Genomic DNA, 60948 nt, shown 5'->3' with positions numbered 1-60948 from the left:
TTGCTCTGGTTGAACTTTGGGCTGCTTTCCTTAGGAAATAAATTTATAAGTGGCTTGACACAGAGGTGTAAGTATGGAAAAATGGACAATAAATGCTAACACAGTACTAAATCTGTACATCCTAGAAAATAAAATCCTACTAATAAAAGGAAAAACCTGACCAATGTGTCAATCCATCTTTTTCTCAAATGCTCCAGAGTCTTTAAATGCAAATTAACTGCTCAAAGTTATATTAAAATGATATTATTCAGGTTGCAATGTCAAATACTCAAGCATTCAGAAATTGCTTGTCCATCCAATGTCAATTAAAATCTCATGTGCATATGATACAGTCACTAATTTCATGGTCCAATATGTTTTGTTTCAGTGGGACCTTTGCCACTTTTAGTGGAGGGTATGGCTGTTACTGACTTAGGGAAGAATTTCTCCTTAACATATGGCTAAATACCTATTCAAACCATTTAGACAGAATTATTAACTTCCTCATGTTCTGTTCTATTCTATTTCTGACTTTAAAATCTGGGGCTTCATATGCTTAAACTTCAGGAGGCTTAATTATCCCACACTCCTTTCAGACAAGGTTTGGCACTACCAGAAAAGCTTAGAGACACTGAGGTAAAATATATATCAAATTTTAAATGACTATTTTGAGATCACCTGAGTAGATTTATTGCAATATTCAACTTTGTATACAACAGTATATGTTCAAAATACAGGTCTTTTTGTCTTTATTGCCAGCTGTGAGTCCTCAGCAGTTATGAATATATTTTGGTTGCTCACATAATGAAGAATACTCTAGCAATGATTGCCTAGGTAAAGCTTGGTATAAATGGCTTGCCTCCTCTAACAGAGATAGGGCTAAATGTTAAAAACGTGAGTACGGTCATACTGGTGAGAACAAAGGTCCTCCTGATGCTATTGCTTGTCTCCAGAAATGACCAGTGGAAGATGGATAGTGTTCGAAGTTTCGGAATCAGCAGTCTTGACCTCAACCATGAGAAAGAGCACTGAGTGCTCTTTGCCTTTACTTACTGTACAAAACATGAGGCAGGCCTCTTGCAACCTCTTTCTAATTTTGCCTCAGAGCATGCAGTTTTGTATTATTCAGTAAATAAACTGTTAGAGGGGCAAGCTCTTAGTTTCCATTCTCAGCAGCTGAGAGGAAGAACACATTAATAGCCCAGCTTTACCTCCTCCAAAGGGGTAAAGGGCTTGTTCTCCCTTGTTCTGCAGAGACTGGCATGTATAGGTAGGAGCTCTGAGGAGACTAAAATTCTCACAGAGGGTGAAGATTTCTAAGATGGTAATGCTAAATGTGAGGCTATTTTTGCTAAGTGTAGGCAAATGCAGACTGTTTTCTGGATCTTATTGTCTGACCATTTCTGTTTCTTTGAGTGTCCAAAAATCACACACCTAGTATACAAAACTCTCTTTTATACTAGATTCAAATTAATTAAATGGAAGAAAAAAAATAAATTATAGTGTTTTTGAAAGAGCTTTCAGACACTTCTTTCTCTATTTTCATTTCTGAAAATTGCTAACCATACTAGCTGAAAATTAGAGGAAGCTTGTGATGGACACCTCTGTTAAACTGTAGATGAGAACCACTGAACAGAGACTGAAAATGGGAAATTTGGGGGAAGTTTCTTAACAGGCAGTGTCACCAGCACCATGATAGGAATCTAATCCAGAACTAATTCAGGCAAAGTGTGCCTCTCCTTTGAGTTTGCTTGTTTTTTCATATTCTTTTAGGTTGAAAAATTCTGTGACTCCACCATTGCTGTATATCCTAAAAATAATACATTTCCCTGATCATCCATGTAATTATAGCAGTTTACTTAAATGGAAAAGTATCACCCATGCTTTGCCCTTGAGAAAACTGAGCCACATATGGGCTAGAATGAATCAGTGACTTAGTCAAGATGAGAATTTAGATCAGGTTCCCCAGCTGGCACCCTTTTCCTTGCACGACTACCTCCTCCAGCAGTGTTGGTGTGTCAGGATTTTGTGTTCAGATCTATGTTCCAAAATATCTTTTGGGAACATACGTGACCAGCAGTATGGCTTGTGGATTCATTTCTAGTTACAATTTGTGAATTGGTTTTGACAAATAAAGCACTAAATTTATGTTGGTCCTCCTGACCTGAGACACCATGTTTTATTGTGCTGCATTATTGTATATTAACAAGATGTTGAAGAGGACAGTGAGTGTTTTCAATAAGCCTTAATGCAGGAGGTCCTGAAGCTGGTGATATGTGCTCTGAGGTATAAGGAGTATTGGTTTTGAAAATTTAGAGTCTTTTCTTGACAGTTCCTACTGGGTTAGCTGAAAAGTAACTAAATTATTTCTTAGAGTTTAACTCCCAGTATTGTAGTTAGGCCTACAAGGGTATTTCACAGGGTATGAAGAAACTGAAGGCTTGATTTGGTCTAAAAAGAGAGGAAATGCAGAGAAGACTGAAGAGAAACTTTACCAAAAGTAATGTACTTAAGCATGTGTTCATAATCAGTGTGTGATTAGAGCTACAGCTGTCACTGGAAATACTCACCAGCTAAAACCTGAACGTACACTTAAGCATTTGATAGTGTAGAGCCTTCTGCAAATGGCCAGAAATTATGGTAAAACAAAAAAAATGAGATCAGACAAGTGAATTTAAGATGTGAATGGCAGGTGTTCCAGAATGCAAAACAATGTAAGAAAGGACTAATGGGCAACAATTTTAGAAGAACGCTTTTTATTTAGTAGAAAATGGATTTGTTTCTAAAGGCCTTATTTTGCTTCTGCTAAGAAAATTTTGAGACTATTTCCATTTTACTTGGTGAGATACTCCTAACAGGTTTTCTTCTTCTCCCCCCCCAACACTTTTTTTTTTTTTTAATTTAAATCTCTTAAGCTTATTTCAGTGAGAAAACTCCCCTCATAATTATCTTAATTACATTTCAGTATAAATAGTGAGAACAATTAATATCAGTGGCAACATTTCCGGTTAAAATATCCCAGATTTAGTATCAGTTTTCTCTGAAATTCTAGCTATTCCCAAAGAAAACATCCTTATTTCTAAACCTCCTCCATCTTCATTTTCACTCCTTTAACAGAAAATTTCTAGCAATGGTTTCAGTACAGTTGAAAAATCAACTTCCTGAGCCCCAGGAATACTAAGATGGAAGAAGAGTCATTTGTTTTGGGTTTCAGAACTTAACAACTGATTCTTAGCATCATTTAAAAATGACAGATACAATTTTAATGCGAGAAGCTTGGGTACACTGGGCTTATTATATATGTTACTACAGAGCCCAAAAGAGGGTACCTCAGCTATCCTGACATATGCAGCTCCTTGGAGCTACACTCCAGGATCTGTAGTTAAACAGAAGACAATCATCTAGGTGAGCTGGAAGAAAATACCCTATAGGTGTTAGCATCACAACTTTGAAATTTTCTGGTCAATTGTATCCATTTTCCTGGAGCTTTAGTTCTTGCTTTCGTTGCCTCTTGCTCCTCTGTGGCACTGTTGGTGCTGTCTGGGTTTCAACCCCCAGAAGAGCTGTACTGCGAGCTGTGAGGGTGGGACAGTTAAAAGCAGTCTCTGCAGCTGCGGTGTCCCAGGGTTGGTATGGGTCTAAGGAGGTATATCTTTTCTTGTTCTGTCTATAGGAAGCAGAAAAATGAACCATGGACTGTTCTGGCACTGAGTTCAGCTGGTGTCATACAGCTTCTGTACATACATCGAAACTTGCTGACCTTTCACCAAAACAGAGTGGCTACTACCAAACTGCTTGCAAGGAATAGTCCTTGTCTGTGCTAAACCCTGAACCATGCTGGTGTGGTGCTTGGGTGCGTGCTAGCTAGCACAGGCCAAAAATCTGCCAAGGAGTACTGCTAATGGTTAGTGGTACAAACAAATTTCTGACAGTTCTCTGCCCCATACTTTGGCCCTGTTGAGTTTATTAACATAGATACTGACTCTGTGGATTGGCCTAGGTTGTGAAACCTGGGTATTAAACTTTGCCTTTACAAGTCTTAGGGAGGTAACATTCCTTGATCCTGCCACGCAACCTGTGTAAAGATGGGGCAATGAGACTCAGCACCCTTCTTTGCACAAGCCCTGTGATGATCTCAGCTCTTGGTCAGGTATGCTTAACTTTATGCTTAACTTTACACCATCCTGAAAAGACCAATGTCTAAAGAGAGTGAACATACACAGCTCTGCACGCTTTACCTGCTCAGGTGAAAAATCAAGTCCCTACAGTAACTAATTTTTGTTGCCTGAATTTTAAACACTCTTACCACTATGCCTGGCTGTGAATGAATTCCTAAAACTGAAGGTCCCTCTGAAGATCTCCTTTAAAGGCCTGTATCTCGTACCAGGCTGATAATAATGAAGCTCCATGGATCTTAGAATAGAACTTTGTTCATCTTCCTTATTGAGTGTGGGCTGCTGGCTGGAGAGGAGTGCTTTTTGGTGCTGGGTAACCATTCAGCATAATGGCCTTTATGAATTTCACTGGTATGTACTGTAATAACATTAATCATGATGAACTCATTTGGCACTAATAGGAATGTCATATGTACTTGTATAAGAATATTCACTGTAGTTCATCATTAATTAACTGTGCTATTATTTTAAAGTGTTACCAGACATGGTATGTAAAAATGGTTTACTTTGCAATCTCCTAGTGTTGAAATCATGTAGGCTCTTTTGCTATGGTTTATGTCAGAGAAAATCACAACAGAAAGAGCAGAGAATCCAAGACTAAGATAATACATTTCAGCTGTATAACCTTTGGAAATGTAAGAATGTAGAACTTGCCATATAGGCAAAGTGCTATGAATATAGTGGCCTATCTAGCCTAGTATCCTGTTTTTCAACATGCCCTGTGCCAGATACTTCAGATATAAAGGGGAAAGAACACAAACAGTGAATTATATTCTGAAAAACAGAATTTTGGTAAATCCTACTATTAGTCTTTTGCTGTAAGTATGAAATTAACATAGTAGTCTTCTCTAAGGGTCACTTTCATTATTATTTGAACATCCAAATAAATAGTATCAGCTGTTTCTTCTTTATCCATTAATATGCTGTCATGCTTAAAGAATTCTAGAGAAACCGCTTCTGATTTAGGTAGAGGGGAAAAAAAGAAATAGACCTGGAAGAAACTCCTGGCTCCTCATGCTTCATCTGATAGTCCAGTCGACCTTTCATAAATGGATTAAACTTCATCCTGAAATTAGCTATGTTTCTTGCTACTGGAAGACTATTGCAGAAACCCAGTCCAGCTACAAATCTTCTTCTACTTGCCAAATGTAATGCATTTGCTGCTAATTAAACCTGAAAATCAGTGCTACCACAAGAAATAAATTGTACTTATTCCTCTCTGGGTTTACCCTTCTGATGTGTTTACGGAGCAGGCCACTCTAAAACTTGATTTGATAGACTAAGCAAACTAAGCCTTTTAATTTCCTCTCATAAGACAGGTTCTTCTTTTCTTCTTAAAATCCTAATGACTGCCCTTTCCTTTCTTCTCCAGTCATAAGTCATCTGTCAAGAACTTAAATTATGTTTCTCAGTCAATTTATAGACAGTACCGTATATGTTGTCCTGATGATGCTTTTGACAATGGTGTTTGTATTTCCCTTCCCTTGCATGGAATACCTCTCCTTTTACATCTTATACCTTAATATTGCCATTTAACAATTCACCCAGATCTTTTCCATCTTAGACATTTCCAGCCAATGTGCCTACAGCTTCAAGCAAGTGATTCAGATGTACAGGACAAACAGGGCTAGTCATACTGATTGCTTTGAGTTATTTATAGAAGTCTAGATTGTGTTCAAGGGACTATCAGGCTTTTATACAGTGAACAATGAGAGGCTGCAGCCTCCCAAATTGATTTAGAATTCCAGTTAACCTGGGTGCCCAAAAGCAGCACCCTTGCCCGTGTGTGACTTAAACTTACTACTGATTGCTTTCATCCTTTTTCTACTACTCCTCAGAATTACCCAGTAGGAAAATTTGCACTTATAAAATCCTCAGCTTTGTCACTTGCAACTCTAAGACAGATTTCAGTTAATGACTACTGCAAATAGAATAGGTCCCAAGACTTATCCTTAAGAGATGCTCAGTGAAAGAATAAAACTGACAGATCATTTATTCCCCCCCCTCAAAATTAATAATCTTTTCAGCTAAACAAGTACTCACCTAAAAATTGCCATAATCTCTATACCTCTATAATCTCTGTTGTAAATAGTAACCCCCAGTGTGGCTCTTTTTTTTTTTTTTTGTCTTGAATAACCTGTTTCAGATGCATCCATATGCATTTCATTCTGTCCTTCAGCTTCTGTTCCAGGTCTTCACACATTCTTTTCTTTGTAATTCATCCGTGTCAGTTTCCAGAGAAGTGCAAAATTGTCTGAGAAATCTAACATACTCCATTCACTTAGCAGTTTGATTGTTCTACTTTTATTATAGCTTTAACCAGCTTTAAATTTGGTGCTGAAATCTCTTTCATTTGATCTCTGTAATTTCCAGGAACGCTTTGGCAAAACCGCCTTGCATTAAACACCAAAGCCTTGAAGAGTTATGTGACATTCTGAAATGAAAATTCTTCCATACCGAACGGATGATTTATTCTAATAAAAGAACTGTTTCTCATAGCACAGTTGTGGATTCTTTGATTAGGAAGAGAATTTTAAGGACATAGCCTGATCACAGTTACAAAAAATCCCTCAAAAGAAAAGGATGTCCAGTGATGGAGGGGCTAAAGGTGTTTATAGTATCAAATGTCCTGTTTTTTTATGCTCTTGCGTTGAAATATATTATATTTCTAATTTCCTTTTTCACAGATCTAATTGCAAAGCCAGAAGAACAGGGTTTAACTTGCCCTTTATTTGAATTAGTAAATTAAAATGATGTATATACATGTGGAAAATTCCTTTGGAACAGTCATTTTCTTGCTTTGATAGGTTTCCTGATGTAAAAGGAGAAATAGAGCTCATTTTTCTCATTCCACACACATTGCTGATTCTAAAGAATCAACAAACTTAATCTAAATGTAAAGCTAAAATTGCTTTGTTAGATTTATGCACTCAGTAAAAAGATTGTTTATCCCTATGAACCAGGTGGCCTTGATATAAACAAAATTCAACAAATGAATATACTGATAAGTGAAGTGAAGCAAGACACTTCAACAGTCAGTGGGTAATAAGTCAAGAGAAAGGCACTCTGAAGTGTTCTCCAAAGTATGCTCCAGGTCAAGGGGAGACTAAGTTCAAAACAAGGGTTATAGTAGATTGTGGTCGCTCCTCAGCTCCTTGCTGTGTGCATCGCTAAAGCTTTGACATAATCATATCTGGCAACTTCAGCCAGAGCTTTATGGTAGAGAAAAAACAAAAAATATGGGGCAGCTCTGAACTATTGATGATGGACTGTCACATTGCCCAGGTGAGTTGTTGGGTTCTCTGGAGACAGGATAATGCTTCACCTAGAAAAGTGCAGTCACTCCAGTTCTCCACTGGTGTTGGCTCAGTTAGTCCAAAGATGAACAGGCTTCTGAAATGAAACAAGATTATAAACTGGAATTGCCACTTCAAAGACCATGCAATGTATTCAAATTAAAGAAATAATGGTGGAGGACCAGAATGGGATTTTTAAAATACTTTCAGAGTGGTGCATTCTCATAGTAGTAAAAACACTAGGGCCTTTCCTATGCTGCCTCTTACAGTCTCTTTCTGTTAAATGAGTCAGTCCTGTAAAAAACTCCAGGAAATGTGTTAGTCTACAAGCAGCTCTTGACTTTTAACCAGGAAAATGGTGTATCTGAGCAACATTTGAAAAATAACTGCCTAACTGTAATGATGGAAGCATCTAAGTTAATTTAATATAGTTGATGTTTTCCAAGGGGGTCTAAATGAATCATTCACTGAAGTGACAGTTTGGAGGTCCTATAATTCTTTTCAAGAGGACTAAAAGATACAAATGTAGGGGCGTTAGGGGAAAGAGGGTATATGTGTAGGTATATGTGTAGGAAAGACATGATTATCTATTGCAGTTTCTGTCAATGAGAACAGTCGTCCGAAACTGGTTTGATACCTATGCAGCTTGCCTTGCTTGACCTGTGCTTTGGCTAGTGTTTTCAGAAGTATCTCCTTGTCCAATTTTTGTTTCCCATTGGAGAGGTGTTAACCACTGCTTATCCTCCCTTTCTCTGCTACTGTGCAGTGTTAATTAGTTGACCCTCAACTGGTTTACTATGAATGGTGTAATTCTATTATAGCTCAATCTTAAGGAGAAAAAACACATCGTTAAGCAATTCATCATGGCTTATAAAAGAGATGGGAGGATTCAGGTGTGCCTCATGAAATTTAGTAAGAATTTTGTGGGTTTTAGTGGTTTTGTTTGTTTTTTTTGTGTTGCTGCTTCTATTTTGCATATTCTTCAATCTATCTTTTCTCTGGATACCAGTTGATAAAAGGGAGGCTTAGGGCAGGGGAAATGGATTTTTGAAGTTTTACATATATTGCAGCCAGGAGGAATATTTTGTTTGTCCTGAATAAACTAGGCCATAAGACCCCCACGGGGTAGTCCCATCACAGAGTACAGGAATCTCCAACTGAACTGGAGAATCTGTCTGAGGAAGATATCCAGCCTAGATGTGTCATTGTCAGGGCATGTTTTTCTCTATTAAGGACAGTCAGAGTCATCCCATTGCACATTTGCACCTCCTTTATAGTCTGCATATATCTAGTTACAACCAGCTGTGTTGTTCACAAGCACAAAAACTCTCTGTGTAGGTGACAGTACTAGAAATCTATCTACTGAAATATTATGAGTAACATAGCTCATTGTAGACGAGTAAAAGACACAAAAGCTCAACAATGAGCTGTTGATAGAGATGGAATTTCCAGACTCCTAAATGTTCTTATAGCTTTTTTCCATGCCTTATTTTTTTAAAAATCATCGTCTACCTCTTTATCAAAGTTCTTGGGATGGTCTCACCAGGACTTTATGAGATTTTCTTCTATGCACCCCTGCTTAATCTTAAAAGACCACATTATTTTTCCATTCTTTTATTCCAATTGTCAGGAAAAAATACATATCCTGTGCCTTAGATGCTTTAATCATATTAAAATAATACAATCTACAAAATGAAGACCTTCGACTTGGATTCTTTCCACCTAACTTTAGGCATGAGACCAACTTGCCTAGGGGTTCCTACTCAGCTCCCTATACAGGCAATGAGCGTGTCTGCCTGCATCTGTTGGTTATAGATGAAAAATAGGCTCCAATTTGGATATCTCACTTTAATGTCTCAAATGATGCAAGATGAAGCAGGGGAATAGTCTATAATCCTAGTTTCCATGACAAAAACAGCCCCCAGGCAGGATGTGCTAACCTTTTCTAGAAACTCAGCCACATGTCATTTCTTTACCTTCCCTGTGAACTAATGTGACTCACTAGTATATGCATACCTCGAAGTGCATTTAGTGTGGGACACAAGAGAAGAAAATTATTTTAAGAAAGATCTTAACAATATGCACAAACTCTTTTATAATGTTTGGACACTTCTTTGTAAGATCAGGTAGGAAAGACAAGGGGTGGGTCTGAGAAGTATTAGGGTGATACAGTATAGGAACACACCACAGGTTTTGGCTATTTGCACCAAACGAAATGCAGCATGTTATCTAGCAGAAAGCTGTAATGAAGCTGGTAAAATGAAATACAAAAATAAAAGAGAAAATGCCAATGTGGTTGTCGTTAAAACTCTTTCAGAGCTATAATCCATCCTTGACATTTCCTTTGTTATATTTTCCCTTTGTGGATACAAGCCAGAAAAAACATAGCTGTGCAGGCTGAAAAGGAGGAAAACAAATAGTACTTGGGTGTTCTTGGGTGAGATGGATGAGAGGTGGCAGGATGGGGCTCCGCTTGGAAAAGATCCTACATACAGGAGTCCGACTCACGCTCAGTGTGAAGGACCCTATTTCTACAGGGCCATTTCTTTCATAGAAGCTGGCAGTGACTTACGCCAGTTCTGGGCTGTTGCTCCAAATGTACAGCTCACAAGACATGACAATGCTTTAACATTTCTCTGCAAACAGCTTGTGACACTTGTTTCCTTCTAAAATCTCTCTGAGAAAGGAAGATAAAGGGAAGCTTATCCTATATTTTAGGACTTGAGACTCAGTGTTTCTACTTACAAGTTTGACATACTCTAGGCATGTGATGTGGATTACACTTTTGGAAGTAACAGTGTTATTTTGGAATTTCACCTGAAACTGGTTTTTGGGGGTGCCCAGCTCACTCATGATGCAGAGGAGAGACCCCTGAATTCCTGCACACAGAGTGTAATATGTTCTTTAGTTTCTTCTCCCATAAGACAAAATTGGTAACACCTCCTTGAGAGACAACTGCAGAGCTCAGGTATGCATTTGTGTTGGCATATATGGCCAAACTAAGAATTATGGTTTAGCTACATATATTATGCTGTAACCAGACAGTGTGCAGTACTACATCCATGCATCATGGTGCTATACAGAATATTGGTATGCTTTTATCCTGAAGGCCTCAGAACTTCTTACAGAGGCTTGTTCATTAAAGTGCAGCTAATTTTCCACATGAAGATCACAAAAGGCCCAGTAAAACTGCACACTTCCAGTGTAAGAATCAGGACCCTTACGACATTTCATTTCTTCAAAGCTGCTGTATCCAGTAAAGTTGTATAAGATCCTGTGTTTGGACTTTCTTTGGATATGTCTACACTAGTAAATTGGACTGTGCCAGAAACTTTCTTTGTACACTGGAACTTTATTGTTTATAGTGTTACTCAGAGCAGTCTGTGACATGTTTTCAGCTTATGCTGACTAGCACTATCCTGAACAATTCCTAAGCATTTCAGGAATTAGGACAGGATTATTCCCAGCAGACAGTCTGGTTGTAGCTATCCTGATCTAGGGAGCAGAAGATTTGGAGAAGATGGATGTGGAACAATCCATGCCAGTTGGCCCCTGAGCTGGAAAGTGGTCCAGGGTATATTTAATGTCTAAAATGTTTCAGATGTAGCCTGAAGGTCTAAGATCTTGCATGTCCTGCAAGTATCATAAAAATTCATTGACATTTTTGCCAGGGTAGACATTTTTTCTAATGTTATTCTATCAGCTCTACACTTCCTTAAATCATATTTACATCTAATATATCTGCTGTATTTTTTCCTATATAAGGCATAGATGCTTGAGATAACAGGTTTTCCCTTTTGGATTATGTGACAGAATTATATGGACCAATAATTCACTAATTTTTTGCAGGTCTGTACCAAAATCCAATTCAGGAGCTGAATTCCAATTCCTTAGCTGTCTGTGGGGTGCATTTCCTTCATATTACATGTTACTCTTCTGTGAAGTGCTATCAGCAGCAAAATAGGGCCAAATTCAAATAATCAGATTCCCCATAAAATTTGAAAATAACTACTGCTCAAGATCCCTATCTGGAAGCCCAGGGTAAAGAAAAAGGAGTTTCTGTGAGTGCCTTTCCAACCAGTGCTCTTCATCATGAAACACCATCTGATATATAAGATAAAGAAATTTGAACTAAAAAGGGAAACCCTTTGTGTGCAGATAATCACAAAGTTTTCTTTGACAATAGTAATAGGCAGCTTAATTTCCTTCCTTTCATGGAAAGACTCTGGGGTTAGTGTTGCGTTTGTGCCTCCCTCCTCCTGCTCCCCTTCCCCCAGAGCACTGATTTTGCAACACCCTGGTAGGACTTCCAGTGACCTCATTCTTGCCCCCTTCTATTATCACTGTCACCCAGACTTGAGGCAGTATCAGTGATAGAAATCACCCCCACTGGAGCAGTGACAAGAGAAGAAAGCTCATGAACATGCAGACATGGTCTCCCCAGCGAGTGGCAAAAGGCTGCAGACCTGTGATAGATTTACATCAGTAGTGTTTGAGTTCAGGGGCAGAAAGTGTGAAATGAAAGCAGTGCAGGGATAAAGCATTACACTCTTTGAGCACAACTATTTTTTTCGGGGTGCTTATGTTACCTGTCCTTATTGCCATCTGCTTCTCCTCTTCATCACTGCTATCACCACATTAACACTTGCATTTACAGCCTCAAGAGCTTTTATTTTCACTGGAAATTTTACAGTTTTCATTTGTTCAGGCAAGCAGGTTTCCTTGTATTTTCATGTTGAGTTTCTGCTGAAGGCGCTGAGAGATGTAGCCTGCACACAGACGGGGAATGTATTGCCTCTCTCTGTTATGGTTCTGTTGTTATCAACACCAATTTGCTACATCCCCAAACTGACTTGCTTTCACTGCTGTGCTTCCAATTCCCTTGACACACGTTTGCTTCAGAAAAAGATCCTTATATAGGGGCTCAACTCATGAGCATATAACAAAAGCACTTCCCCTTTTTATCTGTTTTCTCCCCATATTTGTTAAAACGTACAGTATTGCTCTCCATTAAGAAAGGAATAGTGCTTCTCCCCAGTTCCTTTTCAGCGATAGCCCCACAGTGGGAATTGAGATTGAAAAGGCAGATTGAACATGCCATTTGTGTCATGCAGCTGAACCAAGCTTGATGCATGTGTCCCAAAAGGCACAGATGTTTATTCTTCCAAAATAGATTAATATTGGATTTTTTTTCCCCCTCCCAGAGGCTTTATTAAAACCTTTACTAATAAAGCATCAGTATGACGAGTAATGCAACAGGAAAAAAAATCAGTCTCTCCAAACTTCAGATGTGCTGGTTTGTGCACATATCTCTTTTGTTAGCAAATGGAAATGTCCACAAGGAGATTTTTTTTCCCATGTTTTTATTTATTTATTTTTAATTTTTAATTATTCTTTATTTTTTGCTTTCAACTCTTTCCCTCTTACTAATTGGCTAAAGTTGAAAAATTCTGGATCAAGATTTTTCAACCTGTAATACCCAAAATCTCATGCCAGTGTGAGAAACTCTCCTGGTTTGTGTATGATCTTCCAAGTGATAAATACAGAGAGGGAATGTAGCTGCATCCTGTGGTGTGCTGTGGGGAAGAGTAGAATCATGGAATGGTTTGGGTTGGTAGGGACCTTAAGGACCATCCAGTTCCAACACCTGCCCTGGGCAGGGACACCTCCCACTAGACCAGGTTGCTGAAAACCCCAATCAACCTGACCTTGAGTACTTCCAGGGACGGGGAAACCACAGCTTCCCTGGACAAAAAAATAATAAAAAAAAAAAATATATATTTTACTCTGAGTAAACCCATATACAAGCTGCTGTGAAACAGCACAGAGGGCTTAGGCATTTACCTACTGCAAAACGTGGACTAATCCAGATGATCATCTAGGAAACAATTATTAGTCATTATGGAGAAAAGCTACCAGAGAATGCTGTGGGGAAACTTGGTTTATTGCAGCTTTGTATTATCTCTGTTTTAGATTTCAGGTCCTTCATAGGGTTGTCATGTGCCTTTCTTAGTACATACTACTTGCTCCTTAATGTTTTATAAAGCGGTAGTCACTAGTGGTCTGGCAAGTTTGGGATTTTTAGGATATAAGTCTGTATAAACGTAAAATAAATGGCAAAGCTATCCTAGGTAGTTTACCATCTTATCACCATAGTATGTTGGTATAGGTTGCAGCCTTTCCTTCACTTAAGGTGTCTCTACGGACTTTCACCTTTGTGTAAATGCATATTTTTGTCAGACTTTCAGGATTCTACTGACTGTTGCCATTTCTACAGCTGGGTGTGAAAGTTACAGGGGGATGGTTGGAACACAGACAGAGTCTTCAGTAGCCTCACTTTCCTTGAAAACTGGAGTAAAAATCAGTGTGGATTCACAACCTTAGTCTGGAGGTTAACGAAGAGAATTAATTTCCTCTGGGCATTTCAACACGCTCTTCCAGACCTGCTGGGATTTCTTTTCTAAGCATTATTGGCAATTGATCTTTAATTGCTCCTGTCTAAGATTTTTCTCACCTTGTACCCAAAGCCAGCTGGTTTAGGTCTATTGACTTGGCTGGCTTGAATGGGTCACCTGTTCTCAAATAAACAGTCTTTCTCTCAGGGTGCTTGCTTTAAGGTTGTATTTAGGGTTAAGAATAAAACTGAGCAATATGCAATCCTTAGTTACCACCATCCTCCTCTTATGCAAAATCAGGGTCCAGTTTTACCTTATACTTTCACATACGCCTATGTTTAAGAGAGCAAATAGTTCCGCTGACTTCACTCAGCTACTCATATGGTTAATGTTATGCATGTGCCCAGGAGCCTTGCAGATTTGTGGCCTAAGGTCACATCTATTAAAGTGCATAACAAAACACTAAAACCTCTCCTACTTATCCAAACCCTGTTAATCTAAACTACTTTCATGTCTCTGTTCCATTTGGCTAATCAAGGTTTCAGTAGGGTTCTTCTGTAAGGATAAATACCAAAATCGGTTGAAGTCTGCCCTCGACAAAGTACTTCTGGCTCCCTGTGCCTTTAATGAGAGCCCTGAGTGTGTATCTGAGGTTGGAATTTGGCTCTAATGGAAGGTGGATTTTTCAAATCTTCTGTGAAGTGCTTCACAAAATAAGGGGTTTCAGTTTTTATACCCACACATGATATTATACTCACAGTTACCTTTGGCTGAACGATTCTTGGAATTTCTTGCTATCACATCCAAAAAAATGACACATTGAATTGCGTATCAGCTGCATATATAAGAAAAGATTGTGCTGTAAGACAACATAGGGTTGTCAAGGTTTGTATTGAAAATGCTGCTTGGATTCTCCCTTGTGTCTCAATTTCAGTACTTTTTTTTTTTTTTCTTAGACGACTGTGTTTTCATGTGTATTCATTTGCTTTTTAGTAACCTTGGGGATAAGAGCATCTCTAACTTTCTAGTTCTTTTCTCTGCTGTGGAAAAAAAGGGAAGACAGCCAATTGTCTAAAAAAAAAAGAAAAAGTTCTATTTTTCTTGTCAAGGAATGATTTTTCATTGACTATGGATGCTTGACTTGTGGATCACAGAAAAATAACTTCAACTCTTGAACTATGAGAAAAAACTCAGTTTAAATGTGTTCATTCTGCTGGTGATTTACAAGCAAGGTGTGCTCAGATGTGGGACTCGACTGAGAAGATGCTGACAGTGAAAAAAATATTGTACTCAGTTCAAAAGCACCTCTGTGCATTCAGTAGCTGAATATATTTTCAGTAGTCATACTGTGAGATCTACAGGAGCTGAAAGTACTAACTGCTAGGGCCACACTCTGCAAAGCAATACAGAAATCATTTCTTTCAAAATCAGTTAAGATAAATTTCTAGGATAAATGGAATGAATTCCTCCCTGGATAGGTTTATCTCTTTGCATGGACTTCAGAAAGGAGATTGGTGACTAGTTTAGACCAGGCACCTAACTTTAAAGGGTTTTAAATTAATGGAATAAATCCAAGACAAGGCTGTGCATTGGAGCTGATTTCCAAGAGCTTAGTGTCTTTGACACCCAAAGGGGAAATACCCAGGCAGTTATTGCTACTGAAATCAGAGGGAGCTAGGTGTCTGGTGGTATTCTTACTCCTCTTAAGGTGCTAAGATACCTAAATCTCAGACACTTTTCAGTCCTCAGCCATCATGCCTGAGACTCCTCTCTGGCACTGTTTCCTGGCATGGGATGCCAATGTTTGCACTAGAAAACCCTGGTGTGAGCTCTTACCCTACAGGATGGACCTATGTGAGTGGTCCTATAGGGTCAATGGTTGTCAGCCCCTACCCTACCAACAGCGGTCTTGCAGTCTTTGCTGTCTGGAGATCCATGTTTGAGAGAAGGATGAGCCCACTTTCACCACTGTTTCTTGAACCTCAAGCAGTCTCTGGGGAAGCAGGTAGCTATTTTGCAGTTTTGAATGAGGGTTCACTCAACCATGCTCCTGTCACTGGCAGTGTTAACTAAGACCCATGGTTGCAGATAAGCTCCAACACTGTATGGATCAATCATTCTCTGAAGCTCCAAAGAAACCTCATTTTCTCTGCTAAACCTCAGTTCTTAACTCTTTCTTAGTCAGGAGTTTGCTTTTTGGGTCCAATGGGCGTTGGTGTTAAGTGCCTTAAGTGCATAGCTTGGCTAGAGGTCTAAAAAGGTTTTTAAAACTGTACCTAATATTTCCAAGCACTCAAACAAGATGGGATTATTACTGATTTCTAGTGCTTAATGACTGCTGAGGCTTTTAAAATGGAAATAATTTAAAGAACTGCACAGTTTCAGTCTCTTTGCATTTAGTTGCTATGCTAATTTTTCAGTGAGATAGTATTTCGTTTCTCAATAGGAATATGCCTTAATCTCATGATATGATCTGATTTCTCAGTAAGAATATGTTTTTCAGATCTGACTTTTTTTTAAGAGGGGTCTCAAAGGAGTTTAAGCTTCCAATTTTCAATGCAAGCTAAGTGTGTAAGTGCTTTTGGTAATCTGGGCAAGAGTCAATGTTTAGTTGGTTTTGTGGCAAGCTCTTATAATGCCATTTTTTGGATCACAAATATTCCGGGAGAATTTTAATGGATATTTTATGTGAGAAGCATTTTTATTGCTGGGAAAAGTTTCCTATCAAACACAGATTTTGGGTTAGAATCAAACAAAACCTAACAATGTGTATTCATAGTTGACACTTAAAGCACAAATTCATCCTTTTTCAGTGAAGGTAAGAAATATTCATTCTTTTAATGGACAGATTCTTTGACTTTGGAATGAGATTAAGACAATCATTTTATAGATTTATTTTTTGTCTTCAATACTAGCACAACCTTCCTCCCCTTCCAAATTATTCCTGTCATCATAGCAATTCAGTGCTGCTGATTTAGTGAATCAGATTGAGGGAGACAAGCAATCCAGCATGTTGAATTTGAGCTCTGACCTTCCCTTTACATTATTGCACAACTTCTTAGTTTTGCTAATCAAAAAGCATTCTCCCTCCCCCTCTTTCTTAAATGAGCAAAACCTAGAAATGTAGAGGGACAGGGTGGTTTTGGAAACGATCAGGAAAAGACACCTGTACATTTCTCTGGTTTGGCTTTGTGTTAAGCATTTCTTATGGTTCTGAAATCTGATATTATTTGCGTTGTTCTTCAGATATCAAGATAGGACTAAATTCCTTAAGATTCCTATTATGCTCAGACACTGGAACATATCCAGGCACATGCCTTCTCACACACTGTCTTTGTCAATACTGAGTTCCTGACATATCGTTCATGATAAATTGAGATGGACAAGACATCAAGTGCATTTTAGCTCTACAACAGCTAGATTCACAGAGACTTCCAGTATGGTTGTGCATGCTGTGAAATACCACAATGCTCTTGCTGGAGCTGTGGTGAGTTTAATGCTTGCTAGTATTCCGTTAGGTCATACAGTGGGAAAAAGTACAAAAATAACAAACTTGTTAGTCCGCTAATTGCAGGCTTGTTAAGTGATATTCCATTTCTGTTTTTTTTTTTCTTTTTTTTTTCCCTCTATTGCTCTGATTAATGACTATTCAAAACAAATACAAAAAAAGTCTTCTGTAAAAAAAAACCAACACATTGCACCTGAAAGAACTTTTACCAACTATTCTAATGCAAACTATGCATTTTGATATGTAGCTACAGGACTGAAAGCACCACTGATGTATTCCATTTGATTTATTCATTCAACTGATATCTAGATTTGGAGAGAAGCATCAGCTGTTTTGTGATACTGGTGTTCCGCAAATTTGACCTTTTTCCTTCCCTCCCTTTCCCTGCCACAAATTTTGTTTCTTATTTTCTTTTAGGGTAAGCATTGCCTGTATATTTGGGATATTTCCCTTCCTTGTGCTCTGTGACAGGAACCTGAAAGACAGTGGAAAGGTTCCCATAGACTCTGAGGACTTGTGGCTAGAACTGTCATAGTAGGATCCCTCAAAACTCTTGTTTCAGTAAATTATTTTCTCTTGGTACCTCATGAGAGAGGGCTTTTGGGAAGCCAATTTTGTTATCTTTTTGGTTCTGTTGTGTTTTAAGAGCCTGGAGGTTTCTGAAAGCAAGTAATTAGAAAGCAGCATATATTATTATTAAGTATGGATACCTAAGTTGTAAAATTATAGCATTTTGTGTTTATCTATTTTCATCATATTGAAATGATTGAAAATGTCTGCATTTCAAAAAGCACCACCTAGGAAATCAGCTAAGCTTTCAGAGAGCTCCTCAGCTGGACCATGGTGGCTGGTGAAGAAAGCATAGAACAAATTAATTACTGGTAGAAGCTTTTTGCTTCTGGGTTACCAGGTCAGATCCAAGACCCATTACATGGGGTGAAAGTAATTGCAAGAGATGTTTGCAAAACCTCATAAAAATTGCCCACAGTTAAGATGGAGAATATTCTGAGCAACCTGCATAGCACACTTTCTACAGAGAATAGGAAAATGCCACCTCCCACACTCTGCCACAATAAACTCGGCAGGCTTCCCTGTTTAAGTGCAAAACACTCCTTCAATTCCACCAAAAGCCAAGATTTCACATGTCAAAATCTCAAGTGTTGCTACTTCAAAATAAAAGTTTTTTTTTTTTCTCCTTCTCACCATAAAACTGAAGTCCTTTCCCACAGAATGGCCTCTGTTTCGCAGCAAAGGCTAAACCACTTTGTAATTTTGCTTTCAAAAGGCATTCAATTATGACACTAAAATGAAATAGAGGAATTTCACAAAAATCTGGCTTTTGTCAGAGATTGGACTAAGCCCTAGTCTGTGTTGTCAAATGCTTTACTCCCTGCTGGTGGTCTCCACACAGATCATTGCAAGGTCCTTCTTGCAAATCATGTAGATTACACTTCATGCAACTCATATGTGCATTTGTGAAATATAAGAATGAAGAACTGGAGGTTAATCTTTGCCATGCAGAGACATTATTACTCTTTGAAATGCATGCAACTGGTGCTGTGGAAAGGCATAATGCTAAACAGTTGAAAATAATAATAAGGGAGAGCTCCATAACTAACCACTGCAACTGCAAAGACACTAACTAGCAGCCTCTTTCCAGCTATGCTATTTGAGCATGTCTGCAGCCTAACGAGCCGTTTACCCACTGTAACTTTACCATTCCATGAGAAATGACTCACAGATGAAATCCATCAGTTTGCCATGGAAGGATGCCATTTATGGGCAGAAACTATTTTTTTTTTTCCATCTGGGGACAAATTTCCTATTACTTTCGCAATTGCAATTTGCTATTATGAAGCTGTGATACCCCTGGCTTCCGTAAACCAGCAGGGTTCATTGATTTCAAGTCATTAGGTTATTTCCTTGAAAATTTGTAGCATGATTAGAATTTTGTCTGTGAGGACACAAAGTTATGTCCTCACACATAAGTTTAGGCACCTGGGCTGCCCATAGCTCACGGTGAGAGATGAACACCTCAGGAGGGGGGGCTTCACCTTACCTAGCTTAGATACCTACCACCATTGACTGTTGGTGGTGTCTGAATGAGTAATAGGACAGCCTGCCCCTTTTGTACGTGGATTTGGGGAGATGAGAGGAATGCCTCATACTGCTAGCAGAAAACAAATAGACTGATGATGGAAAATATTGAAAATTGATCCTGTTTTAAATCAGGAACAATACTATTTCAACACGAACAGTAGGTCTAGTGCGCAATTTCTTTCATTATTAGTTTAGATGGTGTGGTTTTCTGCATTTCTCTTTCTTTGCCATAAGAATATCCAAGAAATTTTTTGGATTAACTGAAGCATTCTTTACAGTTTACCTTCCATTAGAACCCCATTCGTCTCTTAATTACTCATTTTAACTAGCTTCTGTCTACTTTTTATATAGTTCCCAGTGCTATTTATAGTTTAAGGCCTTTTTTTTAGGCTTGTTGCACACAGTGTATAGCACTTATATCCTTGCTTAACCAAAATGGCTTTTCTTGCCCTTTTCTGTGTTTAGATTATAGCCAGGATGAATTTCACTTGTGGCCTTTCCAGCTGTTTTTTAAGTAGTTCCCACTTTTCTGAAGTACATTTCCTTCACATTAGAAGATTCCAGTCCAAATTCCATAGGGTATTTTGCATTCCCTTTAAGTCTGCTTTCCTTTATGTTTCCCTTTCGTGGGTCCTAGCTCATATGAATCCTACAAATGCAGTGTTATAATTAGAACTATGTGAACACAGCACTTCCATTTCTCAGAGGTTCCTGCAAACATTTGCTTTGGGTTTCATCCATATGAGCTCCCATTCCTTGATATTTTTTACTTTGAATTTCAGATGTGAACAAACCAAACATCACTGAGCTAAAACTCAGCTCCAGAGTTCAATGTTATAGATCTTTGAAACAAAACAACAAATTTTGCTTGGTTTGGGGTAAAGTCCTCAAAATCTAAACGCTCACATCAGTACTTACCTGCCCATAATGAACCTTCAGGCCTAGAAAACCAGAACTTCACTTTTAAAATACAAATAGCTGACCATTTTAAGGGGGTCACAGCTTACTTTTTACCCTGGAGCAGAGTACCTGAGAGCACCTTTTCCTCCTTGACGGGCTGGGTGAGAGCTCCCCCTCCTGTTTTAAATTGTTTTAGACTGTGGCCTTGGTTGTGACCCCCACATCTGGGTTTTCCTAGTATCTGACCCATCTCAACATGATCTTTTCCAGGTTAAATCCAGGTTAGCCTCGACTTACTTTCCTTTCACAATAAGAAACGATTTCACTTTCTTTCTAGTTTTTATTTCTGCCTCCGGTTAAGGAGTAAACTCTGCTCATGGTGATAACCCAAATTGCCTAACATCAAACCAACCAGTCTATGTTGCAAATGTCTTTCAATACAGACTGGAATCACTACAGGGTCTTTATTTTTATTTCCATTTTATTTAAGTGATTGTGGATTTCAAAAACAGCAACCAAAAAAAAAAAAAAAAGAGAGAGAGAGAAATCGACACTTCTTTTTCCTTTTATTTTTTTTCTCATGTCGTCGTAGGAACATGATTGAAAGATTGACAGAGACACATGAAGTGAGGGGAATAAGCATATTTGCACTGAAATCATTAAAATGTATAATGCACTGTTTTAAAGACAGAGTTGGTCACTTTGCTATGGTCTTTCAATAGTTACATATGCATTGAAAGCCAAATGCACCAAGATTCATTTAAAATAAATTCATTTTCATAAATTCAATTAAAATATGTTAGTACCTCTTCCGCTACAAATCTGCTCCTTGAATCACTGAAATTGTACTTTTCTCTGTGAAGCAGACCAGCCATAAAGAAAACAGTAATTGCTCAGTTAATCTTACAGTTATCAGTCTCTTATTCTTAGTGTGTGGACAGGCCTAGAGATTAAACGTCATCTCCTTGCTTCTGAGTTTGGCATTGGTTTTGAGTTACTGTCCAGCCATCCAACCTAGTTTGTGGTCACTGTGTTTTGGAATTGGAACTTGGTAAAAAGGTTGTATTCGACTTAAAGCTTTGTGTCGGTAAAACTGTATCTCATTTCCTTAGAAAGAGGGTAGTGAAAGGGCAGGGGGTTTTTAATTTATCTAGTGAGTATTGCTGACATTTTTTGCATTAACAACATTAGGAAGCTGCTGACAGTTTGTTTTCTTTATATTTTTTTTTGTTGTTTAGAATTCTTTGATGGGAAGTGAGTATTTCATGCAGAATGAATGCAAATAGCAAGTCACAACAGAGTACTAGAAAAGGTGGAATTTTCCTTTCCAGACATGGCATTTGCTGGAAACCATAATAACAAATAAACCAAAATAACAAATTACAGAATGGAGATAATAGCATTTTAGAAAGCCACATTAAATTAGAACAGTTGAAGGCAAATTCTTTGCAGCCGCTAACGCCAATTTGTGGATAAAAAGCCAAGAGGATTCTCAAAGATCTGTTTCTTAATTAATTTAACATTTTCTTGTTGGTCTGCAGGGTTGCCAGTGTGAACAACTCGTGTCTTTCTCATGGGCTATAGCTGTCTCATTTGTTTAGCTTCACGAAGCCGTGCGGGTTGGTTTTCCTGCTTCGGACAGGTTTGAGAAGGCAGAGGCACGGTCGGTGGGAGCCCACTGGAGGGCAATCTAGCACCGTCTATCTGACCTCAGCCTGCGCTTCAGCACGACCCTTGTTAAAGATTTTTGATCTGAACTCTAATAACAGTTTACATTTCCACGTCCGTATTAGATCTGGGGTTCCATAAAGAGCGGCCAGCACTATATGTTTTTGCTCTCTCAAATATTACATCGTCTATTTATACTGTGTGTTTTTGCAGCCCATGATGTAATATGACAAAATTTCAGCCATGTGCATCACACATGCAAGTTCGAGTGCAGCTGGGTTGTGTAGCATGGCTGAGGTAATGTCAAGAAATTTCATATTATATTTAAAATGACACCTGTAAAAATAATCTTCAATTTGTAATTTAAATACTGTAATACTCAATTATGTGAACTGACAGGAAGTGTCCCAGCGGTTTTGGAAAATAACATTCTTTTATCCGTCGAACCTTTGATGCATTTTTGAACAGCCATAATGGAAGTTCAGATCATGACCTTCTGCTTTGAGAGAAAAAAGTCAGCGAGGAATCAGTTCTCCTACAGCACAGTAAAATCCTGTCTTCACATATATTTTTGCTTCCTTGGTTTGAAATGTCAGCCATGCAGGCTTTATAATTATCCAAGCCAAGGAGAGCTCCAAACTGTAAATCTAGCCTCATTTCTAATTGTGTGCCTTGCTTATGGCAGCACATACATGTCATCTGTAAATATATATCCTGCTTTACTCCTACAGAGAGACTTCGAAGGTTTTCCTATAGTCTACATCAGTAGCAATCATATTCTATTAATGTGGGAGTGAGATTTGTGACTTGGCCACTGAAAAGGCTCAGAAGTCTTCCAGATGCAGGAATCAGTTTTGGAAATCTACTGAGCTGTTTCCTAAGTATGTCTCTTTGCTTATCTGGGGGGAGGAGTTGTGGGGAACAACAAGACATAGGCTTTGTGCATGTATGTTATGAATGTGATAGCCCTGGGATTTCTCCCACTGTAAATTACACCTTCTTCCCTAATTCTGTGGCATTTCCCTTATCTTAGCTATTTCTTAAGGCTCTCATGAACCTTAAAACATTGTCCCCCAGACTTGTACCTGATATTGGCTTCTGCAAAATCTGAGAGATTTCTCCTACGCCCACTTCCATCACGTACTTTCAAAATACTGAATGTGACTTCCAGAGAGCTGTGTTATGTGCCACTTAAATAAACTCTGTTCTTTGCATTCAACTCTGGTAACTTGATACTGCACAATAAATGCTAATAAGTTTCCTGCAGAGTAGTGCTCTTAAGACAGCTTATTTTTCATCCCTCCTTTCATGTTGTGCCCTTATTGATGACTCAGTCCATACCACAAGTGTTCTTTAAGAAGATAAAATGTAAATAAAAGTGAAAGATGCAGGTCGGATAAAGCACTCAGAAAGACACAGGAAATGCTTCCTAAAGAACATTTTTTCCTCCATCAAAAGTTTCCCCATTTTAAGCTGTAGTTAATGGCTACTACTCTTTGTAGGAAGTTAAGGAAAAATGTATTAAATAATTAACAGCCAATTAATAATTTGGGTGAAATTCATTCACTGCACTGCAGCAGGAGAAGGCCTGAATGACTCTTGAGGATATCTCCCTGTGGGGAATCAGGAGTGAAAAGTGCAGGAGGATGTTGGCCAACACGGAGAAACTCTTTGCAGAAGCAAATGTGCAGTGACTGCCTGACTTGCCTGCATGTACAGGATGCTTCAAAGATGAGGTCCTGTTCCTTGTGTGGTCCATAACCAAGGGCATCTGAGGCTTTCCTTGACCATATCATGTCTTCTCCCTTCTTCTCATGTAGCTCCTGTGTGCTGTAGCAGCCTATGGAGAGGGAGCAGCTGAAGGGGTCACCTGCACAGCAGGAGAAGTGGGTGCTGGAGTGGAAGCGCTGCCCTCTGGGTCAGAAAGCGGGGGCAGCTGGGGTCTGCAGGAAACACTGGGCGTGCTGACCTGCAGCGAGAGGTGTTTGATGGTTCATCATTGTGTTGGGCTGATTGTGGAAGTGCTGCAGGGCCGTGCACCCAGGGAGCAGGGAGAACAGTAGATGGTGCCTGCCCTGAAAGGCTTCCCGCGCTAATGCTTTAATGCAAAGATCAACACAGCCGGGCCTTTTTTAATGCTTGATGAGGAAGGCGAGCACATCTCTCTCTACAGTCTGCTTGCCTCACACGAAAGACAACAGGAAGGAAGTGCTCTGCTTTTAAAAGTTTGTTTCAGTCTCACGTTTTGAAAGAGCAGGTCACTTCAAAGTCCTGCTGCAATATTACCACATGCCATCTGCTCGTTACAAATGTGCAAGGGAAGTTATTGGTGCTTCTGCCTTATTTCTGTGATCCAAATGTATATATGTGCCAATTATTTATTTTATTTTTAAACAGGCGTGTTCAGTTGTCTCCCACTCTTCCATGCTTCATACATTGAACATCTTCTTGGGCTGTCAGCTCTTGGGGTAGGAGACCACATGTGCCTGCACTGCTCTGCTCTTGTGTGTGTTCAGATGTAACAGCACCACCGTGTCCATGAGAAAACCCAGGGAGGGCAATTGTCAGGTTCCATGTGGTGCAAATGTGTTTTCTGTTGAAGCAGGCTAAATCCAGTGGCTGATATCATGCAGTTTTCCTGTCAGTTGTAAGCCATAACGCAGCTCAGGGTAGTGGCCCTTGCTGTGCTGTTACCAGAGTTGAAGGCAGGGAAGACCATTGGATTGCCCTTCTGCATATCCCAGGCTACACACTTTTACCCACACGTTCTTAACAACTTTTTTAGACAAATTCTTTAAATCTTCAGCCGCTTCAGCCCCGTTAAGGATTTTCATTAGAGCTGAGAGGAGCAAAGTTAAGTTCTTGTTCGTGCTGTGATCTCTTGGGGTGTTGCTCATCTTGCCAAACTTCAGGTGTCTAGTCCGTCAGTTATTCAGATTGTGTCTACAGTCAGTGCAGAGATATCTGCACCTTTAAGGGGCAGTTTTCCCCATTATTTGGGACCTACAATAGGATGGGTGGGACATGACAATCGCTCTCTGTTATAGAGGGAGGTTAAATGAAAAGTTTAGATTTTATTGTCAACTTTTATAGTGCTAAAGGTGGCACAAACCCCACTTTTAAACCCTCACAGTCAGAGTTCTCTTTTTGTGAACACTGGATAATAATAAAACCTCTGAGAGGATCCTCCTACTAGGCTAATGGAGCATGATCTCAATCGGAGTCTTAAAAATGCTTCCTTTATAGAAACAGTAACTGATCACAGTGGGGTTATTCCTGATTTATGCCAGTGTAAGGGAAGGACTGGTTCTCAGGTTTCCTATTGCATTCAAGCTAGCTAATTTTTCTCAGGGCACATTCATACCAATTTGGAGCTGAATGCTTTACTCATTTGTATGATGTATACATTTATTTTTAACTAGTACTTGTTAAAAATAAACTTTTCATCAGTGAACAGTCCAGGGTGGACAGATGACTCACATGTGCTACTGGGAATGGGATGAATCAGCAACACTGTTTGATTCGTAGCACAGTCCCAGATCGAGCAGCTGTGTTTGGAGGGACTGGACATGCTCCATCTTTCAGCTCATTGCAGACTTGTCCCCGGCATGACTGGCTTCCTCAGTTGGCAAACAGAGCGGTGGGGCTCGCTGCACTGTGAGGTGCAGAAGGACAAACACCCAGGCCAGCACTGGATGCACTTTAAGCTCTCTCTGATATCAACACTTGCTTCTCAAGGCAAATTGGCATGTCCTAGCAATGCTGGGTTACTGGTCCCTCCTCAGCTTTAGAGTGAATTGATATGCTGCATGACACCCCATCAAGCTCTACACTTATTTGGGAGCTCTAAAACCATGTGAGAACTACTCCTGGGGCAGGTAGCCTCCCCCATCAGCAGGGCATCCCTTGGCTACAGGCAGCACTGAGGTGGCCACCTCACAAGTAGCCCTGGGGCTGGCCAGGCTGGGTCTAGCTCAGGCTTCTCAGTGCTGTGCTTCTGCACAATGACAACCCACAGTAGCCCAGGGGAAGTGGGGTGAAGGTGTGAGGGCTCAGCTTCTGTTTTGCACTGTGTTTGGTGGTGGCCTGGACATTGACTTTGCATGACCTCCGCTATCACACCTGCCCCTTGTCTGAAGCTGGCCATACCTAACTGTGAGAGAGATCAGCTTTTCACCTTCCCACATTTCTTGAACATTTCCAGCAGACAAAGCGTTCCAAAACATGTTGTGGCCATGATCACAGCATTATTACTGAACATTTACAGTTATATTGAGTCTACAGATACATATATTAATGCCCTCCTTTTAGCCCAGCTTTAAGTTTTTCAGGGCTTAAAGCTGCAGGCCATTTTTTATTTTTGTTATTGAGAGCAGATGTGCCCAGTTCCAATCATATTCTACTGAAGAATGTCAGGGTTGTGAGAGGTCGGCTGGTGAATGCCTTTCAATCTCCATTATTATTTCCTCTACTCAATTGCCGCAGCAGGGAGACTACAGACATTTAATAGAGACCTTCAAAATATTCAAGTATATTACAGATCAAAACCTTCCTTACACTCTCAGTGGCCTTCTTCCACTCTTGAAAACTTCTCTGTTTATGCTGTTGCTTCAGCCTGGGACTAGAATCACAGAGCTGAGCTTTGTCCAAATGCACCAACTATGGACACTGGGGAGACGGTATCTTGGTTTATAGTGTCATCTAACTCACAACCCAACCCCTTTTGGGAAGGTGTGAGCAGGCACACTGCTGTGGTATGTCCCCTAGACACACACAGTCTCTCTGCCTGGTCTTTGCCTTGCCCATTTGCCCACATCAATCTTTTCGTCTTTGGGTTGGAGCACTCACTGCAGCCTTAAATGGGAGGTACCAAAAATGTGGTCAGATAGTTTATAAAGATGCTTTCTTTCTGAAATATCAGCCTGGCAATCACTAAAGAGAAAGGGAACAGTGCTGGATGGGGAAGGGGACAAGGAAAAGCCCTGTACATAAGCCCAGATCAGAAATGCATCCTCAGTTTCCCCTGCTGTGCTCAGAAGCGATTCGGGATGTGTTCAGGTCTGTCACAGGCCCAGTGGAAACACCCACGCTGAAAACCAGAAAAGTCCAATTTTAGAGCTATGACAGGTTCTTCCCTTTCCTTCTGGGGCCTTGGAAGGAGGATTATGGAGGAACGTGTGATTAATGCCCTCTCTCTGGGAGGAAGAAAACATGATTGTGCATTCTTTCCTAGTCCCGTCCATCATCTTCAGTGGTGCTCATGGGGAAGCTTATTCCTTCACATGAAACATTTGCAGAACTAATTTCCAAAAAAAAAAGGAGTGGTTTTAAATAAAGCAAACATCGTTTTGCAATTATGTCCAGTGCTTTAATGTTTATTGATTTTCTCACTCAGCCACAGATTTTTTTTCTCTCTCTCCACAGAGCAACTTTTTATACATCTGTTATTTTTTTTTGTGGGACTTTTTACACTGAAAGTGCTCAGTGGGCAAACGGCTGTCCTCATGATCTAAAAGTAGGGAGTTGGAAGTGTAACTGGGAGAATTTAATGAATTTGTGAGCTTTGCTACCACGTCTTGTCCTTTTCCAGTCAGGCCCTCTGTCTCTGCTGAGTGCTGCAAAATCTAAATGTTTCTTCTTTTGATTTCCTGAGTTTCTAACTGAAACAAAAAACAGGCACGGAACGAAACTCAAAAACATTTCCAGTTTGGAAAGGAGACGTACGTAAATGCAATATCCTGGGACAGGAGGCTTCTAGTCTTCAAGAGCACTAATAGTCTTGAAGGCAGGCCTGCCAACTGGCTTTAGTGCCTTGGGCGTGAGGGCAGGCCTGCGTACTTTCTCTCCAAATCAGTGGTTTTAAGGGGACTGTTAGAAAGCACCACTATTTGGAAATTGTGCCAGATGCAAAGCTATCAAATTCAACAGTTGCCACTTCATCCCTTCCTCCAAACACGAAACTCTCGTACTGTGCTTCTCTTGCCGTACTAGAAGCCCTAACCTAAAATCACTGTGAGCTTACACAGTGCTGACAAGATGCTTAACGTTACACTGAGAAAATGCAATAGCTTGGGAAGGGATCCTAAAAAGAGCTGCCTGTCCCTTAGTTTATTCAGAAAGCAAACACAAGCCAGGGGTAGGGCAAGGAAGCAGAGGGGGTCTCTGCACTGACTCACTGCAGTCTGAGGCAGGCTGATCATTGTTGATAAAGTTGGGAACTGCTTCATTTTTCAGTAAGTATAATAAAAACACAATTGGTGAGCTCACCCTTTGACACTGGAAAAACTTGTGACTAGCAAAGGCACTCTGCCTATCTGAGATAGTGCTAAAGCCCTGAGCTGGCCTGCTGGGCCTTCCAGTGATGCTGGGAAAGCCCATAAGGCTACATTTGACCAAAAGGTTAAGATAGGCCATGGCTACTATGAGGTGAACTCTTTCTTACAGGCAATATCCCTTCTTTTACCAGTGCAAGCATGACCACTCTGGTGAGCCACCCACCACTATGGATGTGGGGACCTCTAGGACTGGATGTGAGCAACCTCAGCAAGGGGAAGGCTGGCATGTTTTGGCAGTGGCTGGGATGTTCCTTTTGCCAGCAGTTGTTGCCTTACAGTGTTTGCTGAGAGACATGCTTTTTATATATATATATATGTATATATATATATATATTTGCAGTTAGAGTGCAAGTCACCACAAGTCACCAAGTTGAGTGGTGTGGTTAACATGCTGGAGGGAAGGGTGATGATCCAGTGGGACTCTGACAGGCTTGTGAGGTGGGCGTCTGCGAACACTGTGAAGTTTGACGAGGTGAAGGGCAGGGTCCCGTGCTTGGGCTGAGGCAATCCCAAAAACGAATACAGGCTGGGCAATGCGTGGATTGAGAGCAGCCCTCTGGAGAGGGACTTGGGGTTTTTGGTGAATGAAAAGCTCAACATGAGATGGCAGTGTGCAGTTGCAGCTCAGAAAGCCAACCATATCCTGGGCTGCATCAAAAGAAGTGTAGCTATCAGGTTGAAGGAGGTGATTCTCCCTCTTTGCTCTTGTGAGAATCCACCTGGTTGCATTCAGCTCTGGGGCTCCCAAAATAAGAAAGACATGGACCTATTAGAGAGGGTCCAGAAGAGGGTCAAAAAGTTGATCAAAGGGCTAGAGCACCTCTCCTGTGAAGACAGGCTGAGGGAATTAGGGTTGTTCAGCCTGGAGAAGAGAAGGCCCCAGGGGGACCTTACAGCGACCTTCCAGTGCCTAAAGAGGGCTACAGGAAAGCTGGGGAGGGATTCCTTATCACGGGTGTAGTGATAGGACAGGGAGTAATGTCTTCAAGCTAAAAGAGGGTAGGTTTAGATTAGATATAAGGAAGACACTCTTTACTATAAGGGTGGTGAGGCATGGACACAGGTTGCCCAGAGAAGCTGTGGATGCCCCATCCCTGGAGGTATTCAAGGCCAGTCTGGATGGGGCTTTGAGCAACCTGGTTGGGTGGGAGGTGTACCTGCCCATGGACGATCTTTAAGGATCCTTCCAACTCCAACTGTTCCATAATTCTGTTCGTGCTTAGATCTCTTTTTCTTCAAATAGTGATGACAGCCAAGCCTCAACTTACAGAAAGGAAGTGGCTATTACAGAATGTGAAGTGTTCAGATATTGTAGCAGTAGGGGCATTGAGCTACATATAAATATGTGTTTTAAAAGCCCATACCCATGTCTCAGGGTAAGCTAATAGGAAAGCTCTCACCAGAAGGTTTCTTTCTTTGATAGATGAAGGACTATCCAGGGAGCAATCTGAGATATACATTAGGCTCTCACACAATCTAGGGAGTCATTTTAGTTGGAGCAAAACTGAAGATTAAATATTACAGTTCACTGAAGGGACTCTGAGTGGCCGTGATAAAAGCCAGAATACAGTTAGCTAAAATCTCACAGCAAAATATGGAGGACAGTGCTTAATTAACCCGTTTCTCTGATGCCTCAGGAAAAGCCAAAGTGTTTGCTCCACCAGTCTTTGGGGAGCCTGTAGGACAGTCATTCCTTCCTTCTGTGTGAAGTGCACTGAGACATCAGGGATGTCTTTTTTTTTTTTTCCTTTTTTTTTTTTAACGTTATTGAGCAGTGATGACTAAAACGCATTCAAGGCATGAAATTTACCTCTGTTAGGGCCAAATGGAGGATGACCTTTGAGTAGGCTTTGAGGGTCAAAAGTAGAGAGTGACAGAGGATCATCAAGCAGTTTGGCTGGCAGAGAGCAGAAGTCTTCAGGAGGCACCTGAAGCTTTCATTTCTGAAAGTTAACATTTGTAGCTATGGCCTCTAACTTTTGTTTCTTTTTCTTTCTTTTTATTTTTTTTTTTCTCAGAAACAAACAAACAAACAAACAATTTCTCATCTTTCTTATTTTGTTGTCATTTTGTTATAAATTATCTGTGCTTTTGTTTCTAGTTCCATTCAAAAGCTATTTAGAAAAACACTGTTAACTGATTAAAAAAGAAAAAAAAAAGTTGAAAAGTTTTTACCATTCACCTGACAAGCCTTTCCTTTTGTAGAAGAACCAACACTGAAGGGGGAAAGCTACTTTTTACCTCAGGGTAGCCATTTGAGTCTCATTTACGTGATGCTCTGGAGCTGCCAGCAGAACTCTATATTTTTATCAAGGATCTGTTCTGAGAGTAGAGTCTTCAATGTCAGAGCAATGGCCACCTGGCAGTGGTGCCAGGGGAGAACTACAGTGGTATCAGGAAAGCCCTGAATGGGTACTTCATAAATGCATGAGTTAATTGGGAAGAAACATCACTACCCCATGTAGTTTCTTTTACATGTTTGGTGTCACAAGAGAGTGTGTTGATGGATAGACTCCATTTTTTTCCCTCTCTAAACTAAAAGACTACTTTCCAGGGTTGCTTAGAGCTACTGCTGGCCTCAACAGGCCCCAGCAAGGTGAAAGGTCCTTGTTCCCCCAGAGGACTGACACATTATGATGGCTTCATTTGATTAAAAGGGGATGTTGATCATTAGTTATGACCCAAATTTCTTTTTTTTTTTTTTTTTTGGCAACCATTCAAAGTGTTCCCAGATGCCCATGAGGCTGTTGTTACCTGCAAATAAAACATATCTTTATAACAAGGACATTAATGTTAATGAATAATATCAAAATGTGCCATGTGCCTTTCCCAGGCCTTTTTTGCATTTTGATGGATTGAATGATGGAAGGGAAACATATGCTTTCCAGATTGAACCCAAAGAGCTCACTAATTCAGAGTCCATGCTCCTTCAAGCTGCAGCCAAGCAGCGAATAAATTGCATAGCATTTGTCATCCACTTGGGATTAATTATTGAGTTTTAGAGGTAAGTAGCTGCACCAGTGAAGCTTACCAGTTTGTTCTTTAACATCTAGTTAGAACACTGAAGGAACTAGGAGGGGGGAGCTGGCCAAACACAAATAACTTGGATATTTCTGTCCAAAGTAAACTGGGCAACAATGAAGGAGGTCAAATGTTCAGCTCACGAAATAGTATGCACATATGCACTTTTGTTGGTAATTAGTTCAATTGTATGAGGAATGGGTACTCCCTTCAGGTTAACATTAAAGAGTATTGACAGAGCAACAGGAAAAGTCTTTTAAAATTATTTTATTATTTATTTTAATTTTATTTTTTATAGTTAATGCCATAGGTGACCTGAAGCTGGTACTGGCTTGGAAAAAATGAATATTGTTCCCTGAAGGACTCCTGTCAGCCTTGAGCTTTGGACTTGTAAGAACGGAATCTTCTGTCTGTCAGACAAGACAGGGTTAGGACACTGGTCCCCAGGGTCCTCTTTGATTATGTGATGATGTTTAAAGGAAATTAGCTGATGGCTGTGATAGGGAAAGAGCTGGATCTGAGTTAGAAAATTAGACTTTTTTTTGTTTCATTGAACATACATCTTAGCAGGAAGTTGAAAAGATAAGGTCGAGAGAGGAGGGTTGTGCCAGGGGTGTCGGTGAAAAGGTGATGGATTAAAATATAGTCTGGTTTAGCTATTTTTGAGATGAAATGAGACACTTGAAAAATGAGTTAATTAGTCATTATGTCTTAACTATTCAAAAAGCATTTCCAGTGATCCAAAAGGTAGCTTTTCATATTTACTGTGGTCACAATCTGCAAAACATTATGACCCTTTGGTTATTCTTGGTCCTTCAGCAGCATTGCTATAGGAACAGGTGAGGTCAACTGAGATGCTGTGAAGGGTGGTACACTTTCAAACGATATTTTTGTTGTCTGCTTTATCATTTTGGCTTGAAGCAACACTGGGCTTTGGAAGTGACTCCCTGGATTGTCCAATTTGCTGCATGTGATTTCCACCCATAGAGCAGGATTCATGTGCATGTGTCTTATTACACTGTGATTTCTTTTGGAGGAGACTAAACTGGAACCACTGCTTTAGGTTTGTACTAAGGGCTTTCTGAATCCTAAGAGGAACATAGGGATCCAAACCAATCATGAGTTCTTCACACAACTTCAGACCAAATGTGCAGTAGGGAAGTTTGGTCCATGGAACCAGCCTTGATCTAATCCCATGTAAACCCCTGAACTGTATAAAATACAGATGCAGAGGTCTCAGCACCAAATGACTTATGCTTTATGCTACATATTTAACTCAATGTCCTTCCCTTCTGCTTTTTTCACTACCTGTAACCTGACGCTCTTTGCAGTTACCTTGTGACTGCCTCTCCGAAGTCATCTCTGCTCTGATAATGATAACAAAGCCAGGAAGACCAACTTTTGCAGTCCAGGCATCAACCCTTGCTTGGCTTTGGTGGTGTCATGTAATAACGTGTTCATGTGTAAATGCTGAAGGAGAGCAAGGACTTGTTCTGCTCCATGTGTAGGAAATGGTGCAGGGTGATGTTTTGCATGTTCTCTAGTGAGCAGTGATGTAACAAGCTTTTAAGTAATTCCTTCATTAAACACTGCCATTCCTTTAAACTTGAGTTTTGCATTCACACCTTAGTCCTGGCTGGCTTGTTTTGCCAGCTGGTAGTGAAAATGCCCCACCATAATACCAGCCCACCTACTGTGTTCCTCTCTTAAGCTCCAAGTCAACATCCATGGACAAAACTGGACATTGGGGTAGCAGGGAAAAAGGCTCTGGGGGCAGCACCCTGCTGCCCAGTCAGCCTTGTTTTGTGTGGTGCCTCCTCTCCCAGCCCTGTGTCCTGGCTGCCAGGCTATCCTTCCCCTATCTCCTTCCCCAGTCTGGTGCACTGAGAACAGCAGTCAAGGGGCATGGCATTTTTTTTTTTTCCCCAGATGTTAGATGTGATCAGTACTCTTTTGGTGTTTTCTGCCTCATTTCAAGATGAATATCTCAGCAACTTCAACTCAGATCCCTGAAGGCTCTTTGTGAGAATGCAAATTCAGTAGCATTTCCTCAAGGGAGAATGCATTTTTGGGAAATATAAAATAAACCCACACTCATGCTGTCCTGCAAAGTAAACTTCCCAAGCTGCAGTCAGAACTTTAATTTCAAGCATTGCATTTTTTATCCCCTTTTGACCAAACTGCGTGTGAAGTGTCTGCCATCTCCTTCTCCTCCCCGCCCCCCCCCAAAAAAAAGAAAAAAAGAAAAACATACACAGTAGAACTACTGAAGCCTGTAAGCTATTTATTTTCTATATATTTAAAGTTTAAAAAAGATTCCCTAGAGGAAATTGCAGATGAAGTCTGCAGACGTGTGGCCATATACTGAACTTGGTGAAGCTGTGTTGATGACAGGATCTGATGCAATTGCATGTTTAGCAGGAAAAAAAAAACCCTCATCCAACCCTGCCCAGGAGAAAGTAAGTACAACAAACTCCCCTCCTGTTTTATTCTTGCATTTCTGACTGCAGGTTTTATTTTCTCTCCCTCGCTAGCTCTGGTCTAGAAAGCATGAAGCTTGTAATCACACCTTGGTTAACCATTCAGTGAAAATAATCAAATTGTCAATATTATTCTGCACTTGCTTTCTCATGCTGGCATGTCCTAAATGAAGATGAAATTAATAAGACACTGGACATTAAGTGCTGGACACTCATGACAACTTGTCAGATGTGGTCTCATTTGCCTACCTGATTTCCTACAGCAGTTACTCCCAGAAAGACAATAAGGCTGCGACCAGTGCAGGTGTGTTCATGGTCTGTAGGAATTTGGCTAGATGCACCGGTAATCTTGGAGAGCTCCATTCAACTCATCACTGACCGCTGAGGAGTGGAGAAGAAGGTAGTTTTAGAAGTCAGTAATTGCTTTTCTACTCTCTCTTCCCCTTCCCCTGGAGTTATTTATAATAACTAGCAAATAAAACTACTGTAAGCCAAAGGCTCTCTGTGAATTGTTTGATCTGCAGAAGGATCTGCAGTCTGGCTGCTACAGAGAGAGATAAACACTCATATATAGATTTTTGGTTGTGTTGACAGAGTTGATGTCTTTAGAGACACACTCAAATTATGAAAGGGGCTAAGGGGTAAAACATTTGTAATGAGTTCTTCCAACAGAGAGGAGGCCAGAGTAGCCTCAATAAGGTTCTGAGTTACTCAGTGCTGATCGTGAGCTCAAGGAGCAACCTTTTTCTTACCATCCCTTCTCTAAATTAGATATATTTACTGAAGCCAAATATATTGCCTCAAGTTCATATCAATGGAAATAAAATTTTAATATGGTGCATGGTACAGAGTCTTTCTCATCACATTATGTGTGTATGTAATAGAATAAATCAATTTGGGGGGAGTTGAATTATTTTACAGAGCCATGCATGTACATGGTCCAGCCAGGCTTGTTGTGGGGATGAATGCGCTGCCTTAAATGCAGCTACATCAACCAGTGCAGAGGTGGCACCTCCTGACTCTGAGTGAGGTGAGGTAGCAGCACCTATGGAATGTTACACTAGCTCAGGTGAGGAGCTTGCTTCTGTTAAGTTTCCAAAACTTGTCACTCAGTTTTGTTCCCTCACCAGGAAAAGAGTAATGAAGCAAGATTCAGGCATTTGGTCTTGGCTTTGTTAAGTGGAAATTCTTTGATAATAATCTGTTTCTTGAGAAACTTTCAGCAGAGAAACTACAGCAGACATGAGTGAAAGGCTACAAGTTGGGATATATATTTCTAATTGTTACAGATGAAGTTTAAAGTGTTGTCAGGGAGAATGAAACTTGCTTCCAACAGCAGGCTTACAGGTCATTTAAAATATTTCATAGTTATTTTAGGCCTCAACAACAAAGATATATATATTTTTTTTTAGGAGGTAAATTTAGTATATCATTTTTGCAGTAAAATTTGCTCTCTCAAGAATGTTAGGGAAATGACTGCCATTAGTCATCAGACGAAAGGTGTGGAAGCTGCTTATCCAAGGAGAGAAAACTCTCTCACACAGGACAGAGGGAGATCTGGAAAATCATAACAGAGTGACTGTGAAGGAGCTCAAATCTGTTTCCATCTAGCTAAAAAAGATTTCATCTCCTTATCCATTTATAGATTTGCCTGAGCTTTTCATAATGAATCTCCCAATGGATTCCTTGTTTACGTATCCTTAGTTTAAGAAGCCTGAATTCACGGAGAACCTGTTTCTTAAAAAACCTGTACTTTAACACTGTTTCCATCTTCTTGGAATGTGTCCAGATGTGGAATAAATACTTTGGAAAAGTTGTTAACTACAGCCATTAGAAAGGTCCTCCTGATCCAGGGACTGCTAATGTGCCTTACTGATGCTGCCAATCAGTATCAGGAGCTTTAGAGAGAGATGCAGAAAACACCATGTTTAGCAGGGTTAAGTAGTGAAGATAAGGTATTTTTTACAAGGAACAGTTTCTTAATCTAAAATAGGTGTAGATTAAACCCATACAGATAAAGTTATAGCACCTTAGAAGTGTGTTGTTTAACTTTAGCAGTTACAACTCTGTTTATTTTTGTTAACCTTCTAAGCAGCCAAAAAATCTTTCCTGCCTGGTCCAGGCTTGCTACATCTTTCTTCTTTGTGATATTGGATGACATCAGTAAAATGTCTTGCAATATAACTCATTGCCTTCTTTTCAGTGTTGAGCTGGTCATTTTCCCCATTCTTCTTTTGCTGTGAACACCAGGAAGCAAAAGCTTGCTCTTGTGTTTTGTTTAAACTGTAGTGGAATTCTTCTCCTTTAATTCCAGGTAGGATAAAACTTTCTGTGTTGGGGCACTGTAGGTTTCCAACATATATTCTACCATCACTACTCAGATCAACAGACAGAGCTAGCCCGGAGCTCCATTCTGGAAAGAAGACTTTTCTTTCCTTTCATGAGGAACAAATTTCTGCTCCACTGCCTGTTTTTCTTTAACACACTTATAGCTGTTAAATAACAATGATGTATTAATACAGTGCTTTGGATTTTACAAGCAAAATTAACATTAGTCATATTTTCTTCTTCAAACATAAACAGTCAGGGGTACAAAGAAGAAATGTGTTTAGTTCCAGATCACTGCACAAGTCATTAGCAAAACTAATGAAGATGGCAAGAAACCTGTACCAGTTTATACCAGATGGAGTGATTTAGTACATGCTTTTTATACTTATATTTATTATTATTATTATTGACTACTTGCTGGACCATAGTTCAATGAAAATGGCATGAAGTTGTGAATGCTTTACTAAAATAAGATATTCACTCTACTTTTAGGTAATAAAAAACATGTATTTTGAGCATTGATTTAATAAGTTCTATCTCATCTTTCACATGCAGTAGGAGCATGATGTTTTTTTGATGGAAAGGCAATGTTGACCACAGTCTGTATTTGTATCATGTCACCTAGGAGGTGTAATTGTGGATTGGCAGCACAGTGTACTGGATGCAGTCGAAATATGGCAGTAGACGTGCTCCATGTCTCAAAGAGTTTACAGTCTAGGTGTTGCACAAGAGATGGTAAATGGCTATAAACAGAATGGTGTGAGTTTGTGGAAAGACAAGACAATATTGTGAAGCATGATGGGCAGTCTGGCACTGTGCTGTCATCTACCAAGGTCAGTCAGGAACTTTGCTGGTGCTGTAGTAACTAATGGAAATGTGGGATTGGAAGGTTTTGTGAGTAAGGAGTCTTGGAAACTGTTTCTGACGGGTACTTTAAAAAGCTCCTACCCCCATAGTGTGTTATTTGAGCTTGCTGTAAGGACTGTAGGTTAACAAGGTCTATAGGTATGACATTATCATTTTCCAAGTTTTGCTCCTTTCTAAAACCTAAGAAATTTGCAGAGGCTGTGCTGAGCCATGTGGGTCTCCAAGAAGCTGGAGTTCCTTCCAAGGAGGATACTTACTTTTGGTGTTCTCTCAAGGTCCTTTACTGTTGCTACTTTCACAGAAAATAAATCACTAAGAAGCTGCTACATTTTTCCTTTCGTTAAAGAATCTAATAAAACACATTAATCGTATCCCATCACACTATTTAATCTGTGATTTAAATGATATACTTTGTTTGCAGATGATTCTGCGTTAAAAGCTTAATCATTTTACACATTGTTGATCGAAACCATACTTTATATGAGAAATGTATTTGTATTTTTAAACACAATTTTGAATTCTGATACTTGCATACCAAAAGAACAGTGTTGAGACTAGAAATGAAACAAAATGTTTGACAAAGTCTTCACAAAAGCTTAGTTTATCCATTAAAATCTAAAACTGTAATAAAACTTAAATTAAAAAAAATCACTATTTCTGTTTTTTCTTTTTTTTTCTTTTTCTTTTTCTTTTTCTTTTTCTTTTTCTTTTTCTTTTTCTTTTTCTTTTTCTTTTTCTTTTTCTTTTTCTTTTTCTTTTTCTTTTTCTTTTTCTTTTTCTTTTTCTTTTTCTTTTTCTTTTTCTTTTTCTTTTTCTTTTTCTTTTTCTTTTTCTTTTTCTTTTTCTTTTTCTTTTTCTTTTTCTTTTTCTTTTTCTTTTTCTTTTTCTTTTTCTTTTTCTTTTTCTTTTTCTTTTTCTTTTTCTTTTTCTTTTTCTTTATTGTTCTACTACTGAAAATTGGCAGTAGTAATTCACTTCTGTCATTTCTCAGTTTTTAACCTCTTGGGCCTTGTTAATGGATTTTGGTCTAAGCAAAAGAAATCAAAGCAGATGTACATAAAGTTACAACAGGCACTTCAGCTCAGTGATCATACGTCAGTTTTCTGTCAAAAGTGTAAATCATATTTGTTCTCCTTTCCTTTGCTCCTTCTTTTGGCCTTGGTTATTCACAATCTGAGTAACTTGCATTTGTTCTCAGTGCTACTGTTTTGTACAGGATTGCTGATTTTCACCTTGTATCCCAGAGTTAGACTGTTGCCCTGTCTGATAATATATAGGAAAAAAATACCACCAAAAGGCCAGTGAATAAAGCTTTCAAGGGCACAGCAGTTCTCCAAGACTGTAAGTCCCATTTTTGGAAGCATCTCTGTCTCTTTGGAGTTCATTTTGGAGTTGTGACTGCAGTGTAGGTAGTCATACTTGCCCTCGCTGTAGCTGAAGTCAGGCAGAGGCAGCGAGGGTACCAGCAGGGCACACAGAACAAAGCTCTGGCAGGCAGTAGGGGGTTTACACCCATGTGGAGGCTGGGATACCAGGGATCCTGGGCCACTGACATCCTCCTTCCTCACATTCAAACTGCTCCAGAGGTGTATGGTGGTCAGCAGTCACTGCTCTCCAAGTGCAAAACATTTGCACATTGGTGCCTGCATTGCTACTGAGAACATCCCTTGAAGAAATGTGCGAGCTGGTATTCTAGATTGCAGTAAAAAGTAAAATCAAACACACTCCTCAATTTTAAACATATTCCACAAACTTTCTCCAACCCCTCCTCTTTGACCCTCTGTGCTCAATTTCCTTGAGTGGTACCACTCTTTTGGTCCTGTCATAATACCTGCATGGTGTTTTTCTTTCTCTCTCTTTTTTTTTTTTTTTTTTCCCTGTAGTTTCTGCTCACGGGACTCATTATTTCACTGACAAGCCTTTTCCTCTTAAAAATGTAAGCGAAGCTTCTCCATTTCTTGTGAGCGGCATATGGATGCCAGGTCCTGGGGTCAGTGCTGCACAGGTATTGCCTGGCAGGATGGCCCCATGCTGGTCGCTGTGCAGTAGTTGTAGTTCCACCATAAAACCAACTTCAGGCTCAGAGGTGATTAAGAAACGAGAAGGCTTGTTTCTAGATCAGAGTGCCAAATGCTGCTAATGTAAAATGAAAGTAGAAGTGAAAAGAAACAAGCCATGTAAGTATGGGAATATAGTTAATTTATTATGGCAGGTCTATAGCTTGGCTCTAATCCCTCGTTTGGAAATCAAAACCAGACTGCTGGAACCCACCTGCCAGACTCAATCTGTTTCATAATTACCTGTGGGTTTCTATTTTTGTTTACCTTAATAGCACAGTAAATACTGCTTCTGCCTTTGTTTATGACCCATTTAAGTGATGCAAATGTCTTGAAGAAACTCTGTTTTTAATAGCGCTCTAGTGACTACCTTCTTTCACCTCCCAAAATAGAAGCCAATGGATCAGCCCTCCAGCATCAGCTATATTAGAAGGGGAAAGAGTTTTTAGTATGCTGCCAAACCTGATGTTTATAATGATCTTCAAGTTTTATTTGCTGCAAATGATTAGAAAACATGGGATATTTTCTTTTATTATCATTTCTCTTTTAAGTACAGAGCCCATTTCTGTAAGGAAAGGTCCAACAGTCAGATGAGTTACTGGTAAAACTTGAAATCTAATTATCGTTACCTGTTTCTTGATAAAGGTGTAAGAAGGGACAAAATGCTCTTTCTCATTCCTGGCAGTCCTACACACAGGAGGTGTGTGAGGTAGGATCAAACTCATATATAAAGGAGAAATGCCTTGGTTGGGCCCCCTGTATGTCTGTGCTCAAAAGTTGGAATTACCTCTGTCTCCTCCCATTATTTACTGTGAATTGCAGGCTGATTTTACCACATGGTGGAGAGAGAAATTCATTCCTCTCCTGGGCTCCATCGTGTCTCACTGAACTTAAATGTGGAAGTAGTAACACAGTGGAGATAGAGTGCTTTGCTCAGCAAACATTTGCAGGTGATGCTCATGTCCTCCTGCTCTTTTTTTTAACTTAGGTATCTTTCAGAGTCAACGTGATTTTCAGCATTAGAGAGGATTCCTCTATTGAATCGTTAACTCAGCAGTGACCAAGGGGACTTACCGTGTCACACAATTGTCCAAAACAGATGCGTTGTGTCAAACTGGTGAAATGAACCCATCTGTAAGAGAGGAAAGGGGACTTCAGAGAAGTTTGGGCTACAGGTGACTTAAGAAAAATCCAGGTTGCAACAACTAAAAAAAGAAGCATTTGTGTGCAAGGAACATTGTGAAACTTCTCATCATAGCTGCTTTTGTATCTGTGCTGGATGAGGTAATTATGAGCCTAGCCCAAAACACTTTGCATGCTAAAATAGCTCTTTTCCCTTTGGAAAATCTTACTGAAATGCTACCATCTGTAAACAAAGTAAAATAACCCAAATTGCAGCTCTGAGAGACTATTATCTTGGGATTTGGTCACTTCAGGTCACACAAAGATCTGCATTACGTCTTGTTTAAGGTGATGTAACCATCACTATAGTATCCTAGTGCCTTCCAAGTAAAGTAATACTAATAAGCTAATAATAAGGTTTTATAGAGTCTCTACCGCTTCTCTCTTCTGGGTGGTGGTGGCATCAAAACAGACATTTTCATGAGAGAATCAGAAAGTTGGAATGATTTCTTTTGTCTTATTTAATGGTTATATTTTCTGAAGGTGGTCTTGTCATGAGTTTTACTTATCAAAAAACTTAGCAGTTGCCGTTTATGAAACAAGAGGGAGCTGAAGAACTCTTCAAGTTTTATAACAGCTGGATGCTTTGCTGAGTGGCCAAATTAGAGCTGGGTTTCATAGTTTGATTTGGAATACATTACCTTTACAATTTTATATACTTTTAAAAGAGAAACCTGAAAAGGAGTTTGATAATATTTTTACTTTGATAATATACAAAAAGTACTTTGATAATATACAAAAAACAAACAAACAACCAAAAAAAACAAAACAAAACACAACCCCACTAGTTTCAATTCAGTGCCTTACTGATGATTTTTCTCACAAAGAATCAAAATCACTCTTGGAAACTACACTGTCTATCTCTACACAGAGAAAATAATGGGAATTTCCACCAGTTTTAACTGGAATAAAGGATACTTTAAAGTCAAAGGGAAAATTTTACAGCCTAATATTTTAATGGGTTGTACCAATTCACATTTTATAAAATCTGGTCATCTAGCTCTATGCTTTTAACTTTATAGCTACACTTCTTTAATTTGAACTTAGAAATCAGAAAGGATATAATCAATTTTATTAGCCTTTCAATTTTAAAAGGCTTGTAAAGATTACATTTGAAACTGCAATTGTAAATGATCATTGACTTTTTTCCTTCCATCTAAAACAAATTTTAAAATGCCATCACTAACATTTGAAATTTTACAGAGGAAGGATAGTTGAAAACATATGAAATGTAGCAGTTGTAGACAACTGGTATTCTTTCTTGAAGTCTTATCTGGCAAGCTATCAGAACTGAATGTTATAAAATCATATTTTATTTATGAATCAGTTATGAATTGTGACCTGTATAACTGATCTAGTAAGAAAAAAGAACAATTAAAATACAAGATTGTTACTTACTGCTGGTGGAAATATTGATGTCAATAAAACAGGAAGACCTATAGGGAAATAAACATATATATATATATATACATAATCAAAATTCATAAAAAATAAAATCAAATTCCTTCAGTCCTAATTATCTTCACTATGTCTCTTACCTCTGGCAGATTTTGTTAGTGTTGGAAGCTGTAACGATAGAGATTTTCACTTCTTAAGAGGAGTGATAAATCTGAAATCAACAACTGTTAGCATGATTGGTAGGTTGCTGGAAGAAAATGCTTTTTGTGCAGCATTTTGTCCAAGATTCAATCAGGCTTCAAACCAAAGCATTCCAGTCAGACAGTTCTCATGGATTTTCAGTAATGAGCAAGATGGGGTGGGTGGGGAAATATTTACCAGTGTCTCTAAGGCTCTTGAACTTTATGTTCCTTTGCATAGTTGATTTACTAATCTTAATTATTACGGTTAGGATTTTCGTTATATGGCTTCTTTGTCCTTATATAGTCCATGCAATGTGTGGAAGGGCACAGCCTGTGCCAGCAATCTCTGCTCTTCCTACATGTTTACATGTGTCAAGTTACAGATCGATGAAAGATGAACTAACTCTCCCTAAACTATTTATAATGAGGGGCCAGGCTCTGAAAAGGTTTAATCATTCTAACTCCAATGATGTCAGGCCTTAGGAAGTACAGATGCATACAGATACACAAGCTAGAGAACCAAGATGCTTTAGCCTCCATGGTGTGAAAATTAATGTTGGGTAAGTTTCTGGAAGATACAGCTTGAGTTCGCAACAACAAAGAAAGAGTAAAGAAAATCCATGAATCTTCCTATAAATAACTGTGAATTTATGGCCATTTTCCAGGACTTGATATTGAAATAAACATAATGAAAGAACATTTTAGTAGTTAGCCTTAATTTGAACATACCCATTTTGACACTTGATTTTAGGCTGATATTCTATATGAGAAAACAACAACAACCAAGCAAGAAAACCAACTGAGATTAGACAGTGTGGTTAATTTCAAGATGTCTTTTTGTCAGTGTGGTACTGATTATTCTTCCCTCCTTCTGTTAATAATCAGGGCTCGGTGTCTATCCTAGACCCTTCACTCATTTTCTGGCCAGGTAATATATGATTACATACCCTAAAGTTGCATGGGTCATAGTTTTCTGAAGTGATGGTTGCATGTTTCTGTGATGAAACAGCATAATTTACACAGAAATGTGCAAAACAACTGCAGCTCCTACATTCCAGGAAGAAAAGGCAGCTTGCTAGAAAACAGCGTGGAAAAGAACGAAACCTGTCAGCCTTTGCATTTATTATCCTTATTCACAGATCTGCAGCCACAAATTCTACCTCAGTTATTTTCTTGCCATCTAATTCCTCTACTAACATGTTAGGAAATGTGTTGCTACTGAGAACTCTGCAAAAATCATTGCTATTAACCATTAGTTAAAAAAAAATCTGTTGAAAAATTTTCCCATAGACTGAAAATATATGTTGTACAGGTCTGTGGCAATAGAAAGTGTATATTAACTATTTTTTCTTTTCTTTTCTTTGGCAAGTACTGGATGTTCTGTTTAAGTGCCTAAAGTGTCTACAGCTCAGCATTAGAAGAACAGCTGTTTTATAAAGAATTTAACTCACGTTCTTGCATCTTTGACAAGTATTACATTTAAATTATTTGTTTGTAAAAGACTGTACAATATGAATATGCAAATATATAACAGCTTACCTCTTAGGAGAAAGGTCAGCCCAACAGAAAAGGCTCCAGGGGAGAGCCACTGATGTATGGGAAACTGATTTGCATCAACTAAGAGGTTGTTAACTTTGCATATTGATTGTATTAAAGTAATGAACCATGGTGTAAAATGAGAGTAATTCAGTTTAAGATGGGAAAGCTGTTTTAGATTTACACGAGGATTAAACTCCAGTACGCATCTAGCAATCTATGAACACACTGTCATTGCAACAGTCTCCTACTAATTCTCTGTTAAAAGTCTGTGTTTCATGTGTATGAATTCATATTTTAAAATAAAAAATATGCAGTAAATTCATGCATTTTAACTCTGGCATGTGACTGAATGCCTTGGTGAATAAGAACTTAATTACTGTATCTTCTTTATATGTATTCTAGCTGATTATGCTTGGGTCTTGGAGAAATGTTCAACTAACAGGATTTTAGGAAAAATGCACGGACATTTTTGTGAAGACACCTGATGATGATGATGATTTTTATAATTATTTAACAGGAAAAAAAAAACACAACAACAACTGTATATTTTGAAGGCTCGTGCCTTGAGATACAACTCAAAAGCTTATCTGAAAGACAAAGCACCCCTTATGCCTGGGAGAACGGAGAGGGAGGGAGAAGCCAGGACTCCCAAAATTCTGCAGCCTCCCACTGCTCCCGTGAAGCAGAGGACGTGGCAGAACCTGCTGTAAAAACACATAAGGAGAGCTCCAGCACCTTTCACCCAGGAAGCAAGATTAGCCCCACAGTGCCATCCGCCATTGTGAGATAAGCTTTGCTGAGAAAAAGGGGAGCTAAAGGTTGTAGCATGCCTTGCCTCTAGTTTTACACCATATACAAACATTTCATTTAGCTTGCATTTTGGCTGTATAAAATAAACAAATGTGGACTGCAAAAATGTCAGTTAAATAACTTTTAGTGCTTTTAGTGGGCTTCATAGAGAGAAGGACTGGATTTGCATTGATTTACACCAGTTGATGAGCTGGCACAGTGTGTATTCTCTGCAGATTTTATGAGATAGTTAATGAATAATTCAAAATTGCAGTGCTTTATATGCCGATTGTGTCTCGCAGAGGGAATGGCTGCCATCACTATGTTAAGAGAGATATTTCACAGTCTCTTTACTTTGATTGCAAAATTCTGAAATGCTTCTTGGAAGAAATCCAAACAAACCCGAAACACGGCAACTTCTGGTCAGATTCCCACCCAATTCCAGCATTTCAGATCTGAGCATTTTTATGTGTCAAAGCAATTAATGCTCCCTCACCAGCTCTTCAAGATGACATATGTAATGTCATCAACATCAGGCATCCTCCTCCTCCCAGTTACTGCTTTTCTCTTTAACTTTTCCAATGCAGGCAATAGTCCACTTGCTGAACTCTATTTGGGATAGTAAAAGCCTTACCTTGTTTAGATGGCTTGTTCCCCTCTTTTTCCTAGCAGGATGAATGGATAATTTTGGACAAAGCATATCCCTGGCCTTAGACTGACCCCACCAAGGGACCAGCTGTAAGACACTCCACTATTGCCGAGAGCAGATTTTGACACATCGCTGAGGATCCTCGGACTTCTGTCTTCACCCACAGAATTCACGCTCTGGCATAAATAATTTCTAACAGCAATTGTAAAGCAAGTGTAATGATGGTGAGATATGCCAGTTTGACAGATCTGGAAAGCTGCAGCCTGCAAGCTCTGTTCTTCTGTTTCATGAGGACACAAAGCAAGAATTTGATCCCATCCCTATCTGCAACATCTGCATGCACAGATTTCTCCCTGAGCTGGAGAGATCAGCTCTGGAGTTAGCCAGATAGTTTTCAAGCAGGGTAAATATAGCCTTTGGAGGAAGTTTTCCTGTGTAGGGAAGCCAAGGTTGCCTCTTTACAACTGGTTTCCACGGTTCAAACACCAGTTTTCCCTGTTACATAAATTATTTTACTAGAACACTTTAATATTCAGTAATATTTTATTAAACAAATCATGCAGCTGACAGAAGGTTTTGTGCTAAAGAGGTATACAGCTGTAAGGTTGAAGGGACTATCAACGGGTGGTGTTTTCTGAAACTCTCCCTTCTGGATTCTTTGCTCTCTCTGCAAAACTGGGCAGGGATTTAAGATGTGGCCTTGTCAGTTCTGAGAAGGGGGTGAATAAATACTCCCATTTCTTTTATGGAACAATCCTCTTAGTATAGCCTAGAGTAAGAATTGTTTCTTCTGCAAAACACCATGTTTGTCTCATCATGAATTTGTGATCCACAGTAATTCTGAGATCTTTCTTGCTGAACTGTTGCCCAGCCACAAATATTTTCCACTTCATATCTGTGCATTTCAATTCTTCTGAGCTGGAATTTATCTCACCTAACAAAAACCACTCAAAAGCTAATCATTTTATCTATACAGTTCCCTGCGCTTCATCTATTTGCAATGCAGAGACACAGGCATCCCTAGAGAGCAATTCACCCTGGCTGTCCGAGCTGCCTGGATTCCACATGAACTATTGCAACTTGTCTTTGAAGAATTTTGTCTTGTTGATTTTGGAGTATTTCTTCACTCTCTCAAGATCACATTGAATTCTGAGCTTGTAGCCCAAGCACTTGTCAACCTTTTCACCTTGGTGTCATTCATGTATGATATAGTGTTTATAGTACCCGTCTTTAAGTAGTTCCCTACAAGTTATTGATAAGTTTGCTTAGTATAGGGTTTCCAAGTAGATGTATAAGACCTTATGGGTGTTTTACCTACACTCTACTTCCCTAGTTTGTTTATAAGAAGTAGTGTCTGTATCAGGTCATCTTGCAGGGACTATTTCTACAATCCCCTATATACAGGAGGTTGGCAATCATGTCAGAAGAGGAAATTTGGTGAGCTTAATATGATTTCTTTTTCAAACACCTACAGAATTATCTTTTTAATATCCCAATTGCTTTCTCTATGCATTTTTTTTTGGGGGGGGGAGGACAGGGGCAATGAAAACTCTGCTCCCTGGTCCTGTAACTCTGACTTTTAAACTATGGAAGGACTGACTTTTCTGAGATTCATGCAGCCATCCATGAATCCTCAGACATAATCACCACTGTTTCTTAGGTTGCTTTATCTAAGTTCTTAGGAAAGAACTCGATAACTTGATAGTATGCAACTTACTTTCTAACCTCTCATTTTTTTCTGAGTGTTAGTTAAGATCTGATTAATTATGTGATTAATGTTGAAATAATTAAAAGTTCTTGCAAACAGTATAACAACTAACACTTAGACTTCCTCAGTGGGGTTTTCTTCCTGGTAAGGAGTGGATCTGTGGATCTCTGCCTTCTTCTGATTTCTAACGTGTAGCTAGCTTTTGTTCATTTCCTTTATATTCATACCACAGCTTTCTGATTTTATCTGTGTGCTTTTTGTTCCCATCCTTACTTTCTTGCTCTGGATCTCAGCTTTAACATGATTTCTTTTTGACTTTTGGGCCTTTTAGGAGTTCCTGATGGAGCCATATCAACCTTTTAGTGTGCTTCTGAACTCTCCACCCTCATTCAAAAATACTCAATGTCTTTTCTTTGCTTTCCAGTTCCTTTTTCCCCAAAGATCTCCCAGTTCCTTGAGATTTGTGTAACCCCACTGGGTTGTTTAAAGAAAACTCGATGATTCCTGATCTGATCTTTCTCAGTCATAACCTAAAATAACCTCTCATTATCTATCACATTTTGCTTTCTGAAGTAACCAGTTGTTCTCCAAATATGGTGCAAATCTACCAAATTATCCCCATCCCAGCTGATAGTTAGTCAGATTACTCATCTCCAGAAGATCCTGCTCTTTGGGTTCTTCAGATGTTTGCCATCAGAAATTATCATTTACTACTTCCTTCTTACTAGACATTTTATAGCATGTTGCAGTGTTGACAGTCCCCTTTTCTGTTCTTCATTTCACCAAACATAGGAGACATTCAGATCTGTTTCTTTCCTTCTTGTGATTTTCAGAGCAAATATATCTTTGTTCTTTGTGTACAACTGAATCTCCTCCATTCTCTCCCGTTCTCTTTTTTTCCCCAGATTTTCTGCACCAGTATTCAAATCTTGCAGTTATCTTACTCTTTCTTGTGATGCAACTTTGCAATAACATTTTCCGTTAGAAAGCCTCAAGGTGTCACTTTCAATTCTATTCTTCTCAAAGAACATCTTGCAAACATAAAACACTTCTAGGACCAACCTTTAATTTCTTTGGGAGCTACTCAGTTCACTCTATTTGAAACACGGAGATGTCATTTTACCCAGGTGGAAAACAATGTATGACTCTCTTTTTATGAAGCATAATGTTTGTCACCTACATTTTGCTTCTTCTTCATTTTTTCCCTCCTCTGTCCCACTACATATAATGTGTACTCAGTGCTAGTAGGTTTTTTACATTACTTTAGAGCTGGCTGCTTGGTGCCTACAACACAAATTGGGATACTATACCAAGTTTAGAATTTAATGTAGAATTTTGTAAAGAGTACAGAAACTCAAGGCTATTTCATTATCATAGAATCACAGAATCATAGAATGGCTCAGGTTGGAAGGGAACTTAAAGATCATCTAAATCCCCCCCTCCCCCATAGACAGGGATGCCACCCACTAGATCAGGTTGGCCAAGGCCCCACCTAGCCTGGCCTAGAACGCCTCCAGGGATGGGGCATCCACAGCTTCTCTGGGCAACCTGTGCCAGTGCCTCACCATCCTTACAGTGAAGAATTTCCTCCTAACACCTAATCTCCCCTCTTTTAGTTTAAGGCAATTCCCCCTTGTCCTACCATTTTCTACCCGAGTAAAGGGTCCTTCTCCATCTTTTTTTATGAGACTTTGTTAAGTATTGAAAGGTTGCAATGATGTCTGTCCAGATCCTTCTCTTCTCCAGGCTGAACAGCCCCAGCTTTCTCAGCCTTCCTTCATAGGAGAGGTGCTCCAGACCTCTGATCATCTTCGTGGCCCTCCTCTGGACTCATTTTAACAGATTCACATTCTTCTTGTGCTGGGGGCCCCAGACCTGGACACAGTGCTCCAAGTGGGGCCTCACAGGGGCAGAGCAGAGGGGGACAGTCACCTCCCTCCACCTGCTGGGCACTCCTCTTTTGATGCAGCCCAGGATGCAGTTGGCCTTCTGGGCTGCAAGCACGCACTGCTGGCTCATGTTGAGACTTTTGTCCACCATTATAAAACTGGCTTTTCTGTTTTCATTTCAGTGACATTAGGGGATGTCCCACTGCTAATTTTTCTTCCATAATTTTTATTCTGGATTGTATCCTCATGTCCACTGAAGTATTATTACATAATATAAACTCTTCACATGATACACTATATATATATATATGTATATTAAAACAAACAAAAAAATAAAACAAGCCTTACAATGGAATACTGTATCCTCTGTAAAGCCTTTTTCTCCTGTTGCTAGGGGTAGAGGATGCGCAATGCAGAACAGTTGTAAAATAAGTTAGTTTCACATACGCATTTCTGCAGAAATAAATCAGTCACTAGAGAATCATTCTCTTGGAAACCAAACAGTGCGGGTGAGTAAAGAGTTTTGGGAGTAGGGATAATCAGCCATGGCTACATCTGCACAGCAAGGACCAACAATAGACTATCCCAGAGCATTGCATAATACAACAAAAGCCTCCCCCTTAACCTTGAATCTGTCTTTGTTTGAGCGAAGTCCATATTTAGTTCATTGTTCCCAAACACACAAGTGTTAGTTTATGAGAAAAAAAAGGTCAAGCTGAGTCCAGCTGACCCTTTCTTGTTTCTCCTCACACTCAACTCACTCATTTTTTTTTTATTTTTTATTTTTTAATTCAGCACTGTTACAAACAACTCAAATGTGAGAGAGATCTGGACATAAGCAGATAAAGGATGCAGCATGAACTTTGCTGCCATTTAATCTTCCATTGTGCTTCCCATGAGACCAGACTCCAGCTACAATGTCATAATTAGATAAACAATTATGAAATCCCCCCTGCCTGTGCTGGAATACTCCCTCTCTCCTCTAGGCTACTCCTGTGAATATTGGTCAGACACCACTGAATATCCACAAGAAGGTTTGCCAGCATTTCTGACATTGGAACTCAGATTTTATTTTCTGCTGCATTAAACACTTTGTTCACAGGTCATTTATGACTCTCTTGTCCTACTCTTTTCTCTGTCTTTGTGCCTTTTTCCAGAGATGCAAAGGGAATGGAGGGTGGGAGCTTCTTGAAGTACTGCACCCCTCTGCCAGCTGCTGTGGTTGATGTTGCTCATTCCTGGCTCTTCTGTGTTGACAGAATGTTTCCATAGGGCTGAAGGAGGCCCATGTTGTCCTGTGCTCTGGTCATGTCAAGTTAGGTAGACCATTAAATAGTCCACTGTTCCTCCTGATGCAGAGCAGATGTTGGGGCTGCTTTATTTCTTGCCTGATCAAACTATTTTTTTGGAGGACCAGAGGTGTAGCCTCAAGTTACATCCTCGTTTCACATTTTGTGCTGGACCCAGAGATCTTGTCCTACCTCTCAAAAGGTATTTGTCTATTTCTGCCATAGGGCAGCAACATTGTAGCATGCTGAGCATCTTTGACCTCTACTAAAACCAACTGAGGCCAGTCTGTTAGTGAGAAATATCATGGAAGAAAATGAAAGCTTATTTTTTTTCATGTAATAATTTATTATGGCTATTGCCACCACGGTAAAAGAGAAGACAACATCCATTGGGATTTTCTTTGTATATAAAGTGAATTAACAAGAAGCACATTTATGGACCAGTAGTGAATACAGTGATGAAATACAAGGGAAAAGTATCAAGCTCTGGAGGTTCAGTTTGTATCAGTTCTTAGCACCAAGGATGGCTTTGAGCTCCAATGGATGCCATATCCCATATGTGCGTATCAAGCAGTATATATGCATACAAGGTATTTGTTCATATATAGGATATGGCATCCATTGGATGGATCACACATTTGTGCCTTCATATTTAAATACTCTTTCCTGATTTAAGAAGAATGCTTTGTCTGTGGTACCACAATGGAGCACTCTGGGGCATTAAAACACAAAGAACAAAGAAGATCTCTGAAAACCATGATTTCTTGGATGTTTTTGCCATGCCTTGTAAAGAAAGTAACACTTGCTTAATTTTCCTTCTAGAAAAAAATATAAATCTTCTTTCAAATAATTCAAAGAGCCACAAAAGTGTTGAAATTGAGGCTGCTTCATTCAGTACTCTTTTTATTTTAACTAGAAACTTTGCTTTTCTAAAAATAAATAAGGGGACCTAGAAGGTTTTTTTTCTTTTTTTTTCTCTTTTTTTTTTTTTTTGAACATACTCTCTCTTTTCTTTGCCAGATCACATAGAGCAGCTGCAGAGTTTATAACATTACATAAATGTTCAGACTGGCTATAAAAGATTAAATATATAATTCCAGTGTGTAGAACAACTGGTAAAGAACAGCAAAATTGAACTGAATGAAGGCCATTCGTTTAATCTACCTTTGTTAATTGGAAACTTTATCAGGGAACAGAAAGAATCTGTTTTCCATGCAAGGTGCTGTGGTGGTGGTAGTAGTTCTGGAGAAAAAGTACAATGCGAGCAGAATTCCCTTTGGAGATATCTGGCTTGAGAAGAAGACAAAACTATAATTTTACTTTAGCTCATGGCTCCCCCTTAAGTAGGTTGGGAGTTGGGGAATTCTGTAAGAAAAGAAAACCTGGAGAACATTCACTGTTTTGTTCCAGCTCTGCTGTCCCACCAGACTCAGCTCTGTGCCAACATCATAACAGATAAGACAGTGGAAAGAGAGAGCCAAGAGTGAATAAGCTGATAGCTTGGGGATACTGCACTAAAGAAGATATGTCTTGCAACACACACTGTTCTGTCCTTTTTGCACCTATGCTACGTTTAACAGCACGTGATCTGTTTTCAAGATAGTTTCCTTCTGGAAGTCTTTCTTGTGGCTAGGTCCTGGGAGGTGTTAAGTACCTTGAACTTACACTGATGGCATGAGCTGGGCATGTGGCACTGGGTATGGTGCATGCTGCCCTCTCCAGTCCCTGTCCCAGCAGCTCCAATGACAACTAGAAGGTTGCAGGAGCCAGCCTGTACCTTACACCCAGTGTACCTGCCGCTCCTCTAAAGGCTGGCACTCTCTGCTTACGGTTGCAAACCATTCTGTGTCACAACTGCTGAGTCCCGAGTCCAGTTATTTATCTGTGGCTCCCATTAAAATCCAGACAGTCTGCTACCCACAGCCTTTAAATGCAGTCCCTGGGCTTACTGGGGTCTCCTATGGGCAAACCATTGCATGTGCATCTGGTACAGTACGGGAATGACAAGGGCTTTTCATGCTGCCTGCACCAATTGCTGAAGTAACTGAAGGATGACACTCATTTCAGATGCTTCCTTCACGCATCCCTGAATGCCCTTCCTTCACCACAGCAATTATCCTTGTTTGTCTTCCATTCCTAAGCCCTCCTTGAATACATGAAGGGGCTGGCACTGTTACCGCCTGTTGGGAAGGTAAAAAGCAGTTCCTCTGTGAGTAGGTCCAAAGAAGAACAGATGCCCCAAAGGAGAGGAACAGATTGCCAGCATCTTCTGGAAAAGTGAGAAGGTGGCTGGATAGCCAAAGGCCTTATTCACATTTCTTTTACATTACTCTGGAACTTTTTTTTTTTGTTACAGTGTGATTTTATTGTTAGAGCACCTGAATGTATTTCAAAATGCCTGGGCAAGAGACTGCAGCAGGGTGAGAGGCTCTGAGAAAGACCACAGAGCAGAAGGAGGAGGTGTGGGAATAAGGCTCTTAGAGGCTCTGTGCTCCATTTGGTGAAGAGCAGCGAGTGTGTCACTGTCCCACAGCTTCCACAGCATTGCCCAGGTGTTGCTGAAGCATCAGAGAGAAATCGTGACATGAGGCTGAGCCCAGAGGAGTCCTTTTCAGGAGCTGAAGCACAACCCTCTCCATACAACCAGTACAGGGAGACTTTTACCTCCTGGAGAAACTATTGCCATCTGTTCTTATTTTTGACTAGTTGTGCTGAGCTGCACCCCTGTCTGAAAAGCTGTCAAACCCCTGCAGCCCTCTGATGGCAGGAAATGGAGCTGTTCTGTTTTCTTGGTCCTTGCTTGTGTCTCCTGGCTGGTGATTTCATCTAAGCTCAGTAGTAAAGTCATGGAAATTGCATGTATGCCTCCAAGCTTGGTCACAGGGCTGGAAGTGGTATAACAAGGAAGGTATGATCGCAACTTCCCCAGTAGCCAGTCTTCGCTTTAGGAGAAAGAAAGGCTGCGTGCCATTACTGGAGCATCTTGAAAGACGAGCTTTTTTCAGCTGTTAATTATTCAGCTTTTCCTGTCTAGTGTTATGCTTCTCTTCTGTGGCCTGTTTTTCCCCTCCCTCCCCCCCTCCCCAAAGTTCTGTTTGTCTAAAATTATTGCTTATGAGTGGAGAAGCATTGCTCTTTCTCAAGTATCCAGATGGTGCAATTTAGGTCATGTTGACCAGATGCAGAGATTCCAGGACTAGCAAAGACCTGAGCAGTGAGTCCACATGTTCCAGCCCATCAGCTGAATGGGGACTTATAAGTTTGAGTCTGGAAGTAGTTTAATCGTGTTCACTTGGGGCTGCATTTGAGCTATTTAATCTGTCTGCTAGACTTGCATTGCTTGGGCACAATACTGCACAAGTGGGAGCACACTGCACTTGGAGCAAAAATAATTTATGTCCAGTCAGGTTGCATCTCTCTTCACCACCCACCTGCCCACTCATGATTCTGGCATCAGCATTAACAGAACAAGCTGGGTCTACCTACTTGTGCTACTGCTCTTCATTTCCTGTTTTCTGGGGGAGACAGCTGGATCTGTAGATATTGAAGACTTCATTAGCAGAGACCCTGTGACGTTATTTTTGTCTGGCAGCAGTCTTACAGAAGTCCTAAAAACTTTTCTGCATCCTGCTTCTCACCTTTCTTTTCTACTCAATGTTCAGCACCTTCCTTCATCTCATGTTCTGCTCTTTCCACCTTTCCCTCCAAATACTTTTTTTCTTTCTTTCTTCCTAAATGAATAAGTTTAGATACTGACAATGTGAGTGCTTACATATGGACTTCTTTTATAGTTAATGAAAGGAAACTAGCACTTTTAATGTGCAATTCATCATACGTACCTTTAACTGTTTGCATTAGGATGAGATTAGTGCCCTAGAGGTATGTACTTTTGCTCTGATGAATACTATCCCTATTGCCTAATTCTTTTGCCTTCAAATGGGACTTTGCATTTCTGGGTACTCATTTCTCCTCTCATGTTTATACTGAATGAGTCACTGAAAAAGTTCTGGAATTTCAAATAGAGTTTGGAAGTTCGTTGTTCTTCAAGAATTTGTCACATAAACTTGCTGACAACTTCACGTTATTCTTCTTCAGCATCCCTCAGTAAAACCCAAATGGAATTTCCTGGGGTGATAAGCATCACCCACCTCTTCAGTGCAATACACTCACCTCTGCTTAAAGTTAAAGTTTGTGGTAGGCAATACAGATGTCAGTTTCTGAAACTAAAGGCAAAAGAATCCATATACAATTCACAGTCTGAAGCTGAGAAGCATATAGGTTTAAACCAGTGGTTTTTTTTTTTTTTCATTGCAAGAAGCAACACAGTTTATGTTACTAAATTACTCCAATCCTGGACAAAAGAAAATGTTTCCTTTCCAGTCATTTCACCTGTCCCTTTATTTATTTATTTTCCTTCCTGTGTCATTGCCTCTCTCCAGAACTAAGCTGAAACTTTCTTTTCATTTTAAGAAAGCAAACAACCTCTTTTGCTGGCTTGCAATGACCAAGTGGGCAGATTTCACAAGAACTCAGGTCTCAGTTCAGTTTTGAATGTAACATATTCGGATTATTAGTAACAGCACCCTCAGGTTCTCCAACATGTGAGAGGGAAAAGGAAAAGGGTCTCATGACCTTCTAATACATCCCAGCATATCCATACTCCAACACTCTCTATGGCCCCAATTGCACAATAACATGCCCTGCAGCAGCATCAGGTGGAAAATTAAATTTCCAAACTTCTCAGAACATCAAAGAAATTTATGTTCACATTCCCGATCTGAACAAAGATTCAAGGAACTCTTATTTTATCTGAACTTTTTTCACCTGGCCTTGAAATAACACTGTTGTTTTTATTTTTTTGCTTGAGAAGGAAAAAATTCTTAGCATGCATGTGACTCAGAAGAAAACTTGTTTGTTTTCTGCAATAAGTAAATGATGAATCATTGGTGGCTTACCACATTTATTTCACTGCACCTGAGATGTGTTGTGCAGTTAAATTTGGTAACTCTTACTTACTACCTCAAGGCCTGATTCTGCAGCCCTGGCTTGTACTGGCGCCTGCAGAGTAGCCATCTGTAGAGAAGTCTGTCTGAGGTGCTAAGGAGCCAAAGCCAGTGTGTTCATTCCTATGCCATAGGGCAGGGTTGCTGAATTTGTCCCTCCAGGAAGAACAACTTGCAATTAACAACACAACCTGACAGCTTCAAGAAAGGCCTGACTGGAAATAAGAGTATATTTCAGAAACTGGAATAAGCTAACATCCCGGTGCTCCTCCCAAAGGGAGAGGAGATTGAGAACGAATAGACTGAGAAAGCCTATACATTTCAGGACGCAGAAATCCAGCTGTAATTAGCTGGTCTCAGCGAGGCTCTCTGGCCATTCTTCAGGAGGGCTGCTGCACAGGACTACCCTGGATCACCATAAGCCACCTATTCCTCCTGCTGGGGTCACACCTGTGCTGTTAACTTTAGATGCTTTCTCTTCATTTTAGGAAAGATTGTTTAAAGTGCTCATACTTTGATATACTGTGGGGAACAGGACTATATTGGCAAAAGACGGACTGGATGACTTCATAGTCTCTATCACGCATTTTTGCAATTTCTTCTCTGTATTTTTCTGTTAACCCTCCCAGTGCCCAATTGCATGCTGCAAGTAGCAGCTCAAAAAGCAGTGACTAATACAGGGTTAACAGTTGTATAGCATATATCAGAAAAACATGGAACCTTTTCATTCCTAACTAATGAAAAATAAAATAAAAGAGTAATCTACTTGGGAAAAAAATCATTTGTTTTTTGATAAAGTGGCAGATATTAAAACCTTCCAGTAGGCAGGAATCCTGGCATGCAAATTTGGTGAATGATTCATATTATATTCAGGAAATGAATTTGGATGAGCAAATAATTAAACTATTCTTTGATACAACCCTTCAACTGAAACTCAGAAGATTCAGGAAAATGCAATCTAGAGAAAAGCCTTAACAATTTTCTTACACATTGTGATTTTCTGGTGACTAATAAGGCCTGAAACATCAAAAGAACATCTTTGGTAATTCTGATTCTCTATTTACATTGTAAGTTCTTACAGACAAGCCAGGGTCAGAATCCATGTTGCATGCTTTTTAATCTAACAAAATTAATGACTTTTGAATTCAGTGATTACTTCAGTAATGAGAATGATGAAGCTTGATGAAGGGATGAAGGATAAACTCAATAAAGCTTTTTTTTTTTTTTTAAGCAAGCTGATAAATGGAAAAGATATTTTATAAAGATGAAAATCGTTGGTATCTGGTTGCTTAATCATTATGCCATATGCTAGCAAACCTTCAGAGTTTATATATTTGCTTCAAAATGTTTTACCTGGATAAATGTATTTAAAGGTTTAATGTATAAGATTTAGTGCCCTACAAATCTTCACAGCAGCTGACAGCTTCCTTGCTGTTCGAAGAGATGAGCGTGGAAGATGGAAAATAAAGGTCTCCCTAGGGAGAGCAGATGGGGTGAGAATGATGAGGGAAAGGGATTTATCATGAGATGATTTGAGCTGAGATTTAGAGTGAAAATTACCAAACAAGATAGGGACTTACAGATGTCACTTCTACAAACCAAGACAATCAATAAGGACTTAAACACCAGATTCCAGCAAAGAAGGAAAACTGATTTCTTGGCTATAGAAAACTACTCTGGAGTTTAACTTGCTTTACCATACACACAAATGTAGTTTGGGAAGTGTGAGGGACTGGATGGGAGGAGGTAAAAGGAACTGCAATGCTCTGAGAAACCTGAAAAAGTACAAGTGCAAACTCTGTGTCTTTCAGAAAAAAAAGTCATCCAAAGAGGAGCTGAAACACAAAACACTCCTCAGACTACTTTCTGATCTTTCCTTACTTTCTGATCTTTCCTTAGGTTCAGAGAATATATTCATATATGCTAGCAATCAGGTAGTCACAGCCACAGTGCTGGTTTCTCTCATGGTTAATTTCTGCCTTACCTCCAGCTCTAGCCTTACAGTGAAGTCATGTTAAATCTCTGACATCGCAATAACTTCCATAGCAACAGAGCACAGTGTCCTAAACACAGGATTAGGTGCTCAGGCAGAGCTGCGTAAAGGAGGAAATCAAGTTGTGAGGGCAAGGGCTGTCAGCTGGATGCACACAAGACACCTGCCTGTCCTGCTTGACTGAAGGAAGAGCAAAGCAGTGGTGGTAAAAGCTGGAGAACTGAGAGCCAAGTTGGTGATTCACTTTGTGGCACTCCAGGGAGGGGTTGTTGGAGCCCTGCTATCCTTCACCACTAAAGGCAATTTTGGTCTGGCTTCCTTCTGCCAAAGTGCTGCATACTTGAGCTGTCTGTGCTATCCCCCGGTAGGCTAGGCTTGAGCACTGACAGAAACAGCACCATAGCTAAGCAAGGCTATAACGCTTCCTGTACTCGATGCACTTCAGCCAAATTCAGGGTTAGTTGTAATTTAAGATGGTCATACAGTAATTTAGACCCCCTTGAACTCACATTCCCTTATACAGTTAGATTTCCTGAAGATAAAGCCCTGTTGACATGGGAAAGTTCTGCTGGTTAAATAGACAAAGTTAAGCTGATGTAACTACACCCCAAATATCTTTGAGTGTGTGGAGACTTCTCCAGGTGCAGAAGTAACTTTTTCAGCTTAGCCTATGCCTTTTGTATTAAACCAGAATATTCACACTGATAATGCATTAAAGGGATATTCACGGTACCTGGACACAGTCACCTTAACTGAGCTGATAAGATTAGGAGCCCAGATGCCCTGTAGAGTCTCTAGGGAGAGGTGGGTGCATCCAGAAGATGACTGAGACTTTCATGAACCTGTGCTATTGCCAAAATGGTATGCTCTGAATACTTTACTTACTGATTGTCTTTTTCCATCAACCATGTAACTAGTTACTCTAAGCTAACTTGAACTGAAAATAGGTGGCAGATCAAATAGTACAACTTGTCTGACCCGAACTAGTTAAACATCGATATCAACATAGTCTAAGCTGGCTGAGGACACTTTCTGTAGTCACTAAGGGAGACCACCATCCCCAGAGGACAGTCAGAGCTGTTGGGAGGAGGCATTTTCTTAGGGGGAGCTGAAAGTGTATTTGAGATACAAACAGTATCTGTCCTTTGTCCTTGTCTTTTCACAAGGAGGAAGATGAGAGTTCAACTACTGAAAGAAGAAAATCAGCCTTTTTTTTTTTTTTTTTTTTTTTAATGTGGACAAAAATATCTATTTAATTTTGGCTGAACTCTTGGAAATCCTTGATGTCTTTTGGCTAAGAAGTTTCCAGTGATTTTCCAGTGGCTAAAGTTTAGTAATGTTCTGGGCCACTGAAAACACTTTTATGATGGGGAAATGTTGGACAAACTTAATTACAGTTGATACTATGGATGGTTTATAAAGTGAGTTCTCATAGTTGTGTAGAGGTTATTTTCTTGGTTTATAGATGTAGATATTCTTATTATGCAGTTACAGCTCTAATCCTCCTGGAATCTCTGCGTTTCTGGCATCTGTCATACCTTGTGATAGTCTTGGTAAATAGACCTCTGATTAGTGGTATTTTTGTTGGACCTTGATGTCATGTATTGCTTTCTTTTTCATGTACTAAGCAGGCAGCTCAGTGGGAGTCTGTAGCTAAATTAGTTTCCTTATCTTGATCAGAAATCAATGTTATACCCAGTTAGCCTTAGACATCTAACTTGTATTTATATTTTACGAACCCAATGAAGTAGCTCTCCAAAAGTAACTGTGCCACTGGCTGTTGTATTCAACAGAAGAGGACAGGTGACTTTGAAGGTTTCCAGAATAGAGTCTGTCTAAATGAACAGACCCTTTCCCTCTGCAGCCCTTCAAAAACACCTGTGTTTCTCCTTCTAACTGTAAAGGGAATTTAAGCACTTAATTCAGTGACACTAGCTACCTAAAATTTAGGTGCCAAATGAATGTTTTGAACTAAGCTGCTACAATTCTCTTTGAGATTTATGGAGTCTAACACTGTATGAATGTACACGTGTGTATATATATATATATGTGTATATGCGTTTATCCAATAGGCATGCTTCTATTAAGATTTTTTTATATAAATTTCAAAAGTTAATTGGTTTTATATTTCCGATTTCCATTTTGACACAGTTCACAGATTCCATGTCTCCCAGAAGCACTAGCCCTCTTACCTCTCATTAAGTTCACAGATCTGGCCTTGCTGTGTCTGGTTTACATTCCTTTTTAGTCATCAGAAATTCACTGCCAAAAAGTAGCACATTTGAAACTACACAAGTTACAGAAGCAACAGTAGATGATTCACTGGTTGAGCTTTAACTTGAGAACTCAACAAGAAAATACCATGCATAGATCTTTGTGGTAAAAGGGCTACAGATGCAATGTTTTCCTTTTGTGCATAATTACTATTGTAAATTGGAGCTTTCAAGTCTTGATTGAGCTGTAAAGAGGTGTATCTCCACCATTGTCCATGTAGAGTAAAGATGTATGGTAAAATCCAAGCTTTATATTTAAACCACCTCTTCTGCCTGCCAGTGAAGAGAAGCCAAGTAAAATAGTTGTTAATATTTCATAAGGACAAATGTTTTGTGTGCAACTTTTTCTGAAATTAAACTGCTACCTAAACTGGGTAGCAAATATTAGTTCTAGCCAACTATGGAAGAAAAACTAACTTGATTTCATCTTTTAAGCCCACCACAACACTTTAAATGGTTCCTTCTGTCATTTGGAATCAAAAATAATGTTTTAAACTAGAGTATATTTATTCCGAATGACTAAAAAAATCAAAAGTTACGAAAAAATAAAGAGAAGCTGTTCACAAAATGTAAACATGCAGTATATATTTCACATGTTTTTCTGTCGAGACCCAAAACCTGAATCCCTCTAGCTAATTTTGGTAATTAAATATCCCATGACATTCTTCATCTGATAGTGTCAGACTTGTGTATTCTGGCAGAAACCTAAATGTTGAACTCTTCCTAGTGTAAGAAGACACATCTAAAACTTCATTTTGGTTCCCAGTTTATCCAAGCACTAGTTATGTGTTTGGATTTAAAGCATATAAATGGACCATTGAAACTGATGTGCCGTGAGAGCTACGTACTAGTGAAACGACCGGATCTGACTTTGATTGTGGCTGTGCAATTTGACAGCAGTTAATGGTACTGCCGAAATATAACTGAGGGCAGAATTTGGCCCTGGTCCCGTGCTTGTCATAACTTACTGTAGTAAGCTGAATGTTAAAGGTTTTGTACAAGGAACTCCATGCAGAGCTCCAATGATTAATGGGATCTGGATGCAGAAATTCCTGTGGGCTACAACTGAAAATTCATGCCTCTATTTTGATGGCTGTTCATTTTAATAAAGGACTTTGATACCACATTGTGCCGACAACTGTGGAATAGTCTGGCTACTTATATTTATCACTTTGAACTTCTGGAGGCTTGTGAAACCATTATGGAAGCTATGGAGGCATTGTGTGCTGTGCACACTTCCAAAGTACCCAGAAGCTTAAAGATGTTGTTTACTCCTTCCACTTTTAATTTTGACAAGTCCTGAGAGACATTGTTTAAGCTTCTGTATAGAGCATTAGTAAATTTGAAAGGAAGGTAACAAACGAAAATTCTGTTCATGTATGTACCTGCACACCAGTGGCAGACAATTAATATTCTTTTTGGTAGCTTACACAAAACCAGAACTGTGAGCCATGATATCGGTAAAGGTAAAACCCAGATAGTTCTGTTTCTCGTCTGGGACATTTTGCTGAAAAAAGCATGGCACTATCCCAATGGGACATTTGAATCCATTCCAGACATTATGAGCTGCTAATTTGCTGTAAGAACAACCCCAATGTCTTTTCTTCAGAGTAGGCTGGCAACAAGAGTGTGAACTGAAAATCTTGGTGAGTTGAGAGCCATTTTTAATTATATTTTTTTTCCATTTGTTACCTGAGAATCTTTTATTTTAAAATTTTGAGGTGAACTACCCTGAATTTGTCCCTGTCCACAAGGCTACTGGCCTCTATATTTCTCCAATGCAGAACACTTGCTTGGTGTAAAGACATGAGTATTGCTTAGCCTCTCTGCAGAGTGGGACACCTAGAGCTGTCTGAGTGATGATATCAAGGAATTGTCATAGAATCTCAGAATCATTTAGGTTGGAAAAAACCCTTCAGATCATTAAGTCCAACTGTGAACCTGA

General features: G+C 39.6%; 3 long non-coding RNA genes across 4 annotated transcripts in view; 1 reads left to right on the top strand and 2 right to left on the bottom strand.

Annotated features, from left to right (window-relative positions):
* Positions 1-4623: 4623 nt before the first annotated feature.
* On the bottom strand, positions 4624-45930 carry LOC125179928 (uncharacterized). The gene is made up of 5 exons (XR_010830651.1): positions 44834-45930; positions 41690-41727; positions 40184-40241; positions 34107-39188; positions 4624-7547 (listed from the first exon to the last, which is right to left on the bottom strand). It is a non-coding gene; the product is annotated as an uncharacterized lncRNA (long non-coding RNA).
* Positions 45931-52204: 6274 nt separating this feature from the next.
* On the bottom strand, positions 52205-54482 carry LOC136790539 (uncharacterized). The gene is made up of 3 exons (XR_010830650.1): positions 53373-54482; positions 53221-53268; positions 52205-52676 (listed from the first exon to the last, which is right to left on the bottom strand). It is a non-coding gene; the product is annotated as an uncharacterized lncRNA (long non-coding RNA).
* A 1548-nt stretch (positions 54483-56030) lies between these two features.
* The window catches only part of LOC106047362 (uncharacterized), a 5445-nt gene continuing 527 nt past the window's right edge, over positions 56031-60948 (top strand). The window contains exons 1-3 of one of the 2 annotated variants that reach the window (XR_001213728.3): positions 56031-57186; positions 57449-57591; positions 60560-60649. This is a non-coding gene — a long non-coding RNA (uncharacterized lncRNA). The remainder of the gene's footprint in view (positions 57187-57448; positions 57592-60559; positions 60650-60948) is intronic. The other variant, XR_001213730.3, reaches the window with a different exon arrangement.

This window comes from Anser cygnoides, chromosome 3, assembly GCF_040182565.1.
Source record: "Anser cygnoides isolate HZ-2024a breed goose chromosome 3, Taihu_goose_T2T_genome, whole genome shotgun sequence".
In the NCBI taxonomy this organism is placed as follows: Eukaryota; Metazoa; Chordata; class Aves; order Anseriformes; family Anatidae; genus Anser; species Anser cygnoides.
The sequence above is the reverse complement of the archived record's forward strand: the minus strand, read 5'-3'. Positions and strand labels throughout refer to the sequence as shown.